The sequence below is a fragment of the Neomonachus schauinslandi genome, chromosome 2 (assembly GCF_002201575.2).
Source record: "Neomonachus schauinslandi chromosome 2, ASM220157v2, whole genome shotgun sequence".
Lineage (NCBI taxonomy): Eukaryota > Metazoa > Chordata > Mammalia > Carnivora > Phocidae > Neomonachus > Neomonachus schauinslandi.
This window is the reverse complement of record NC_058404.1, coordinates 22255477-22323522: the sequence shown is the minus strand read 5'-3', so window position 1 is coordinate 22323522 and position 68046 is coordinate 22255477. Positions and strand designations below refer to the sequence as shown.

General features: G+C 36.8%; 1 pseudogene; it reads right to left on the bottom strand.

Moving 5' to 3' along the window:
• Positions 1 to 13151: 13151 nt before the first annotated feature.
• LOC110584145 lies at positions 13152 to 13851 on the bottom strand (annotated as a pseudogene).
• Between the last annotated feature and the right edge of the window lie 54195 nt (positions 13852 to 68046).

Here is a 68046-nt window from a genome sequence, read left to right as displayed (position 1 = left end):
TATTTATTTGAGAGAGAGAATGAGATAGAGAGAGCATGAGAGGGGGGAGGGTCAGAGGGAGAAGCAGACCCCCCGCTGAGCAGGGAGCCCGATGCGGGACTCGATCCCGGGACTCCAGGATCATGACCTGAGCCGAAGGCAGTCGCTCAACCAACTGAGCCACCCAGGCGCCCCAATCTGAAGCCATATTAATGAACTTTTTTTTTACTCTATTACATTAAAAACTATTGACCTGTTTTGTACTATGAATGAACCTTTTTCTCTGCTTGATTTTGTAACATCATGTAGGGTTATAAATGCAAATCTCCCAAATGTTTATACCTGTCTTCATATAATATTCTAAAAAATTACATTTTAAAAATATCACTATTGATCTCATTTCAAAAGTCAGTAAGCTTTGGGACTCTGTCAAGTTCACATTTTTAAAATTTTTGCTTTCAGTATTAATTATATCATTGACAACACATATACCCCCCCTTTTTCCTTGAAGTGTAAGCTCACTTTGTTCTTTTTTGAGAACATGTCTGTCAAATACTCAAGTCTCAATAACCATATTTTGTCTGCCAATAGTTCTTTTAAGTAAAAACATATTTCATGAAAAAGTGGCTAATTGAGCTAGCAGCTCAGACAACTGCACAAGTGTTTTTCTTTCATATTTTGGTATATGGAAGAGTGCGTAGGTTCACACATTCCCATTTTAACATGCTGAATGTTTCGAAAAGCGTACTGGAGCTTTGCGTTTAAAAACATAGTAACAGGGCGCCTGGGTGGCTCAGTTGGTTAAGCGACTGCCTTCGGCTCAGGTCATGATCCTGGAGTCCCTGGATCGAGTCCCGCATCGGGCTCCCTGCTTGGCGGGGAGTCTGCTTCTCCCTCTGACCCTCCCCCCTCTCATGTGCTCTCTCTCTCTCTCTCAAATAAATAAATAAAATCTTTAAAAAAAAAAATAAAAAAATAAAAACATAGTAACATTTAGGGCTTCCTCAGGGATACTCTGTAGTCAGACTGACAGGGGTATTTTTCCTGTGATGCATGGCCGTGAAGAAAGCAATGGGTACTAGGATAGCTTGGTGCCACTGCACTGACTATATTAAGGCACCAGCAATTTTACTCAACTGTGACTTTGACACATTGATGCAAATGAAACAGTGAAAAAGTCAAAGAGCATCACATTGTTATCATGAAAATAGCTCTGATCTCATGGACCCCCCGAAAGGGATTCAAGAGCACAGGTATCAGCAGACCACACTTTGAAGGCTACTCTTTTAGGGAATTATCATAATGGTATGTTATTCGGCAATGAAAATGAGCAAACTAAAGATCTGTATCAGTACAGATCATTCTTATACCTCTTGTTTAAAAAAAGAAGCAAGATCCAGGGTGCCTGGGTGGCTCAGTCGGTTAAGCGACTGCCTTCGGCTCAGGTCATGATCCCGGAGTCCCTGGATCGAGTCCCGCATCGGGCTCCCTGCTCGGCAGGGAGTCTGCTTCTCCCTCTGACCCTCCCCCCTCTCATGTACTCGCTCTCTCTCATTCTCTCTCTCTCAAATAAATAAATAAATAAAATCTTAAAAAAAAAAAGAAGCAAGATCCAAATAACACGTAAGATTTTAGTCATACAAAGTTCTGAACAGGCAAAAGTAGACTCTTATTTTAGGGATGCATACATGTGGTAAAGAAAAGCAAATATATGGGACACCTGGGTGGCTCAGTCGGTTAGGCTTCTGCCTTCGGCTCAGGTCATGATCCCAGGGTCCCGGGATCAAGTCCCACGTTGGGCTCCCTGCTCAGCCGGGGAGCCTGCTTCTCCCTCTGCCTGCCGCTCCTGCCTACTTGTGCTCTCTCTCTCTGACAGATAAATAAATAAAATCTTTAAAGATTTTTATTTATTTATTTGAGAGAGGGAGCACAAGAGGGGGGAGCGGGAGAGGGAGAAGCAGACTCCCTGCTGAGCAGGTAGCCCGATGCGGGACTCGATCCTGGGACTCCAGGATCATGACCTGAGCCAAAGGCAGTTGCTTAACCGACTGAGCCACCCAGGCGCCCGGATAAATAAAATCTTTAAAAAAAAAAAAAAAAAGGAAAGCAAATATATGCTTATCACAAAAGTCATAATAGTAGTTACCTCTATACCTCTGGGGAAGTGATGAAGTTGTGGATGGGAACAAGAATGCTGGGCTTCCGAGAGGCTGTAAATGATCCATTTCTGAATCTGAGGAGGAGTTCCATGTGTGTTCATTGCTAATAATTCATATAACTATATATATAGTTATATACCATTTCATTTAATTTTTTGTATATGCATCACACATCAAAAATAAGTAAAAAAACTGGTGAATGAGCATTTATTCTAGTTTTTTTTTTTAATTTATTTTCTAGTCTTTGTTGACAAAGAGTCTAGCTTTCCTTTCTCAAATGTTAGTCAGATACCGCACTACCCCTTCTTAAATGGTTTATTTTTTTCTCCACTGATTTGAAAAACCCCACAAGGAATGTTTATGATCTATATAACTCTTCCCTTTTTCATAGCGATGTCTAACACTGTATGTGGAGCAAAATTTCATATGGTGACAATAGTCAACTTACTTCATGTTGAATTTTTTTTGCCTGGAGAGTTATTGCTTAATTTGTTTTACCTATTACTCATTACAGGCCACTGCAGCCCTGGTATATTCCTCTCATCTGTTCCAAAGATAGTATAATGAGATCCCCTTAACCATATACTCTGTAAGTTTGCATGTCTGAAAAAGAAGTTTACTTTTTAACCCCTCTCTAGAGAGGTTCTAAAGATCAAGAGAAGGCTGGACTGCTCAAGAAAAGATCCAGTAGACTTTTGGTATTTGAGGTTTGACAATTTGCAAATAACCTGAAGGTTCAGAATATGTAGTAATTTCTAAATTAGCAGAGGCACAAATTTAGATGACAACATGCTGGGAGGGTGTTGTATAGGAGCATTACTTAGCTAATGAGAAAACCTCAGGGATCACATAGCAACCTTAATGTGACATCATCAGTGTGACTTAATTATTCAGGAATGTATGTAGGAACATCTAATTTACTCTGTATTTTATTGAATAGGAGCCCTGAAAAGAATGTACTCAGTTGGTGCTCATATGGAAAGGTGATGCAGGATACATAAAATTAAAACTTAGGCAATAGTGCAAAATTATTTTTAATGAAGGTTAAACTCATAAATATTAAAACTAAAAGATAGTATATAAAGATTGTTTTTGCTATGTATTTGTAATTCTTTTTTTTAAAAGATTTTATTTATTTATTTGAGAGAGGGAGAGCATAGGAGCTGGGGGGAGGGGCAGAGGGAGAAGGAGAAGCAGACTCCCTGCTGAGCAGGGAGTCCTTTGTCACAGGGCCCCATCCCAAGACCCAGAGATCATAACTTGAGCAGAAGGCAGATGCTTAACCAACTGAGCCACCCAGGCACCTCTGGATTTTTAATTCTTATTAATTTTTTATAAAGTCCATCTGGGCATTACTTCATTAGAAATGAGAAATTTTATTTTGGAGAAGAAAACCAGTGTATGTTCTTAATCATGAGAGTTCTCAGGTGACCTTAGTGGGTTTAAATCCTAGCCTAGCCCCATGATTTTCACCCCCATTTAGTTACTGACATGTTTTGAAGGGTAGGGACTGGATCTTGTCATTTTCGTTCCTGTTTACTTTTGAGCGGTAATGTATCTGGAATTTATTAGATTACACTAAACATTACCTGAGTTTATGTTAAAATAACACTAATATAAACAATTAGCATATATTTACTGTTTTCTAAATATTGATGCCACCCATTGGCACATTTGTTCATTCATGCAGTCATGACAGCTTTTATTTAAAAGTAGTTTGTTCCTGGGATGCCTGGGTGGCTCAGTCAGTTAAGCGTCTACCTTCGGCTCAGATCATGATTTAGGGGTCCTGGAATCAAGTCCCGCATCGGGCTCCTTGCTCAGCGGGGAGCCTGCTTCTCTCTGCCTGCCACTCCCCCTGCTTGTGCTCTCTCTTTCTCTCTGACAAATAAATAAATTAAATCTTAAAAAAAAAAAGTAGTTTGTTCTGATCGATCAGAAAACTCATAAAGGCTCTTTGCAAACTTAAATAGTACAAAGTAATATTATTAGTAGTAGCAGTATTTCTATATATTTCATACATATATGATTATTGCTAGGTTAGTTGACAAAGGGCATGTTATGAAGAGATCCTTGATAATTAGGACAGAACAAGGCATGACAAATTATTGACTCTTACATAGCAGGTAACATTTCTTGAGGACAACAGAATGAAGGTAGGGAAGCAAGAATGCAGACAGAGTGAATTGGAGAGCATTTGGTTCAGGAATAAAGCTGTGAAAAGAATTCAGTAATTAAATTTGAAAGGATTGCTATGGGGACTCAGGAAGGGAATCATCAAAATATGAGGAGGGAAATAAAAGATTTCAGAGATATGCACTTGCTGTGAAGAAGTCAGACGTTGTGATTTTGTAGTGAGCCAGGTCATCACAGTTCTGTGATATTCACTAAAAACATTTTCTGGATGTATAAAAAAAAAAAATCCCTTCACTAGTTTCTTTAACATTTTACTACCATCAGATCTCTAGTATATATGAAAGAAATCTATTCTAAGTGTGGAAAAAGGAGTGAATTAGTTGTCTTTTAAAAAAATTATGTAGGGCGCCTGGGTGGCTCAGTTGGTTAAGCAACTGCCTTCGGCTCAGGTCATGATCCTGGAGTCCCGGGATCGAGTCCCGCATCGGGCTCCCTGCTCGGCGAGGAGCCTGCTTCTCCCTCTGACCCTGCCCCCTCTCATGTACTCGCTCTCATTCTCGCTCAAACGAATAAATAAATCTTTAAAAAAAAATTATGTAATTTGAAAGTAGTTTTTAATTAAATAATTCCTGGGTAATATTTTGATAAGAAAATTTCAGCTGATGCTCAGGGTAAAAACTCAGCTAGATCTTCTGAACCTTCAAGTCAGGGAGGATTTCAATGTTAATAAATCAGAGTATGAGAAAAATGAGTTATTAATCCTTTAATGTCTGTGTCAAGCTTGAAGCTAGTGAGCCATTAGTCTTCCTAAAGAAGAGAATATTCTCACTATTTTAAATGTCTATTAAACAGGAACTAGCACATTTTAATATTGATAAAGATAGTAAGTAAATATTTCTGAAAACTTTTATGCATTTGAATGTAAACTGAATCAAACCATATCAAATTTTATGTTATGTCATAGGCCATGTGGAGCTTCAAAATATGAGAATGTATTCTGATTTCTTGTTATATTTTAAAATACAGAAATAAAATCTGGTTAAGAAAAAAAATATTTTAACAGATAATCCAATCTTCTCTTTTGTATAATTTCATTTTTTCTGCAACCATTAATAAACAATACTGATTCCTTTTATGTTATTGCCCGAATATAGTAATTCCAAATCTTACTAGGATAGACTGTAAATCTAAATGAAAACTTAAAAACAAACTGAAAAATTGCTGACTTTCAACTTGGAGGCAATAAAGTTAATAGCTGTTTATTCTACAGTTGACATAATGATGTGTATCAGTATCAGAAATAAATATAAAGTTTCGTATGTCAGAAAGTGAATAGTAACTAGATTTGGGATGCATACCAGTCTAAGACTGAAAGGTGAGGAACACAATTAAGTCATCCATAAGGGAAATAGCCATATAACACTGATATTATCATATACATTTTTTTTTCTTTCCAGGTGGGATAAAGAACTGTTTTACAATAATTCTGAATTAAATTGCTTAACTATCAGTATTGTTTAAGATTTGGAAACTTCAAATGTAGAATACAGAGAACAATGAATACTTTTTCATAATTCAACATAAGGAAATGGGCCTTCTTGTAGTTTGTCACTTGTGCCTTCAACTACTCTTAAACATAAACAATTTAGCTGTTCCCTAATTGAAGTATCATGTTTTAAGTTCTCATCCAAGTCAAGTCGTAGAGGGTGGAAAACTTACAAATTTCTTTTATAAGTCACCAATGCCTTTTAAAGCTTTGAGACACCTGTGTGTCACTTAACTGTATTTGCATGTGAGTTACTCTCACTTGGGCACTACTGATTAATAATTGTAGAGCTGTGATTAAAAAAAAAATTCTCATAATTTGGGGCACCTGGGTGGCTCAGTCGGTTAAGTGCCTGACTCGGTTTTGGCTCAGGGCTCAGGTCATGATTTCAGGTTTGTGAGATCAAGGCCCTCATGGAGCTCCGTGCTCACTGGGGAGTCTGCTTCTCTCCTGCCCCTCCCCCGTTCGCATGCGCGCACTCTCTCAAATAAAAATAATCTTTTTGTAAAAAAATCTCATAATTCAAGTGTAAATATTCTAGATATGATAATAAAAATTTTAAAATAGAATTCTATAATATTTTAGAGGACAGATCTTCATTTAAAAATGTTTGACAGACATCATCGGGCATCCCTTAAAATTGGGTAGTTGGAATTGAGAATGAGAGATTCTGTCAAGTTAACCCAAGACCAACCATGACTTATGTCACTTTTGCAGGCACTGTGGTCTTTGGTCTTTTAGCTTTTTCCGTTTTACTACTCTGCATTGCCTTTATCATTTCTGACCGTAAGGAGAAAAAAATTTAACTATTATAACTACTTGATCACTAACACTTTCAACGAAGTTTCCTTTATTTTTTGAGTGGCTGCCCCTCAAATCTCCTACTTTAATCAAACCTATGACTTAACTCCTCAGCTCCTTTTCCTGGGTGGCAGGGGCTGGTGAGGGATCGATAAGATGCTGCAGAGTGCTGTATTACACATTCTCATCTCCAATTTGATTGAGCCCTCATAACCTGTCAATCTTTTTACTTGTCCTTATTTTTCTCCTCTCAGCATCTAATGAAGCTTCTATCAAACACTAGCAAATTATCTAAACTCATGCAACCTTGATAAAAATGTGAAAAAAAGCTTGAACTTCCTCCAGTTACTGACCCAGTGTTCACACTTCCCTATAGACGCCTTCATCAACCCTGCCCCTAGTATCAGAGGGTGACTCTGTCCCTCCAATCCCTGCTTTTCAGAAATTATATCTTCATCTCTGTCCTGAATTCTGTCCCTTCCTGTAGCTTGAGTTCCACCCAATCAATTGTGCTCTCTCTTGTCTGTTTTTTTCAACCTTCCCAGTTTTCCTAGCGCCTGCTCCTTGACCTAGAAAAATATTTTAATAGAAACAAACAAATATTAAAATGCTATTATGAAAGAGCTTTATTAAACCTGTTAATATTTCATAAAATCTACTTTTCTTTTGTTAGTAGAACCAGTGTGCATGTGCATGCACTCGTGTGTGTGTATTGACATGGAATATTGTGTTCTATCCTTTAACTTTTAACTTGTTCATGTCCTTTTAAAGACCATGTCCACTTTGAATAATCTGATGAGTCATTTTCAGTTACCACTGTTAAAGTAACCAGGTTGGGACATGATGGAGTCACTCATGCTAAGTTCCACATCAGCAAACTAAAACTTCACTCCATTTCTATGCTCAGATCTCCCAGAACAGGAGGGCCCTACGCCCGCTTGGCACAAGTTACTAATCTGGCTCCAAGACTTCCCTTTGCCTTCTATGAGGAAGGTAACTCTGCTTTAACAAATTGGCAAATACCCAGTATTGTTCTTGCTCACTTTGGTCTATAAAAAGCTCTTGCCTTGCAAGATCTTTGGAGCTCCTGTCTATCCTTTGGATGCTGCCCAATTTATGACTCACTGAATAAAACTGCTAAGATCTTTGACATTTACCCAGTTGAATTTCGTTCTTTGTCACCACAGTTTAGTTAAATAAACTTGTTACTTCCTCAGCCACACGGGTCAGTTTTCAGTTACCATGGTGTATTCACTATGAGTGTATTCACTTCCATGCTAGCTCTTTAGTCCATATACATTAACCAACATGTGCATTTCCTGCAATGACTTTGTTGATTGCTGCACATCTGGTGTTAGGTTTATGCACAGACAGAGCATGTGGTTGTGGTGACTTTTGTTTCCTAGTGATAAACCCACATGACATTTTACAAAAATGGATGTCAAAAGAGGAAACTGGCCAAGAAAGACAAAAGAAGGAACAAGAAAATGTAAAGTGTTCATGCTAGAAGTCAAATTCAAATCAGGTGTAAATGGAGTTTAAGAGAGACAGCTGACTAGGGAACATGGAACCAGCTACTATTCAAGAGACTTTAGCTATGCAGCTAAAGGCACATGGTGAAGGCCAACATAGAAATTTCGCCAGTGGTTGTGACAAAAATAATTAAGATGTTCTGGACAAACTGACACTGGCTAAAACTTCACATTAAAGGAACTGTCAGAGATATTTCATGACTTGAAAGCAAAAGATAAAATGCTGAAGGTATTCCACCTTAGAAAAGAGTATAAAAAATTGCCAACGTAAAAAAAAAAAGATGCTTCCTCTGTATAATGTTATATAATCAGCAGAAGGCAAGTGTTATTAATCCTACTCCTGATATATTTTCTTTTTACAAAGGAGTGAAAGACTTAAATCCTCAATGTTTCAATTTTAATTACAGTGTATTAAAGAAATAACAGTTTTACTCTTCTTTGTTTTTAAATATTCCTATACATTTATAGCATATGGTAAGAGAGTTCTTAATATTTGGACAAAAATTAATGTTAAAGTTAATGGAGCTATTATAATTTTTTTCAGTGACTAAACTTGCTTATCACATTTTCAACTGGCAGGGTCATTTTCACTGTCCCACACTACCATTCAAAGTGACAACTGCTTATATTTAAAGTGGATGTTTTCATGACAGTGAAATGATGTTTTATCCAACTGCTGGTATGTTCATATTGTGTAAACATAACACATAATATCAATTAAGACATAATGACAGTCTACATGAACAAAAATGTGATTTGCAGACAATTTCCTTCTAAAATATCAGACAGAATGGCAGAAATAAAACTCTAATTATGAGTTTTGATAATTGTTCTGTTTGATAGAACTTTGCCAGCAAGATGGTATCATTTTATAAGTTGTGATCTGAAACAGCATGCTCAAGAAACTAAGTACAAGTACGTCATTTTAAAAATCAAACAATTTATAATGAAAATAAAATGATGCAGATGTAATGATACACTTAAGGAAAAGCATGATGAATAGATATTTGCATGGGGAAGTTCTCAAAAATGTTTGTAATCCGAATTCTTTGACACAGTGAAGTTGGTTTGCTTCGTCTGTTTTCACTTTGTGACTTCCCTTTATCTATAAGCAATATCAATATTGACAGTCCCCATGGCACCACTGTAGCATTTGCTCAACATTTTGCAGATGTGTGCACATAGATTAAAAGACAAAAGTCAGGTTTTAATTCCCTAGTTTCTAAGATTGCTTTGCCCCTAGACTCCTTTTATGTCATAGAATTGCCAAGCTCTGATTTTTGCTCAGGTATCATGCTTGTCCAGGCTTCTCCTTCCTTCTGAGGATTTCTTACATATTGTGCCCGCTCCTTTATAAAATTAATTTCCTTTTCATGTAAACATTCAAAGTAGACCCTGGAAGTTCATGCACATCAACTACATAAAATTTATTTTTTTATGGCAGGTTTTAAAAACTCAAATATTATTTAAAAATGCAGTTAGAAGAATGCATACTGCTCTCTACCCTGCCCTAAATCTGGGGCTTTTAAAGTGACAGAAAGAAAGGAGTTTGGCTTCATTGCCATGATGGTATGAGTGCCCTTGAAAGAGGAAGAGACAGCACACTCTGTGTCATGTGATGATAGAGCAACAAGGGAGCCATCTGCAAGCCAGAAATAGGTTTGTCCCAAGAACCCACTATGCTGATGCCTGATCTCAGACTTCCAGCCTCTGGAACTGTGAGGATAAATGCTTGCTGTTTAAGTCATCCAGTCTTTTGTTATTATATCTTTCTTTCTGTCAAGATTTTATTTATTTATTTGAGAGAGAAAGAGAGCACGAGCGGGGGGGAGGGGGCTGGGCGTGGAGGGGCAGAGGGAGAGAAGTAGGCTCCCCACTGAGCTGGGAGCCCCATGAGGGGCTCAGTCCCAGGACCCTGAGATCATGACCTGAGCCGAAGGCAGATGCCCAACCATCTGAGCCACCCAGGTGCCCTGTAGTTGTGTCTCTTTCAAGAAACATAGACAATAACTCCAATTCAAGACAGCGGACTGATCATACATTGAAGTCTCCTCCTCCTGCACCAAATCTATACAAATAACCCAAAACGGACGAAGATAAATACAGGCCTACTCTTAAAAAGCAATTAAGAACTTGAAAGAGGTCAAAATCTGAGAGAACCCCTTGAACAAGAGAAAACAGAATTCAGAGCCCAAAAGACATTCAACAGACTATTCCTACAAACAGTCGATGCAGCATAAATGATGCTCATCATCAATAATGCAGGAAACAGGAAGATACTTGGGGCAAGTTACAAGATGACTAGATAAAGCAGCAGCAATTGGTGTCTAAGCAGTGAACAACCAATTTGGGACCTTGGATCAAAGAGGCAAGTAACTCCCCTTTGTGGCTGCCATAAAGATAGGAGAACTGGGTTGTTACATTGCAAGAAATGAACAGGTACCTGATGCGAGAAGAAGCAATTTAAAAGGCCATGATAGAGGGCCATTTTCTTTCTTCCTCAGTTTGTGAAGCTTTCTCAAACCTATTCAAAACTAAAAAGTTAATTTTAAGAGTGTCATATTGTAGTTATTCTATATAAAGATTTTCTGTCATGTACAATTTATCAAAAGCAATTTCAGGTTTTTTTTGAGATTATTATGTGGTTTTAATTTTTATTTTTTAAAAATTTATTTATCTATTTGCAAGAGAGTAAGAGTATGAGTGGGGGGAGGGGCAGAGGGAGAGGGAGAGAGAATCTCAAGCAAATTCCCTGCTGAGCACAAAGCCTGACGCAGGGGCGCCTGGGTGGCTCAGTTGGTTAAGGGACTGCCTTCAGCTCAGGTCATGATCCCAGGGTCCTGGGATCGAGTCCCGCATCGGGCTCCCTGCTCTGCGGGGAGCCTGCTTCTCCCTCTCCCACTCCCCCTGCTTGTGTTCCCTCTCTCACTGTGTCTCTCTCTGTCAAATAAATAAATAAAATCTTTAAAAAAAAAAAAAAAAAAAAGCCTGACGCAGGACTCGATCTCACGACTCTGAGATCATGACCCAAACCGAAACCAAGAGTCAGACCTTAACTGACTGAGCCACCCAGGCGCCCCGTCATTCAATAATTATTTATTGAATATCAACTCCAGTGCATACAGAGCATAATGTTAAACCCCAGTTAAATAGCAAATGAGTAAGGCAGACATAGTCCCTGACTTGCTGGGTCTTATCTTTATAATGCAGTAGATTTCTAATTGTAAAATAATGAATGTCTCTCCTTTTATTTACATGCTATTTTATAACTTTGTAAAGTTTGTATTTCTATTTGAAGAGATTCTATGAATTCTTCTTATTATTATTTTGGCTTTATCTAACATATTATTTTAAAATTTGAATGTAAGATTTTGTTTTGCTTTGATATAGTATCTTCTGTTTTCTGCTGCATTATAGGAAAGATATTGAGTAAAACACAGGCATTCACACATAGGTGTGTTTGTGGTGTGTATTGTGTGTTTGTGGATATCTTCTATTTAAATTCTTTAGGCTTTAATATTCTCTTGGGATTTTTAGATAATTATACAGTAAGTTAAACATTTTTTCTCCCATTTTCCAATTGTTATAACTTATTAAGTACTTCACAGTTTATGGAATCGGCCAGAATTTTTAGAAAAATATTAAACTTAAAATAACTTAGCAATAAAATTGTCTGACCTTACAGGCCAGTTATTTGTCCATTTAGGTGTTTAATTCTTTCTGAACCCTTTTGACTGATTTATTTGTTCCAGATATTCATCCATTCAATTTACCTAAATATTTTATCACGAGCTTTATATTTACTTATAGTTTATAAAATTTCTTTTTATTATTATAAATTCTTTCTCATTTCTGATATTACTTGATTTCTCTCTTTTGCTTAGAAAAATTGTTAATCTATTTTAAAGTTCTCAGCAACATTTGGTAGTTCCGGATATTGTTCTGAATATGCCAGAAATATGTTCTAGATAACATGAAGTGCAAAGGAATTCCTTGGAAAAATACAGAGTAGCTCAAATGAAAGGTTAGACAAGACTTCCAGGAAGACATGCATCAGGTCTGTAGTGTGGATAACAGAAATCGAAGGGCATTTCGAATTTCAGGTTCCTTCCCTTACCGGGGATGAGCTCCAACTTTTTTTCATCCTGTGTTACTCAATATTCAAATTATTGAAAAAGAGAGTCTTATCAGTATAGTTTTATATTAATTATTATTGCTCTATAACAAATTACCTCCAAACTTAGTGGCTTACAACCAATGTTTAGGGGTGCCTGGTGGCTCAGTAGGTTAAGCGTCTGCCTTTTTTTTTAAAAAGATTTATTTATTTATTTGACAGAGAGAGACACAGCCAGAGAGGGAACACAAGCAGGGGGAATGGGAGAGGGAGAACCAGGCTTCCCGCTGAGCAGGGAGCCTGATGCGGGATTCGATCCCAGGACCCCGGGATCATGACCTGAGCCGAAGGCAGATGCTTAACCAACTGAGTCACCCAGGCACCCCACGTGTCTGCCTTTGGCTCAGGTCATGATTCTAGGGTCCTGGGATTGAGCCTCACATCTGGCTCCCTGCTGGGTGAAGAGCCTGCTTCTCTGCCCCCTCCCCCACTTGTGCTCTCTCTCACTATTTCTCTTTCTCAAATAAATAAAATCTTAAAAACAGAACAAAACCAATGTTTATTATCTCACAGTTTCTATGGGTCAGAAAACTGGGTTGCAGTCAAGATGTTGCCTGTGTCTACAGTCTCCTGCAGGCCAAGCTGGGCTGGAGGATCTGCCTCCAAGCTCGCCCACATGGCTCGGTGTTTGTTTGGTTTTGCCAATTTTAAATACAGTTTTATTCAAGACATTGCATTTTCCACTTATGATACAGTACTTGTAAGTTGCAATATTTCCTTTCCCTGTGTACATATTCCATATTCAAGTATCAAGAATGCCCAATTATTTACTACAGCACCTCGACTTTAAAATTACCATGGCATTTGCTACACATTTGGGCCCTTCAATATTTTGTGTGGAACAATGGTAAACCTATGCTTAGGTTGGCTGAATCAATCTCTCCCATGAAAGGCCCAAGGGAGACACCATCATTTGGAGGAGCTCCACCACCAGGGAAGCCCCAGACCTTCCTCCTGATATGCCTCCTGCACTCTGGGGTAGGTTGGTTGTGATGGGGCTGCAGTCTTTCTGCTGATGTTCATATTCTTTCTTCTCTGTAGTCTGATTCTTATCAAGCCATTTGATGATTTCATTACTCTTGTCAAGAATTTTTGGTTTGTCCTCAAAGTAGATCTTGCCTTGAAGTTTTTCATCTTTAATTGTTGCTTGCACGTTGAATGCACAGGATGCAAGCCAGTTCTTGGAAGGCAGAGACATTGGGAATGTCGCTGTCATCAATATCAAAAGTGACTTCCATTTGAGGAACCCTGTAGGGTGCAGGAGGTATGTCTGCATGTTCAAACTCGCCAAGCAGGTTATTGTCCTTGGTCCTGGCACACTCACTTCCATAAACCTGAGTGAGCACACCAGGCTGGTTGTCAGCACAGGTAGTGAAGGTCTGGATCTGCTTGGTCGGAAAGGTGGTATTGAGTTTGATGAGGACAGCCATGACTGCCAGTGGTTATAATGCCAAGAGGAAGAGTGACATCCATGTGCAGCAAATGTTGAATATTTTTAGATTTGTCTCCATGGAGGATGGTTGCCTGGACCTCCCAGTTCCACAGATGGGTGTCTTCATGATATGACCACTGACTTCCCCTAGATCTAGTGTTGCAAGAAGAGCAAGCATAAAGTCACAGCACATTTTATGACCTGGTACCCCAATCTACACTATCACTTTTGCTCTATTCTAGAAACTGAAAATGAGTCTCTAGGTGCAATCCACACTCAAAGAGAGAAGATTTAGGCTTGACTTCTTGAAAGGAAAATCAGTAGAGAACTTATTTTAAGCCATCAGAAACGGATCAGAAGTACTGGGTAGCTGGTTAGAAAATGATATGGCAATTTGGTAAATAAGTGGCACCAACATTTCGTGGAATGAGAGAAAACACAAACTAAAATGTTGTCACCAAGAAAGGGAAGAAAAGCTTTTGGATGGCAAAATGCACCATGCCCACTTTTCAAAGACAAAACCCTGCCTTATTTTGATATCTTAAGACGTGCTTTTAACTTTATTATTTTCTCTCCCCTTTGTGGTTTGCTTTTATATTCTCTTTTCTAAACTGTTAAATTTAATAAATATTTCACTTAATTTGTACGATAAACATGGTTAGATTGTAACATTGCCTGCAAGAATAGCACGGGTCTTGCCTCAGTTATTATTATCCTTTAAACATAATATACTTAAAATGCAGTAATCTTAAGCATACAACTCAATGAACTGTTGCATATGTACACTTTCTAACATATCACTTAGATTGGGATAAGGAAGATTTTTGGCTGCCTCTTCCCTATTTCCAGTCTGTATACCCCTCCCCCACTGAAGTTTCTGACATCGGCAAGCATAGATTAATTTTACAATATCTTGAACTTCACATAAATGAAGCATCTTTTACATTGTTTATTTCTAGCATTTGCATTCTTACAATTTTCTAGAAAGAAGTAATAGATTGCTTCTTTCAGTTTTCAAGGTTTGGGGGCAGGATGCTCAAGCCCTCAAGTTTCCTCCACCCTAATGAGCACACTGACAAAATAATATTAAGTTCAGACAATATTCTATTAGGCTTTTCTGAACCAGAGATGTGTACTATTGAAAGTAATACTTCAATATTTTTAATATTTTTTTATTACCTTTTTAGTTGAAGAATGTGATGTTTAAATATAGTGATACAGGGGCATCTGGGTGGCTCAGTCATCTAAGAATCTGCCTTTGACTCAGGTCATGATCTCAGAGTCCTGGGATGGAGCCCCACGTGGGGCTCCCTGCTTAGCGTGGAGTCTATTCTTCCTGTCCCTCTCTTTCTGCCCCTCCCCTCTGCTCATGCTCTCTCTTTCAAAAAAATAAATAAAATCTTTAAAAAAAATAAATATAATGACTCTTGAAATATATTGTACGTCTTCAGAGAAAGGAAATTCTAACCTTCCTTTTATCCTCAAAGTCGTATCTTTATTAGCTTTGCTGAATTAAAGGTAGTGCATCACATTTCTTATAATGAGCTAATATCTTTAGCATGTGTCCTTTTACAAATAAGTGTATACCATTCAGCATCATTGATCCATCAGAAAGCAAACAATCATTTCCTAGGATAACATTCAATTTAAGTAAGAATGTGATTTCACTTTTAGCTTTATATAGTTCTAATGAACTTTTACTTCTTAGCCATATTAATTTTCAATGAATTTTTGTTACAATCCTAACAGATTTGCTGTATGGTAGCTATTCTTTCCATACTTTACTCAATCATAGACATTGCCCTAAAACTTTTTATCATTCCTTCAATCTAATTCTCTGGTTCACTGCACATTCCTTATATCTCTATTAAAATTTGAAAATGCAATTTGATAGACTAAGTCTTAGGCTTTTAAAATTACATCTGGCTTAATTTCTGTTTTGAAATTTATTATAATTTCTAAACATTTGTATGGGCATTATGTTGTCTAAACTTAAAGGAAAACTGAGATGCGTGTCACCATCTGATTTATTCAGGATTTATTCTCATTCTAATTCCCAGCTGGGACACTCTAACTGGTCTAGAAAATTATTCTCAAAAATAGCAAGACGTAATTTTGGGAAACGATGAGGGGGAAATAGAGGTCATTTCTCTTCCATGGTTTCCTCCACCCTAATGAGCACACTGACAAAATAATATTAAGTTCAGACAATATTCTATTAGGCTTTTCTGAACCAGAGATGTGTACTATTGAAAGTAATACTTCCTTGTACAATAATTGAAACTTCCACTAGATACGTCTTGTGCACCATGGCAGTCTGGGCCCTGACTTTTGCTCTGGCTGCTACTGGAGCATTTAGCTCATGGCAGGCTTCACCCAGAATCTGGGCAACACCCACATTTGTCCAAAGCCCTCCTGTATCTCTTGCTTCCTCCTCTAGGGTTTTGTTGATGGTGTCACTTTTATTTTTTTTAAGATTTATTTACTTATTTGAGAGAGAGAGACGGCAGGGGGAGGGGCAGAAGGAGAGGGACAGAGAGTCTTAAGCAGATTCTGTGCTCAGCGCAGAGCGCAAAGCAGGGCTTCAATGCACAACCCAGAGATCACAACCCCAGCTCAAACCAGAGTCTGATACTTAACCGACTGCACCACCCTGGTGCTCCTGACGGTGTCACTCTTAAAAGGGTGACCTGGAACTTTGGAGGGTCACTATTTAAAAAAGTAGAGTTATCCCTGACCAATGGCGGACAGAAACGGTGGATGAATGCTTTTATTCCTTTCTCCAAAGAGACCATTCTGAGACACATTTAATTAAGTTTCTTTACATCTGGCCTTGAGCACAAGTCACCTATAACATTGGCCAACTTAATAAAATTTCCTTGTACTTTTTTTTTTTTCCTCTTTCCTTTTTCCCTTTTCTGGGTCTTTACCTTGGATTAGTTAAAAACAAAAACAATAATAAAAACCAAATGACTGACACGAGCGTTTGTATGAGGTTTTTTCTTGGAGGCAGGAAGGGAAGACAACTAAAATAGAGTAAATGTGCACGTTTCAGTCCTCTCCTCTTTCACTGTTTCCAACCCTCCATGCACTTTTATCTGGCCTGGGTCAACTGGCTCTTCACTTGCTGAGCTAGGGAGGCATTTTTTCTGGGACATGACAGACCGTCAGCTATACTTCCCAGATCTTTGATCCTTCCCCTTTGCTCATGCACAATCCAGAGTAAACGGTAATGACAGGCTGTGCTATGTTCTGTGTCTCAAAACAGAACTAGCAGCAGGCGATTTGCTCAAGAAATCAGAGTGCTCGGAGTACCCAGCTTGTCATTTGCATCTAGATCTTCTCCAGAAACGTGGGGGATATCAGTGGTGTCCGGTCCCTTTCTTGTTCACTCCGTGTTTGCATATGATCTGACTGAGTGTAGGCTATAATCTGTATTCCATGCCAGAAAATGCACAACCACTTTTGCCTTTTTGCTTTCTCATCCCTTCTTTGCAAACCACTAAATATTTCATTTGGGGGAAACCTAGAATATAAGTTTAAACAGATTTGTTTCCTTTGCATTTCTATTCTAATGAATGCATCTGTGATATTTTAAAAAATATTATATATTTCTCTTAAAACATTTTGTTTCAAGCTCACAATGTAATAGAACTCATTTTTCGACTTCAGCTCAGATGCCTCTGCTTGATGGTGACCTTTTCTTGACTGTATCCGTGAAGGACCTTGAACTTTTCACCTATGGAAAGATTCCCTTTGTTATTTTATTTTTTATTATTTTTTAAGATTTTATTTACTTATTTGTCAGAGAGAGAGAGCACAAGCAGGGAGAGAGGGAGGCAGAGGGAAAAGCAGGCTCCTGCTGAGCAAGAAGACCGATGCGTGACTCGATCCCAGAGCCCTGGGATCATGACCTGCGCCAAAGGCAGACATTTAACTGACTGAGCCCCCCAGACATCCCCCCTTTGTTTTTTTTTTTTAAAGATTTTATTTATTTATTTAATTGACAGAGAGAGACAGCGAGAGAGGGAACACAAGCAGGAGGAGTGGGAGAGGGAGAAGCAGGCTTCCCGCCGAGCAGGGAGCCCGATGCGGGGCTCGATCCCAGGACCCCGGGATCATGACCCGAGCCGAAGGCAGACACCCAACGACTGAGCCACCCAGGCGCCCCCCCCGCTTTGTTATTTTAAACACCAGTTCCATAACATCAATAGCCTTCAATTTCCAGTCTATGCTTTCCTTCCTAAGAACACAGGCGTGCCCATTATACAGACTGCCATAATTGAATACACTAAAAAAAAATGGAGCCTCAGTAAGTGCTTGAAATGCTATCTTTATGCATATTATTTCCCTAACTTCGTAGAAAATAGAACAGAAGTCCATATGTACTTGAAGCCTCTAAATAGCTGATGTAAATATGCACTCTATGTATATTCTATGTGTGCATAGGTTCATCCTGAGGCCTTTAGAATTTACATTGACTTTGATTTGGGTTTTTCACTGTCTTATCTAGAAAGATCCAATAAGTTGGATAAGAGACAAGTCTCTATGTACTTTTTAAAATATATATATTTTATTTGGGGCACCTGGGTGGCTCAGTCGTTAAGCGTCTGCCTTTGGCTCAGGTCATGATCCCAGGGTCCTGGGATCAAGCCCCGCATCAGGCTCCCTGCTCAGCTAGGAGTCTGCTTCTCCCTCTCCCTCTCCCCCTGCTTGTGTTCCCTCTTTCGCTGTGTCTCTCTCTCTGTCAAATAAATAAATAAAAATTAAAAAAATATATATATATTTTATTTATTTGAAAGAGAGAGAGCATGAGCAAGGGGGAGAGGCAGAGGGAGAAACAGATTCCCCGCTGAAGAGGGAGTCCCACACTGGGCTCCATGCCAGGACCCTGAGATCATGACCCGAGCTGAAGGCAGATGTTTAACCAACTGAGCCACCCAGAGACTCCTCTACTTTATGTACTTTTGAAAGCTAAGTTGTCTACAGTTCCTGTTTTGTTTATCATTAGAGGTGTTTTAAAAAGTCCTCAAATCTTGGCTTGAAGAGAACAAGGAAATATAAAATGGATCAAATGCTTTCAAAACAATGAATAGAATCCAAAGTTAAGAATTAGATTTTATGTATTTTTACTGTAGATGTATTTATTGGCCCTCTTACTGAGGCTTACAGATTATATATTCATGACATAATTAAAATTATCCTTAAATTTCTGTCAAATAAGGTCTTTATGAATAATTTGAATCTTTAATCAAAAACTAGCTGCAGCATTTAGTGATAAGATCATTTGGATCTGTTTATAAATTGTGTATCAAAGGTACATGTATTTTTTTGTATAATGAATTTAGCAAATATTGGGGGAAAGTAAATTTCCATAATCCTGACTTCTTTTTTTTTTTAAGGTTTTATTTACTTATTCATAAGAGACACAGAGAGAGAGAGAGAGAGGCAGGCTCCCTGCTGAGTGGGGAGCCCGATGTGGGACTCCATCCCAGGACCCTGGGATCATGACCTAAATCGAAGGCAGACCGCTTAACCATCTGAGCCACCCAGGCACCCCATAATCCTGACTTCTAACACCATATATTAGTTTTGCTTGTTTTTGAATATTTTATAAATGTAATCATGCATTTTTCTTTATGCTTAGGTTTTTTCATACATTATTATGTTTGTGAATTATTGAGGCATAATACTGTGGCTCATTTGTTCTAATTGATATATAGCATAGTATTCTATTGTATGAGTAAAAATTTATTTGTCCATTTTACTATAAATTGACTTTTAGGTTGTTTTTCATACTGAGTTAATATAAATAATGTTGCTATGAACATTATTATATATGTGTTTTGGTTTGTTCCCACTAAATAAAAGTATATATCAATGTTAATATTTTTAGGTGAATATGAAAGAATGGAATTTATAGATAATAGAGAATGCAAATATTCAGGACTAGTAAATAATGATAAGCAATCTTTCAAAGTATTTTTACCGATATATACTATCAGGAAATTAGTTTTCAGGTGCTCCTCGTTCTTATTAATTTGGTATTTTCTGCCTTTACCATTTTAGCCATTCTGTTATATGTGTGACTTTAATTTGCCTTTCTCTGATGATTAATGAATTTGAGTGACATTTTATATGTGTATTGGCTTTTGGGTATCCTCATCTGTAAAATGCCATTTGAGTTTTTTTGTCTATTTTTTTATGGGTTGAAATTTTGTCTTTTTGATTTACAGGAGATTTTTCTATAATTTTATGAGTCCTTTGCCAAATATATATAGCAAATATCTTCCTTAAGGATAGCAGTTGACTTTTCTTTTTCTCAGCTCTGTTTAGCATTATCCCTTTTGAAGAAATCTTTGCCTACGAGGTCTTGAGGGTATTCTCTTATGTTTTCCTCTAAAGCTTTATTATTTCACTTAAACATTAGATCTACAAGACAGCTTGAACTGATTTTTATGTTTTGTGTAATAGAGATTTGGTTTGGTCTTTTCTATGTAGATATTTAATTAACCTAACACCACTTATTAAAAAGACATTCCCTTCCCAATAGCACTTCAATGTAACCTAGGTCACAAATCAAATGACCTTTTATGTATGAGTTTGCTTCTGCATTTTTGTTCTATTTTATTAGTCTTCTTTTTTTTTTTTTTAAGATTTTATTTATTTATTTGACAGAGAGAGACACAACGAGAGAGGGAACACAAGCAGGGGGAGTGGGAGAGAGAGAAGCAGGCTTCCTGCAGAGCAGGGAGCCCGATGCGGGGCTCGATCCCAGGACCCTGGGATCATGACCTGAGCTGAAGGCAGACGCTTAACGACTGAGCCACCCAGGTGCCCCTATTTTATTAGTCTTCTTCTTGTATTCTAATTGTCTTGCTAACCATACAATTTTCACTGTATTATTAGCTAATATCTCAAATATACAATCCATTCACAATGCAGTTTATTTATTTTTCACAATAATAAATAGAATTTTCTATTTCAGAAAGCTCAATAATTTAAATTTTTTATAACTTCTCATATTCAACTAGGTTTTCAAAGTTTTTGCCTCATAATGTAGCTGATGAAGACTCTATTCTTAGAGAAGACATGACAACTAAACAATTTTCTTATGAGTCTCTGGTTTTTAATTATCTTCAAAATATGTTTGCCTTGGTGAATTTTTTAGAACACTTGATTTTTCACTTAGTTAAAATTACATAATAGAACTCCAGGTATGCTTAATTAGAAATGTTATGTTAATTTCAATACTCCAAAAAGGAAATGATTCCACTACCAACCTCCCTGCATTAAGAAACTTAAACTTTTATCTCAAGATAACTCCTGATACAGCATTTAACACAAGAACCAAGTGAAACTGCTGGCTTCAATATGACCATAAAATACAAATGTAAATTTTAATTTTCTCTTGTTTTGGTTTCTTTTTTTAAGATGAAAAATAAATAGAACTTCTACTTCCAGTCATGATGAAGTAACAGGGACTAGATTTTTCTTTTTGCCCCAAACAACATAAAACTAGATAAAATATATGAAAACAATTTTCAGGAATGCCTGGGTGGCTCAGTCGGTTAAGCATCCAGCATTTGATTTCGGCTCAGGTCACGATCTCTGGGTCATGGGATCAAGTCTGGTGTCAGGATCCACACTGGGTTTGGGGCCTGCTTAAGATTCTCTCTTTTCCTTTCTTTCTTCCCCTCCTTATCCCTACCTGTGCACGTTCTCTCTCTTTAAAAAATAAATAAATAAGAGAAAAAAAGAAGAAAGAAAATAATTTTCAGACATTAGACACAAAGAAGCACAAGACAATGATTCCTGAGAGAAGGGAATCTATAAGATAAACCCCACAACTGCTTCTGGCTGAAGTTCTGGGGGAGCATGGATGGTTTAACGCAAAGCAGAGCCTATTGTGGAACCTGTAAATAATTCAGCAGACAATGAAGGAAACTGAGGTTGGGGAAGGAAGATAGGCAGTTGTTAATATTTTTTATTCTTTTCTTTGTATTTAAATATAGTTGAAACCTGCTCTTTAGTGCCAAGTCCTTGACCCATTAATAATTCCCTGTTGAAAATTTCCTTATTGCACAGTCCTGCCTTCACTTTTGTTGAATGGCTCCTTTCCCACTTTGTTGTCTGCTTTTAACATTTTTGTGAAAGTTTCTGTAAAGAAAAATCTAGAAAAATCTTTCAAAACTTTCATAAAATCTGTTATTTAGACCAAAGTCTGTCTTCACATAGTTATTAGAGTGCCTATTTGCTGTTTGATTGATTCTGCATGCAAATTGTTAATGTGATGATCTAAGTATAAAGAATCCAAAGTGAATCATAATATAATTTTATTTCATGTTCATAGGAAATAACAATCTTGTATAGGATTGTATACTTTATACATTCCCTTTCCATTATCATCAAGAATAAGCAATTAGTAATTGAGAGAAATTGATTTGAAAAATGAATTGATCCAAGACAGTAGAAGAATCTGGATTTCCTCCTTCATAGTTTTATTAAGATGGAAATTTGCAGCATAATTCTACTTTCTGTTATTTCATCAATTGATTCAAAATTTAATATTCATTTACGTTTTTAGCTTTAATAAAAGATAGATTATGTTAAGAATAAATTAGTAGAAGTGTCATAGGAATGAAGTTCAAGATGGTGGCATTGGAAGATCCTAAATTCACCTCTTCCAATGAACACAACAAATTTACAACTACATATAGAATAATTTTCTCTGTTAAAAGACCTGAAAACCAGATAAACAGAGCCTCCACAACAAAGGATAAAAGAGCAGTATTCAAAATGGGTAGGAAAGGCAGAGACATAATCTTGCAAAATAAAACAAATACCACCCCAGGCATAGCAATTCACAATCAGGAGGGATCTCAAAAATACAGAACTTTTCCTTGAGACACAGGAGTCTTTGCTCTACATCAGGCACCCCAACCCCTAGATCTTACATAGGAGAGATGAGCCTCCAAAATGCATGGCTTTGAAAACCAATGGAGGTTATGTCCAGTAAAACCATGGAACTGTAAGGACTGGAGAACTGCTCTTTTTAAAATTTTATTTTATTTTTAATTTTTTAGTTGGGGAGTGGAGAGAGAGAAAGGGGGGGGGGGGCAGAGGAAGAGAGAGAGAATCTTAAGGAGGCTCCATGCCCAGCACAGAGCCCAACATGGGGCTCTATCTCATAACCTTGAGATGATGAACTGAGCCAAAATCAAGAGTCAGATGCTTAACTGACTGAACCACACAGGCACCTCAGAGAACCTGTTCTTAAAGGGCTTGCACAAAGATTCACTTGCCCTAGCATCTAGTGCCAAAACACCATTTTGAAAAGTGCCTAGACCATATGTGAAAGAGATCCACTTACTAGTTTTAAAGGACCTTCTAGAGAGGCAGAAATTTGTTGTGATGTTCTCCAGGGACAGAGACAGTGGTAGGAGCCATTTTTGCAATTTCATTCTAATGTGCTCATGTTGGTGCTGGCAGGTGCCATTTTGGAACTCTAACTTGTTAGTGCCAGAAGGCATGCCCCGCTGAAGGCTCTTCCCACCTCTGAGCCACAGCCATGCATCAGCCAGGCTAGGCAAGAGCCCTGCCCTCCTGTGTGCTGCCCTCATCACCACAGCAGACCCAGGTGAGAGCCTATCCTGAACCCACACTGCAGCTACAGTCTCATCAAAGAAGACAGGCATGCACAGATCACAAAGGGAGCACTGTTGAGTGTCTAAGACATAGCACTTAGAGCCCCATGAGACATCTCCTACACAGGGTACTCCTTCAAGAATGGTAGAGGTAGCTGATTTGCCTAATACATAGAAATCAACACAGAGAGACAGACAAAATGAGGAGACAGAGCAATATATTCCAAATGAAAGAATAAAACAAAACCTCAGAAAAAGACCTTAATAAAACAGAGATGAGCAATCTACCTGATAAGGAGTTCAAAGTAATTGTTATCAAGATGCTCACTGAAGTTTGGAGAACTGCGAACTTCAATGAAGAGATAGAAAATATAAGAAAGTACCAAACAGAAGTTACAGACTTCAAGAATACAATAACCTGAACTAGAAGGTACACTAATGGGCCTCAACAGCAAACTGGATGAAGCAGAAGAAAGGATCAGTGAGTTGGAAAACAAAACAATGGAACTCACCCAGACAAAACAGCAAAAAGAAAAAAATAATTTTAAAAAGTGAAGATATCTTAAGGGACCTTTGGAACAACATCAACAGAGAACATTCACATTATAGGGATCACAGAAGAAGATAAAGGGCCAGAAAACATAGTTGAAAAAACAATGGCAGAAAATTTTTCTGATCTGGGGAGGAAATGGATCCAGGAAGCCCATAGAGTTTCAAGTAAGATGAACTACAGAGATCCATACCAAGATACATTATAATTAAAATGGTAAAAGTCAAAGATAAAGAGAGAATCTTAAAAGCAGTAAGAGAAAAAAATAATTTGTTACATATAAGGGAAACCTCATGAGGCTATCAGTGGATTTTTCACAGAAACTTTGCAGGCCAGAAGAGAGTGGCCCTGAAAACTATGACACTGATGAAAGAAATTTAAGAATACACAAACAAATGGAAAGATATTCCATGCTTATGGATTGGAAAATTTAATATTGTTAAAATGTCCATACTACCCATCTACAGACTTGATGCAATACCTACACAAATCCCAATGGCATTTTCCACAGAACTAGAACAAAGAATCCTAAAGTTTGCATGGAATCAGATAAGATCCCAAATAGCCAAAGCAATCCTGAGGAAGAACAAAGGGGGAGATCTCACAATCCTTGATTTCAAACTATACTACACAGCTATTGTAATAATACCAGTATGGCATTGGCATAAAAACACACACAAAGATCAAATGAATGGAACTGAGAGCCCAATAATAAATCCACACATATGTGGACAATTAATTTATAACAAAGGAACCAAGAACATATAATGGAGAAAGGACAGGCTCTTCAATAAATGGTGCTGGGAAAACTGGACAGCCACACGCAAACGAATAAAGCTAGACTACTATCTTACACCATACATAAAAATTAACTCAAAATGGATTAAAGACTTGTATGTAAGACCTGAAACCATGATATTCCTAAAAGAAAAGAAGGGGATAAGCAATCTGACTTCAGTTTTAGTGTTGTGTTTGTGAATCTGGTTCTAAAGTCAAGGAAAACAAAATTAAAAAATAAATAAATGTGACTATATCAAACTTACACTAAAAAGCTTCTGCACAGTGAAGGAAACCATTGACAAAATGAAAAAGCAACCTACTGAATGGGAGAAGATATTTGCAAATCATATATTGGGGAAGGGGTTAATATCCAAAATATATAAAGAACTCAAGCAATTCAACAATAAAGAAAGCAAAAAACCAGTTTAGAAAATGGGCAGCGAATTTCAAAATACATTTTTCCAAAGAAGACATACTGATAGCCAACAGACAAATGAAAATATGTTTAACAGCACCATTATGGAAATGCAAACCAAAAGCACAATGAAATACCACATTACACCTGTTAGAATGGCTACTATGAAAGGGCAAGTAATAACACATGTTGAAAAGGATGAAGAGAAAAAATAACATTCATACACTGTCGGTGGAAAGGTGAATTTGTGTAACCACTATGGAAAACTGTATTAAAAAATTAAAAATAGATCTACCATATGATCTAGCGATTCCACTTGTGGGTGTTTATTCAAAGAATACAAGAACACAAACCTGAAAATATATATGCACCCCTATGTTCATTGCAGCATTATTTACAACAGCTAAGAAATTGAAACAACCTTAGTGTCCAAGTGTCCATCAATGGATGAATGAAGACGAGGTATACACAATGGCATACTACTCAGCCATAAAGAAGAATAAAATCTTACCACTTGTGACAACATGGATGGATCTTGAGGGTATTATGCTAAGTGAAATAAGTCAGATGAAGAAGACAAATACCATATGATTTCACTCGTATATGGAATCTAAAGAACAAACAAACAAAGCAATATAAAAGCAAACTCATAGATACATAAAATGAATTTATATTTACAACAAGGAAGGGAGTTTAGGGGTGGGCATAATGGTCAAGAGGGTTAACTGTATGCTGTTGGATGGTAACTAGACTTCTTTGGTACCACTTTGTAGCATATACAGATGTTGATTTATAATGTACACCTGAAACTTACATAATGTCATATACTAATTTTACTTTAATAATAATAATAAAAAACAATGAATAAATCTAAGCAAATGGATATATTTTTTCACATTAAATGATGCCAGTTAATTGGTCCATGTTTCCTGTCTGCAGAATGCTGAACTCCAACTGACATTACATCAAAATGAAGAAATATTTTATTTCTTATGAAGAAGAAAATGAAAAATAAGTGTTATTGAATTCAACAGGAGATATGGCAGCACTTGAAATAAATGAATAAATAACAACAACTAATTATCTTAGTAATTCTGAATGAAAACTTTGGTCTCAGTGGCCCTTAAAGGTAGGAAGAAAGCCCAGGTCTCTCCCAGTATATGGTAGTCCATGTTATGGTACATGCCAGCCTATGAAATGGGCATATAGACTTGAACAAAGGAGCAAGTCTGAGTTTCCCAATCATTAGATTTGTCATTATGGTACACTTCAGTAAGTAGAGTAGAATCATAATCTTCTCACCTCACTGAAAGGCATTTTCTGCTGAGCACAATGCAACTATATTTAAAAGAGATGATGATACTCATGGGCTGAATCTCCCTAAGTTTTGGCAAATGGTTCTCCTAATGGATGGGCATGGACTGGGAGCAGGAAATAAGATCATTTTAAGAATTAATACTGATTAAATTTCAGAGTCATGAGTAGGCAACAAATCTGGACCTCTTACCTCCTTCCTGCTTAAATTTTTATCATTATTGAAGCAAAAAATTGCTCTCATCTCTTCTCTGGGAAGTTTACTGATGAAGCAAATTTTATAAATTTGTCGTCCAAAATGTTCATTGGATATATTTGCTAGGACAAGAGTTAAGAAAAGGAAAACACAAAGTGAAATTTTTCTCATTATCCTGAATCCTTTTATAATAACAATGATATATGTATATTTAAAACTGTTCACATCCAATGTAGTATTTTGAAGTGACCTAATGGGAAAAAAATTCTGTTGTACAGTCTACTTCTAAACTCTTGATGATGATAATTTTAAACTTTAAATAAGGATATGGGGCGCCTGGGTGGCTCAGTCAGTTGAGCGACTGCCTTCGGCTCAGGTCATGATCTCAGGGTCCTGGGATCGGATCCCGCATCGGGCTCCCTGCTCAGGGAAGAACCTGCTTATTCCCCCCCTTCTCCCATCCCCCACTGTGTGCTCACTTTCTCTCTTTCTCTATCTCAAATAAATAAATAAAATCTTAAATAAATAAATAAGAATATGAAAAAACAGAGACACTATCTCTATAGGCATCAGTTTCCTCATCTTTAAAACAAAGGTGTTAACAATATCATCACAGAGTTTTAGGAGGAGTTCTTTAGAACCTTGCCTTTAGAGAGCTTATAGCATGTAGTTCCTGGATTTGGTAGTCTTTTCAAATGTCTGCTGTTCGGGAAAAGAAAAAGAAAAAGATCAGAAGACAAAGCAAGCATTAATAAACTCATATACATTCTTATCATATGGAAAAGTCTCTAGACTGGGGAGCAAGTTTTCTAGAACTCTCTCCTTGGAAGTGTGACAAGGACTTTGGGAAACAAGATTTCATCAGAGCGAATCTTCCTTGATCCTACAGTCACCCCCTGAGGTCCTAGATTTACTTCACAAAGAACCCCATAGATAAAAGCATGGTTTGGGGAACAGGACACTGGTGACTCCAGAACCTACTTCCAAATCATTAACTTCCAAATTGCTGTGAGGATTTTAGTGAAGCTTCCTTCCTATCACATCCTTCATCAGAAATGCAATGAAAGATTAAAGCTCTCTTCCTGTATGTTAGGCCAGAGGCTGGCAAAGTCACAGAGAAATGCATTTGAGCAATTAAATTCAAGTCTCAGATGGTCTGAAACTCTACCCTCTCCTAGGTCATGGCGGTTGTCCTAGACCCCCATTTGTAGATATCCTTTGAGGGGCATTTAAAAATGATGGCCAGACCAAAGAACAAGCCTTCTTGCCCTGGTGTATGTAGAAGTAAATAAGTCTAAGGAGTATCCCAAATTGCCCCAGAAAAAATGTATTACTACTCTGTGAGGTCAGAGGAGCACAGAAGGAGGAGAAATAATGGGAACCAGCTTATGAGAAGAATTTTGTTACACTGCCCCTGAGGACCCAGATATGTGACCACACTGTTTTGGTAAGCTGGCAGGGAACAGAACAACTTGAGCAGATGAGTTGCAGAGGGAGACTGAGTCAAAGACCTGGGCCTCTGGCAAGGAGAGCAAGTGCTCTCAAAGAGATGCACACAGGCAGAGGGGTCGAAGTGAGCTTAGAGGTGAAGCGAGCGGAGTCTCAAACTTTAGAAATGTTTCAGAAGAAGGGATTAAAAAAGCACTTGGGATCATAGCAGACAAGAAGCCCAGCTCTAAAACAGAATTTCTACAAGTGAAAGTTAAGCTGGGTCATGGAATCCTCTATTTACTGAGGATAGCAGCTTCAGTGTTGCTTGATCTCCTGAGCAGGGATATTTACTGGTGTGACTATCAACATCTCACGAGAGGGCAGGCATCCTGACACAGCTTAGAAAAATCCAGATGCGTATGTTCAGAGAAAACTCACCGCTTTAGGAATCAACACTGAGTCTTAGGAAAAGAGAGTATGAAGGATTTTTAAAAAAGCAAGAAATACTAAAAATGGTATAAAAAAATAAAGTTACAAAATTGCTAAGGATGGCCCCTATAATAGTTATACTTAATAGCGAACAATCAAGATTAAAACATAAAGAAAGAAAAGAGAAAAAGGGTCTATCGACCATAAGCACAAAGAAGAAGAGGTGGCACTATTCTCCCATCTGGAATAGGGCAGGAAACTCTTATCATCTAAGTATTTTTTTTTCCTGTTAGCCCAAATGAGAAAGATGGTAAGTGCAATGCTAATGGTTCATCTTGGACATGAATTGGCTGTGCTCTCAGCTAGTTTGTGGCTTCCATTAGAGTCAAAGTCAGCAGAGTAGGATTGAGTTCTACCCAAAGAGAATGCATGCAGGAAGCTAAGAACTGCATCCTACCCCAAACTGGGACCACTCCATGTTAAATGGCCCATCTACCACAAGGATGTTACATAAGATAGCAAGGTCTAAAATCTCACTGGTTTACCGACCCTTAAACTAGATCAGAATTGCTTTAGCTTCCTGACTGATTAAACCTAGTCCAAAGTTATCTTTATAACTTATTCATCTAAGACCTAGCATTCTAAATCAAACATACTTAATCAATGAGCCTAATCATATTCACTAAGATTCTCATTTTACCTTTCCTAAAGAATAGGGAATTGATAATATTCTTCAAGAAATTCAAAGTGCCTATTCTGGGAATGAGCTAAAAGAAATGTATCTGAGAGTTCACAACAGAACATAAAACAGCATTCCCTCCAAAGCAGGACCTGTGGAATCCCACTCTTAAAAAAAATTCAAATTTTAACATATACTAATCAATTTATGTCCTGCTATATTTTGCTTAAAATGTTAAAAAAAAATTATTTTTTCTAACGTGCATACCACGTTTGTTACAATAAAAAAAGTAAAGTGAATGTCGATGGTTCAGTGGTTGGCATCTTCCTAAAGAAAAACCGAAGTAAACCAGCAGTTTTATTTGGTTGAGTAGAAGCTGGAGAAAGTAAATGACCACATAATAAAGGTAAACAGCAAAAACTTATAAAAAAGACAGAATGTTGTAACAAAAACAGAAACCTTGGCATACATATTTAGTTAACACATACTTATTGTATGACTAATATATCTCAAATTTTGTTGGGCCCTGCCCAAAAAGTAACATTTTGGGGTTAAAATGCACATTAGGGAAAATATATGAACATTAGCAAAAAAAGAAAATTAAAATATAGCAGTAAGAGTCCTGTAGCACAGGGATACGGAGTTTGTCACTAGAACATTTAATAGGGACACTGCGCTCAGACTGCTTTGTGGAGAAAAGAGTACTAGTTAATAAGCAGAATTAAATAAAAGGACATTACAGAATAAAAAACTTCTTTCTGTGTGGAGGGAAAGACAAAAACAAAATAACGTGGCAATAGAAAATTTAAAAAAAAGTTTAAGAAAAGGCAAATAATTGAATATGAGATGAGAACAGGAGAAAAATATATACAAATATTTTTTTAATGATTTTGCATCGAGGAAAAAAAACTAATTCTGATACCATGACACTGTATTAGACATCAAAGAATGGGGAGGAAGCACATACACCTTAGGGCCCAATGGCTTTGGTTCATGTCTTAATAAGAGGGACGGGAGAACTAGCATCCCAGGACTTTAGCACTTCAGTTTCCTTATGTGAAAATGAAGAATAATAGTACCAGAATTCTGGGCATCTCCAAGGATGAGCATAGAGCTGTCCAAGTCCACTTCCGACTCATGTTCAAACTTTTTAAGTTTTAACTGTTCATTACCATATTTCTGTATCTTTTGTACCATATATAAAACAGAAAAATCCAAGAACAACCACCAAAATACTATTTGCATCATTCCGTGAAATGAATATTGCTTCAAAGAAACACTTCCATTTTCAAATATTCCAACCCAACCCAAACTTTTATGTAATCCTGTAAAACTTGACAACTTTTTAACCTGATTTCATCACCAAAATTTGATCTTTGGAAATGATACCAATAGATTAACTAACAATTATTTAATTATTAACTATATATAGTTGTTACTCTATCCAACCAGCTTCCAACAGAAGAACATTTTGTGGAGGTTTTAATTCAATCTTTCATTATATTTGATCATTAATATCATTATTATCAATTCAATTTAGTAGTACCAATTACACCAATATTATGATAAAAGACAGTTGCATTATGAGTTAGAAGATAATTAGAAAATTAGTTTTAAATATAATAGCCTTTGCTCAGCCTTTCCAACAAAAGCAGCCCTTGCCCTCATGCGAAATGTTGTCACGGCTTAGGGTAAAAATCAAAAGCGAAATTTCAGCTAATTTTGGATTCTAAATCTCTGATGGGAATATTATCTCATGCAATCAGGTTGTACTGATAAGGGTTCTCAATGGGCCTTATCTTTAAGTAATGCCCATTTTTCCTCACTGGTAAAATTCTTATCAATTTCCAATTCCAAAGAGCTGCAGAATTGAGTACATATGAATTTTGTTTATGAGTGGAACTTGGTAGTTTGAGAGCACCCATGCAAATTACACCGTCCAATTGTGAATTTTCATAGGCTAGAGGGACCATAAGTCTCTCATAAAATCATTCCTTGTGCTTCTGCTGCCGTGATCCCAGGCCATTACCCTTAGGCAGATGAAGCAACATTAGAATTATTCCAAGTGTTTATATACAAGGTGTTGTCAGGGTCATTGACACGAAACATATAGATGACTCCAGATTAAATGCTTCTTAAATCAGCTGAGGCCCATGCTAGATCTTTAGCTCAAAACAAATGAAGTGATTGTAAGCAGTTAGCTAGACCCTTAAGGGCATCAGTAAATAAAGCTAAGAGATAACATCATTCTATTTTTTTTAATACAACTTTGGCTTTTATTCTCATTGTTTAATCACAAAAATAATATTAATATATTGGTTTCTAATGTCTTATTATATATGTTTCATTACTGATTCTATCAACTGTTTACAAGACTAATAAGAGATAACATAATTTTCTTGTTCTCAGCCTCTCACAAGACACTAAGTTAACATAGGCTTCTCTTTTTTGTTTTGTTTTGTTTTAAGAAAGAGAGGGAGAGAGTGTGGGGAAGATGGAGAGGGAGAGAGAGAATCTTAAGCAGGCTCCCCCTCAAGCGTGGAACCCCAATGTGGGGCTCAGTTTCACAATCCTGAGATCATGACCTGAGTCGAAATCAAGAGACAGACGTTTAATGGACTGAGCCACCCAGGCACCCCTACCTAGGCTTTTCCTTTTTTGAATGATCATTTACTGGTTTCCTTTCCAACATCAGTCATTTCCCCTTCTTTCCATTCATCATTATTTTCACGGAGCCTCTGGGGAATGCCATCAGCTTCCATCAAAGGATGACCCACAGAGCTGGTGGCAATGTGAGTCTGGCTAATCTGGCTCAAGTACAAATTTATCAGACTACTTCATCTCTTGACTAGAAGAGGGGCAGAAACCATTGATCCTAGCTTAACCAGGTGAGGGAAACACACAACCTATCCCATCACCCCCTTAAGAATTGGGATAGTAAAATTTTGAGGAAGTGCCAAGAGTAATATTTAGCAACCAATCCTTCATCTGGAACCCATAAACACAATCCAGATCTTAGTACTCTAGGATCAGGGAGATAGAAAAATAAAGTAGGAAAGAAGCTTATGTAAGTTCCTGTGCCATCTGCTATCCCTTCTACCTTATCCTCCCCACAATATTTCAACAATCCAATATTCTAACAATCCAATATTTCAACAATCCAATAATGATCCCTCTTTATTTCCATGCATATGAAGTTTTAACACACATTCATCCAACTGTGCAAGCCATTTCTTCAGTCTTTCCTTGTTTGGGGTTACTGTAGAGCATGAAATCATCCACAATACCTGACTTGCTAAAATGTAATATGGAGGCTGCTGAGGGCAGGGAAGGTTTGGAGAAGGGCATGGGCTTTGGAATGTCGAGGCCTGCGTGACCACTCTGTCCTAGGAATGCCATGGGAAGTTGCTTTCCTGAAGCTTTCTTAGCCCAAACAGCCGCCCTGTGATCTAAGAGGTGTCTGCATTGTCCCCTAGGCTATGTTTAGCCGAACTCGTACAACATGCAAATTGGCATGTCATATCTTTCCTGTAAATAGATCCTCCCAGGTCCAGTAAGACCCCTTGTCACACATCATGTGCTTAAGAAATAGGTGAAAAAGTTTCATGATTTGTGATTATCCTGAAGGACCAATAAAAGCGGGAGCAAAGAAGAGCAAATGATCTGTGTCTCTGAGTGCTGATTCCCTTGCCTTCTCCTCTCTTTCACAGCAAAGTCTGGAGTCATCTTTCATCCATTGGTACAGGGATTGCTGGCCACTACCGGCATTTCCTTACCCTGATGTTTTTGCAAGTAGGTGTTTTAACTACTTCTTTATGGATGGAGAGATATATGATAAGCCCATTGTATATGATGCTCCTTGGGCCATTGTAATATTGCACCTATGGTAAAATTGTTTCTACCATCAAATAATATATAAGCAGAGGATCCAAACTGAACAATATTTTCTGTGATAATTCTTTTCCTTTAAGATTTTATTTATTTATTTTAGAGAGCAAGCAAGCAGAGGGAGGAGCAGAGGGAGAGGGAAAAGCAGACCCCATGCAGAGCCTGATTCAGGGCTTGATCCCATGGCCCCGAGATCATGACCTGAGCTGAAATCAAGAGTCAGACGCTTAACCCACAGAGCCATCCAGGCACCCCTCTGTGATAATTCTTTTAGAAAGTTAAAACTTAATTACTAGGCATGCAAACCCAAAATAAGAATGAGAATTGGTTCCAGTCAAGACCCACTGATACAGACACCGAGCTAGAGGCAACACTCAATGCATTCCACCTGCTAGCTATGGTCCACTTCCACTTAGGCTCCACTAAGCAGGTAGATCTCTTTAGTTGCTTTTAGTTTCTGATGGTCTTGTTGACAAGCAGAAATGCTATTAGTCACTTTTCAAGTTTCTGAGGATGACAGTAGGCTGCATCTTTATTGTGCCTTTTTAAAATTTTGCATTACTTGCATCCTTCCACAACCACTCATCGTGTGCAGCAAATGATCAAAGACAACACAGGAAAAAATTATAAAAAATTATGATTAGTTATTCTAACAACGTTAATGAGACATCACTGACATATAATGAATTAGAAATATATAAACTGTAAAATGTGATGTTTGACCTGTCCAGAGCCATGAAACAATCATCACAATGAGGATAAAGAACATATCCATCATCTTTCAGAATGTCCTCATGCCCCTTGGCAATCCCTCCTTTCTGCCCTTTTCCATACTCCCTCTGTGGTTACCAGGCAACAGTGATCTGCTTTGTGTCACTAAGTTTGACTAACATTTTCTCGAATTTTATATAAATGGAATTATATACTATGTGCTCTCTTTTTAAAGGCTTCTTTTACTCAGCATAATTATTTTGAGTTTCATTCATGTTTAAGAATATTGTAGCTTTTCTTGGCTCTTGACTCACTGATATATTTTAGAAATACATGTTACCAAAAATGTCTATTAGTACTTTAATTAGAATCTCATTAAATCTATGGATCTACTCGTGAGTTGAAGATACTATGCCTTTCTACCCATAAGTATTGTATGTTTCTCCATTCATTTATTTAGAACTTATTTAGTGCCTTTAACTCAAGGTTTCATTTTCTCCATAGCTGATTATATACATCTCATTAGATTCATTCCTAAGTAGCATGTCAGAGTTTTTGCAACCATAAATAAAATCTTTAGTACAGCATTTATCATTATGTTCTCTGTGTATAAAAATGAAATTAATTTTTGTATACTGAATTTATATTCAACAATTTACTAAATTCTCTTGTTGATTCTATCTCTTTGGGTTTTCTTTTTTTTTTTTTTTTAAGATTCATTTATTTATTTTAGAGAGAGAGAGAGCACAAACAGGAGGGGCAGAGAGGGAGAATCCTAAGCAGACTCTGCACTGAGAGCAAAGCCCATCGGCGGATTTGATCTCACAACCCCGAGACCAGGACCTGAGCCGACCGACACCAAGAGTCAGATGCTCAACCGACTGTGCCACCCAGGTGCTCCTCTCTTTGGATTTTCTATGCAAAAAAACTTACTATTTGTGGACAATGATAATTTTGTTACCTTTAAAATAATTTAGAATATATACATTTATCCTGTTTTGGGGGCCATCAATGTCTACAAGTACAATAATGAATATAAGTGTTTGTAGGGGGCATCCTTATTTGTTCTTGATATTAAGGAGAATGCTTTTAACATTTCACAATTATATTTTCTCTAAGTCTTTGGTAGATATTTTTGAAAAAATGAAGGAGATTCAACTCTGCATCTAGTTTGCCAACAGTCTTTATCATAAATGCTTTGAATGGTATCAGATGCTCTTATTCTGGGTCTACCGAGAAAATAATACGATTTATCAGTTTAATTTTTAATTTGATTAACTAGTTTAATAAATTTTTTCTTCATATACGACCTTGCAATCCTAGAGTAAGCCAAACTTTTTCCCCTAATAATTTATTTTATTTGTCATTAGGTTGCTGAATTAGTTTGCTAATATTTTGGGAGTGGTAAAGTTTTGTTAGATGTGACAACAAAAGTATGATTCATAAAGTAACAAATTGTTAAAGTGGACTTCATCAAAATTAGACATGTTTGCTCTTCAAAAGACACTGTTAGGAAAATATAAAGACAAGTTACTGACTAAGAAAAGCACTCATAAGATGACTAATAGTAGCATTGTTCATTACGGTAAAACAACAATAACAAAAATCCAAATATCTAGCTACAGTAGAATGAATAACTAAATTGGATCTATTGATTTAATGGCTTACTATAGGAAGAGAAGATGAATACACAAGAGCTTATCAGCATAAATGAATTTCAGGAATATGTTGAACAATAAAATGCTAATTCTAGATGAATACAATTAGATGGATTTGATTAGATTCCATTTATGAAAATTTCAAGAACTGGAAAAACTATTAATTTTATTTTGGAGGATACTAGGAAAAGCTTGAAGTAAAACAGGTAAATTAAAAACTCAAAATTTAGGATCATGAATAGGTAAATTTCAGCCTGTGATCTGGGGTAATACAAAAGAACTCATTTTTTTAATTGAAGTATAATTGATATGCAATATTCTATTAGTTTCAGGTGTACATTATAGTGATTCAGTATTTTTACACATTATGAAATGATCTCCATGATAATGGTAGTTACCATCTGTCACCATACAAAGTTATTACAGTAGTATTGACTATATTCCCTATGCTGTACATTACGTTCTCATGACTTCCTATTTTATAACTAGAAGTTTGTACCTCTTCATCCCTTCACCTAGTTCACCTGCTCCCTATATCTCCCTATATCATCCCTGCACCTTTTCCTATATCTCTGATTCTGTTTTAGTTTTATTTCGTTTGTTCTTGTTTTGTTTCAGATTCTACATATAAGATTCTACATATTTGTTTTTCTCTGTTTGGCCTATGTTGCTTAGCATAATACCCTCTAGGTCCATCCATGTTGTCGCAAATGGCAAAATCTCATTCTTATTTATGACTGCATAACATTCCATTCCACACATCCACACGTGCAAAATATATAATTACATCTTTACCCACTCATCTATTGATGGGCACTTAGGTGCTTCCATATAAATAATGCTGCAATAAATATAGGGGCACATATATTTCTTCAAATTGGTGTTTCGTTTTTTTCAGATAAGTATCCAGAATTGCTAGATCATATGGTATTACTATTTTTAATTTTTTGGAGAAACTTCATATTGTTTTCCACAGTGGCTGCACCAATTTACATTCCCACCAACAGTGCACGAGGGTTCTCTTTGCTCCATATTTCCACCAGCACTTGCTATTTTTCATCTTCTTGAGACTAGCCATCTGACAGGTGTGAGGAGGTATCTCATTGTAGTTTTGGTTTGCATTTCCCTGATGATGAGTGATGTTGAGCATCTTTTTGCGTGACTGTTGGCCATCTGTGTGTCTTCTTTGGAAAAATGTTTATTCATAAAGTCCTCTTCTCATTTTTTAATCAGGTTGTTCTTTGTGGCTTTTTTTTTTAAGGCTTTATTTATTTTTTAGAGAGAGAGAGAGAGAATGAGCAGGGAGGAGGTGCAGAGGGAGAGAGAGAGAAAAGCAAACTCCCCACTGAGCAGGGAGCTCAACACGGGCCTCAATCCCAGGACCCTGAGATCATGACCTGAGCTGAAGGCAGACACTTAACCGACTGAGCCACCTTGGTGCTCCAATCTATTTTTTTAAGTGTGAGTAGGACATATAAATAATTTATTATTATAAACCTCTATTCATTATACAAATTACTATATGTTTATTAATAATTTCATAGTTAACATAACAAAAATAAGTATTCAGTTACTAACATTTCAATATATGCCTCTATGTGTATACATGCCTATATATGTGTGTGTGCATATATATTAGGCAATTGTTAAAACAAAATATATATCTATATGTATCCCTATATATGTATGTATCTATATGTCTGTATGTATGTGTACCCTTATTGACATATAACCTTTTTCATGGCATATTGTTATTGGAAAAAATGTTCTTCAACAAATATTCTTGCCATATAGGACCATTTAGAAAGTCAGTGTGTTAGCAGGAATTTTGTTTCTATTTTCATATTGAAGCTATGGAGGGAATAAAATATCAATTAATTTGAAATATATTTAAAATAGCATAATCCTATTAATCATCTAAGAAAATTCAGTTGATGTTAAAAACAAGGACTTTGCAACAGGCTACTGTTATGGCTTAACTTGTGTATGCTCAAAGTTCACATATTAAATCCCAACCCCCAGTAACTAAAAATGTGACCTCATTTGGAGACAAGGTCTTCACAGAAGTAATTAAGTTACAGTGTCATTAGAGTGGGCTGGTGTCCTTAGTAAAAGGGAAATTTGGACACAGAAATGCATAGAGAGAAGTTACAAGACAGAAAACAGCCATCTAAAAACCAAAGAGAGAAGCCTGAGGCAGATCTTTCCCTTGCAGAAGGACCCAATCCCACTGATCCCTTGATTTGGGACTTTTAGCCTTCAGGGCTGTGAGACCATAAATCTCAGTTATTGAAGCACCCAGTTTGTAGTCCATTGTTGCTGCAGCCCTAGCCCCTGAACAGAGCCAATACAGAAATTTACCTGGAGGTTTTAAACGATACATTGTTTTAAAAAAAAAAAAAACAAAAAACTTCCATCAGCTCTCATACATAAATGGTTTCCAAAAATGAAGCTGCTAACTATTTTGGTAGTTTTGAGATACGTTATTTTACTTTTTTATGTATTTTTCTAAGATGTGTAGGCCAGTATACTCTTCAAAAAGAAACCCAGAAACATGATTAGATAGGAAGATATGGATCATCCATGACTAATTACTACAAGTACTTATGGAAAGTATTTTGAGAAAAAGCAACATAACATTCCATAAGTTAAAGATTACAAACATAAAGAAAAAAGCATATAACCAAGGGCAACTAAATTCAAAATGTAACATCCTCCTGAGAAAACCAGGTAAAACTATTTTCACTTTTACAATCTTAGCACATTGTATGCCTTTGAGTATTTCTGCCACCTTCCCTCAGGATATGTCTTCTTAATAAACCATAACAGATAACATTAAATGTATACTAGAGATCTTCAGCAGCCTGCTTTACATTTGAAAGTTAGGTAATGATATTTCAAATGTACATTCAGTTACATCCTATATAATTAAAAATATATATATAGATATTCTCAAGTAATAACTAAACAAGCATTTAATACCTCAAGATGAAGACATCAAAACAAACTACAAGAAAAAAAAAAAGAACCCCATATTCAAGGTAACTTAAATTAGAAAAGTGGATCTGAAATCAATTAACTATATAACATACCAGTTTCCGAAGTTTTGGTGGTAGAATCATAGCCTATTTTTGTAAAATGCTTCCTTAATCTCATCTCAATGTGAAGATTTCAACTCAGCTTTTATTTATTAAGCAAGTGCAATGGCAGATTTCATTGCCTCCATGGCCACACATTCCCTTGTCTGGAATTAGAAATAAGGCAGGTGTAGAAGAAACTACAAGGCATTCACATGAAATTATTTGTAAATAAGTGAGATACTGTCATATATGCGTGATTGCTATGCAGAATGCAGGATTTGTTACCGAGTGACCAAGATGCCATGGAAAGCGACTTACAATGTGTGGATGGAGTAAGTCTCTGAGGAGGTGATGTTATGGTGAGGACCTGGGGTTTTGTGACAGTGTGGGAGAAGAGCCTGCAGGCTGAGGAACCTCACATACAAAGGCCCTGAGGTAGAAACAGGGTGAAAAGGGTGAAAAGACTACAGTGTCCTGGAGAGTGGTGAATAAATGATAACAAACCAAGGACTGACCAAAAAGGACCAGAGATCGGAAGGATCTAGTAAGTGCTAGCCAAGAGCCTGGGTTAGCATATTAGGAAGCCACTAGAGGGCTTAAATACAGTAATGGCATTTTCTGATTTATGTTTTTAAAATCCCATATTGGCTGCTCTGAGAAGAATGGACTGTAAGGGGGGGGAATGTAATGATAGAAATCAGTTGGAAAGTTGAATATTCACTGCCGAACTCTCAGTGGCTAACACATAATAGGTGCTCAGCATTTGTTAAATGAAGAAAGGAATGAATTCCTGGGTTGCAATGGATAAGTGTAAGAAGTTCGTGACACAGTATGTTTAAAAATGGACAGTTTTTTTTTTTTTTTTAAGATTTTACTTATTTATTTGAGAGAGAGAGAATGAGAGAGAGCACATGAGAGGGGGGAGGGCCAGAGGGAGAAGCAGACTCCCTGCCGAGCAGGGAGCCCGATGCGGGACTCGATCCAGGGACTCCAGGATCATGACCTGAGCCGAAGGCAGTCACTTAACCAACTGAGCCACCCAGGCGCCCCAAAAATGGACAGTTTTTAAAGGTACATCAGTCTTCTGTATCTCTTTGTGTTGCCTGAGTAACAAACATATCTGGAGATGTGGAATTGTGATTTGAGCACTGTCAGTTAACACTCATACTGGTAAAATTTACAAAAGAAAATAGAAAAAAGAGGAAGAAAATGACCCAAATACACCATTAATTTACAAGGCCTATGAGTCAGAGATAGCAGCATGTGAATTTTTTTTTTTTTTTTTTAAAGATTTATTTATTTATTTGAGAGAGCGAGAATGAGAGAGAGTACATGAGAGGGGGGAGGGTCAGAGGGAGAAGCAGGCTCCTCGCTGAGCAGGGAGCCCGATGCGGGACTCGATCCCGGGACTCCAGGATCATGACCTGAGCCGAAGGCAGTTGCTTAACCAACTGAGCCACCCAGGCGCCCAGCATGTGAATTTTTAATTGACTGTGACACTTCTCCGAAATTATACATCTGCTATGTATGTGTCCCTGAGGATAATACAACTTTTCTGTTAATGATGATTAAAATAGAAAACATATTTTACCTCATTAAAATTCATTTAACAAATAATCATTTAGTCCCTAATTTTTCCAGGGACTGTAAAAAGATGAATAAAGCCCAGTCTTTGCAATCAGGGTCTAGCTGAGGGCAGTGCCACCGTAAGGTCCAGGCACTAGGGGCTCCCACCTTAGGTTTGTAGGGCCACGTCTTTCTTTTATTTTTATTTTTTTAAGGATTTTATTCATTTATTTGTCAGAGAGGGAGAAGGGGAGTGGCAGGCAGAGGGAGAAGCAGACTCCCCAAAATGAGCAAGGAGACCAATGCGGGACTCGATCCCAAGACCCTGGGATCATGACCTGAGCAGAAGGCAGCCGCTTAATTGACTGAGCCACCCAGGTGTCCCTAGAGGGCCACATTTTTCAGAAACATTGAAACACAAAGACTTTTTTTTATTTCTTCCCCTCACCCATATGGTCTTATGTGAAAGCTCAGCAACTTAGTGAGCCAAGAGAAAACAAGAGAGCAGACATGCGCCCCCCAGGCAAGAGGATGGGGCACAGAGTGCAGGCCAATGAGGATGCCCCTGGCTGGGTGTGGGCCTTGGCCTCGAGAAAGAGAGACTGCTATTTTTACAGTGGGCCACCCCCAATCACCCAACACCAGTTGGGTTCCACAAATTATCATGCTCCTTCCCTCCTCTCTGCCCAGGTGGCGGGTGTAGGATTGCAGGAAGAGTGCGCAAGGAAGGCTAGTGCCACCTCCCTGAATTTTGGTGCTATGGCAGGGAGAGATAGTCATTCTTCCCTGGGGTTCACAGTCATACAGGGCTTCAAAGAAAGAAGGGCATTTACTTTGGTCTTAAAGCTTCGGAAAAGAAAGAAAAGAGCAAAAGTATGGTGTATGCAAGGTGCATGTGACTGAACTTGGCATTGACTGGGGGGTAGTAGTAGGAGTTAAAGGTAGAATGACTGGTCTGTGATGATATTTTATTATATACAACAAAGTAAGAGGTTTTACCTTGTGGGTAACTGGATATTATTGATGTTTAATTTTCTTTTAGATGAGAGCAATGACCTGATCAGAAAAAATGTTTTAGAAAGATAATGCCCACTGTAGATTGACAGTCAGTTGATTTCCAAATGGCAAAGCCATCCCAGAACCTAAATGAGAGTTCTGAAGAGGTGCCTTCTCAGGAGGAAAATGGTGGTGCCAATGGATTGAAATGGGAATAGAACAATTATTTCCATGCAAAATCCAAGGGTTATTTGTAGGATGTGCAAGCTAAGTGTGATATTTATAATATCCTCTTGTGCTTACAACTCTGTTCACAGTTTATTTCCACATAACTTGTGTTTTAGATCCTACATCTATTAAGTTTTATATTTTAGACTATAACGATAAAAACACAATATTAAAAACTCAGAAGAAAAGTTATGTAACTCTGACTGCAGTGGATATGTAAATAGCAAAACATCTAAAATTGCCAAGAGCAAGTGTGTGGCTTGGTTCCTAGAAAATTTCAGCTGGATTGGATTTCTGAGATTTTTAAATACTCTAGATTTTAATGCCTACAGTTTTGTTGCCTTTCATCGCTGTGGTGGAAGTAGGCTACTTCATGCTGTATTTGCTTTTCCTTTTCAGATTCCATTTTAAATAGTTAAAGCCCTAGCTCCACAGTAGTGAAGGAAAGTAAGGAAGAGAAGAAACAGAAAAGAAAAAATTCCTAGTACTTCAAGGTTTAACTTTTACAACCCAATGGTTTTGAATAATTTATCGTCTATAAAATAAGGCCCCCTTGTCTGTTTCTAAGCACCGGATGCCAAACAGCAAATATGAATAACAAAATCCTAGTCATTTTTATCACAACTTTATTGCTCCTCTGTGGTCCTTTTCTGGGCATTTTATTGCTTTTCCACTTTTGTCCAAGCTAATAAAAGAATCTGATACTTCTTTCCTATCCAAACAATTCAGCAGCAACTGTGAGGATAATAAAGATGATATATAGCCCATTTGGATAATTTCTTGAAGCAGGTTATGAACTGTCTCATAAGTCTCAACCTAATGTGAAATAATATAATCAGAAAATCCTAACACTGCAGAAGCATTGAGAAAGAGGTCGAGTACAAAGTATCATTTTTATATCCAGGTGGAGTGATGCCTAAGTCATTCTAATCAAAATTATTCTCCAGATTTTGTAAAAAAAAAAAAAGAGAGAGAGAGAGAGAATGAAAGGAAAATGCTTTGTGCTTTGTGTTAAAATTTTAGAGTTTTAACAAGTATTTTAGAAAGCTTAGCAAATATGTGAATTGATTAACAGAAAAAAAAAAGTGGAAAATGTATGGGAAATATCAATAATTTTTCTGGGAAAACATGGATAAACCAGGACAATCTCCAGCAAACCAAGATTTATTGTCACTCTGATACTCTTTTCCCAAAAATGTGACTCTAGTACTTTTTCTCTCTTGTGCCCTTGGAGTCCCTTCCGTGCATGTCGTTTTCCTACTTAACTGCTTCAGTGGCATCTCACTGCAATTGGGACATCTTCCTAATTTTGAATCAGGTCTGTAAGACCTACACAGTCCATTCTGTTCGTACCACCTTTGCCTTGACTTGTCACTAAGACTGCTCTAGCCATATGGCCTTTTACCATTCCTTGAATCCACCACGCTATTCTTGCCACATTTTTCGTAGCTCTTCTGTCTGAGCTGTATTTCTCCATGTTTGCATGGCTGCTTCCTTTTCCTCACTCAGGTCTGACCTCAAATGTAGGCATTTCCAAAAACCCAGCTGGAAGAGGCCCTCCCACGCTGGACTTCTCAGGCTCTTTCTGTCTCATTGCCTTGTTGATTTTTTTCTACCACATTGGACACTTACTGAACTTTCCCCATCAATTTACTTGTTTATGTTTTATCTCTTCTCCTTCAAAACGAGCTTCACGAAGGCAGGACCATTGTCTGCATGGGGCACTGCTGTGTCACAGGCGAGCCCAACCTGGACCTCCACGACATGGTAACTTGGCAAAGAATTGCTGAGTAAATGAGTAGGTGGATGGATAGTGCATTGCTTCGCTTGGCAGGATCTATAAAAACTTCTACATGTACTTGAACTACATTGTGTTATGGAGAGATGAAGGTCATATTGATCAAAGCAAACAATTTAATTTTTAAGCCCTAAAATACTGCATAGAGTCATCAATCAGGAGGAATTTTAAGATGAGTGTGTTGCACAAGTTAGTATTTTCATTCATCCCTTCATTAGCATCTAATCTATATAAAGTAGAATATATATGCAAAATATATGTGCAGCAATATTTATTTAAAGTCTACTAAATGCTATACAGATGATAAAAAGAGGGTTAAAAAGCACAGCTTTGGATTTTGTGGACTTTATTAGCTAATGGGGGGATAGTAACAAACGATTTATGTAGATTAAGGTGAAATTATAACTATTATAATGTAACAAAGAAGAACTACCTGAAGGGGTGCCTGGGTGGCTCAGTTGGTTGAGTGACTGCCTTCGGCTCAGGTCATGATCCTGGAGTCCCGGGATCGAGTCCCGCATCGGGCTCCCTGCTCAGCAGGGAGTCTGCTTCTCCCTCTGACCCTCCTCCCTCTCATGCTCTCTGTCTCTCATTCTCTCTCTCTCAAATAAATAAATAAAATCTTTAAAAAAAAAAAAAAAAGAACTACCTGAAATTATGAGATTATATAAGATAGGGAATTGTATATGTAAATTATATCTATTTTATGAATAATGGCAATTAATACATTATTACTTATTCTTATTTAAAAAATACTGAGTAGGGGTGCCTGGGTGGCTCAGTCAGTTAAGCGTCTGCCTTCGGCTCAGGTCATGATCCCAGGGTCCTGGGGTCGAGCCCCGCATCGGGCTCCCTGCTCAGTGGGAAGCCTGCTTCTCCCTTTCCCACTCCCCCTGCTTGTATTCCCCCTCTCGCTGTGTCTCTCTCTGTCAAATAAATACATAAAATCTTTAAAAAAATAAGAAAAATAAAAAATATTGAGTAGATACAAATTTATGTTTGTAACATGTGTGGAGGTTGTGAGGTATAATCATCTTAAGTCTATGTACTCATTATGCAGGTTCAGAAATAGAACATTACCATTATCTTTCAAATTTTCTCTGTGTGCTTTACCAGTTCCAATAACTTCTCTTTTACCTTGGTGAAAACCCTATCATGAATTTTGTGTTTATAATTTCATTGCTTTATTTGTAATTTTACAACCTTAAAGTTTATACTTTTTACCTTACTAAATTTGTTAAATATATCTCAATATGAGCTATTCTATGAGACTGGCCTTTTTTCCTTAATATTATCATTCTGAGGATCATCTATGTTGTTTCTTATAAATAATCAATTCATTCTCTGATGATCGTTGTTTCTTTGTGTAAATTTACCCTCAATTTATTTAACCATTCTCCTTTCAGTGAACATTTGCATTGTTTCCGGTTTGGGACTATTAAGAACAGGCAGTTACAAAGGCTCTTGTATTTGTCTCCTGGGAATGTTTGCAAGCATTTCCCTGGAGTATATAACGAGAGGGGGAGTGCAGGGGGCTCATGTATGCTCGTCTCCACATTTACAAAATAATGAGAAATTGTCTTCCTGAAAGTTTATCATGGTTTATTCTTATTAGCAATGTTCAATTTTATCCACTGTTTCAAGAGTTTTGTGAATGATGATGACAGATTTTTTTTAAAGCCCATCTCTTCTGTTTACAACATTATAGGGTTTTAATTTGCATTTTTCTGACCTCTGCCCTTCTCAAGGATGAAGGTAACATCCGAGTCACTAAAGCCACTGTCATTTTTTAGTCTCTATCTGATTCATTGCAGCAGCAATTGATATAATTAATCCTTTCTACCCTTTAAAAATTGTCTTTAATTTTTTTTTTTTTTAAGTAATCCTACACCCAGTGTGGGGCTCGAACTCACAACCCCGAGATCCAGAGTTGCATGCTCCACTGACTGAGCCAGCCAGGTGCCCCCTTTCTGCCCTTTTTGACACACTTCTTCATCTGACTCCCCTCCTGCCTTTTTGGTTATTCCTATTCACGTTCATTTGCTGCTTCCTTCTCATGTGTTAACCCCTCAGTTCTGTACAATCTTGGTCAGTTACTGACCTTTTCTATCTGTGCTTACTCCCTAGGTGATTCCATCTAATTTCATTGCTTCCAATGCAATACACAACCTGAGAACTCTTACACTTATACCCCAGCCCTCAACCCTCTTAACCTCCTATCCAAGAATGGTCAAATTGATGTCTTCCAATGGATGTCTAATAGGCATCTTCGACTGAATGAACCTTGAGCTCCAGATATTGCCTATTCCCTTCCCAAACCTGCTTCCCCCTCACCCATCCACATCTTATTTAATGATGACTCAATTCTTTCCACTTCTGATGCTAAACACCTCATGTCCACCTTTGACTCCTTTTCCCTCAAAAGCCTCATCCATTCTATCAGCAAATCCTGTTAGCACCATCTTAAAAATAGATCCAGAATTCTATCACTCCTCACCAACCCAGCAAGCATTGTTTGGTCTCAGCACCATGCTCTCTCCCTTCAGTTGCTGAGACAGGTTCCTACCTGATCTTCTGACTTCTGTCCCTGCCTCAGGAGAGCATTCATGACACCACAGTCCCAGGGATTCTGTTTAAATATATGTCTTGACGTGTCACTTCTCCAGCGTCTCCCTGTCTCAGAGTAAAAGATAAATCCTCCACGGTGACTCAGGGGTCTGCTGGCATTGTGCCTCATTATCTGTCTGATTTCACTTTTTACTCTCCCCTCCACTCAGGCACATTAGCTGCTTTTCTGTTGGTGGAACATGGCAGATACACTGGCTCTTCAGGGACTGTGCACGTGAACTTCCTTCTCACTGCGATGCTCTTCTCCAACATCTGCAAGGTGGCTCTCTCATTTCCTTCAGGTCTTTATTCAAAAGCCTCTTTCTCAGTGAGACATTTCCCCAGTCTCAACTGTCATTTCCTATCACTCTTCTCTGATTCTCTGCTTTGTTTTCCTCATTAACACTTATCACCAGATAAAATATTATGTGTTTTATTCACTCACCTAGTTACTGTCTGTCTCCAGTCACTAGAATGCAAGCTTCATGTGAAGACAGGCTTTCTGCATTTTGTTCAGTAGTGTATTCCCATTACCTGCACAACAGCCTGGAACACAAGACACCTAACTGATATTTGTTGACTGTATCAATGAAATTAGCTCTTATTAACTCTGCATTCTTATTGTCATGCTGTTTCTCTGCTTTAAATGAGACTCAAATTTCTCAAGAGTTGCATACACGGGCACACATTCTACCTTCCCACCTCCCTTTCCCTCTGTAGCTCGCTCCTACCTGGCTTCCACCCTCACCATTTACCCACACGCCTCTTATCAATGTCTCCTATGGCCTACAAATAGCCAATCCCTCGTCAAACATTACAGTCATCATTATTTGTAACTTTACAATATTTCACACAGATTAACCCTTCTGCCACTTCCATGGACTTCTGCGAAACTACATTCTTCAGGGTTTCATCAACAATTCTTGTCTCCGTTGAAAGTTCAACCTTTATCTGATGTCTCAATTTCAAGTTTCTCAAGCCCCTGTCTTTCATGATTTTGTATTCCCCCTGCATGTGATTTACCATCCATTTCATTAGCACTAAAGTCCATTCATATGATTAAATACACTTACCTCTGCAGGTCATAAACTCTTTGGAAATGAAAGAATGAAATGTATTTTGGCTTCTCTGGCTTTAACAGCACCATACTAGTTTCTGTATCCCCATGGTAGTTACCATTATTCTGTAAGGTCACCAGTCATGGGAGGAAACGCGACCTCGGTAGAAGGTACCAGACATTCTAGGGAAAGAAATGAAGCTGCATTATTTCCTCAGTTGTACCTTTTGGTCCTATAGAGAGTAATATAAAATGCTGTATATTGACTTACACTGTGAAAAATGTCCAATGGAAATATGAATATGTCTGAAAAGATGTCTCTGTACAGTTTAGGTACTGGAATGCTATTTGAGACAAGAAGTTAGATGTACTCTCTCTGTATCATGGATGTTGTTTTAAAAGAGCACACATTGGGGCGCCTGGGTGGCTCAGTTGGTTAAGCGACTGCCTTCGGCTCAGGTCATGATCCTGGAGTCCCTGGATCGAGTCCCGCATCGGGCTCCCTGCTCGGCGGGGAGTCTGCTTCTCCCTCTGACCCTCCCCCCTCTCATGAGCTCGCTCTCTCTCTCATTCTGTCTCAAATAAATAAATAAAATCTTAAAAAAAAATAAATAAAAGAGCACGCATTTATTTAAAGATGGTTCTCTACTTTCTTACTTATTCAATGTTATAAATTGCTACAAAAATACTTATTTTTCATTTCCTTTGTATTCTGAGAGGCATTTCATTATTTATTTTATTCTCAGATAGACTTAACTTATATCTCATTTGTTACCATTCCTTAGAGAAATGTATCATGTCTCTTTTTATTAAACTTTATTTTATCAAGATGTGATGCGGTTTACAAAACTAATGTCTTTAGAATTTTAGAAAATTAAGAAGAGGAAGGAGGATTCTGAAAATCTCTACAGAGCCTCATAAATAATTGCTTTTCTCTTAGGTAATTTCAATAGGGCTGTCTTTACATTTTACTGGTTGCTTTTTTTTTTTTTTCCTGTCAGGAGGCCACAAAAAAAGAAAAAAAAAGAAAAAACTCTGTATGTATATGATTAAACATGAAATCAATATGACATCCTTATTAAGTTTAAATTCAATTTTCCTAAATAGAATTCTAGAAATTTCCCTTCATCCTTGCTGTATATGTGCTGTTCTTTCTATCCTGATGGAAACAGAACATAACCTAAGCAAAAGTTCAAGCACTTCTCTATTCCAAAAATAAATACATGGCTTGTACTTTTTGGTACGTAATGTGTTTTGTGTGAAGTACAAAGTGATATTGTGATATGCTAATGTCAGCACATCTAGCTTAGACCACAACACCAAAGGAAACTTAATTCCAAGGAAAGGTGGGCCAGTGGAATGGGTTGAAACAGAAATATCGCTTTATGATGATTATTGAAGAACTAGTCTCCACTAGTCCATAGTGTGTTGCCATGACTCACACAGTCTCAACCACAAGGGACATGGGTGAATGGGGCAAAGAGAAAGAGAGATCCAGGCAAGAAAAGCATGAAAAAATTGGTCCTGCAGAAGGACTGGCCTTTTTGGCACAGTCATTCAGTAGTGTATAGTGTCCAATGGCTCACAGGGGATTAATGGATCTAAACCAATAGATGTGATTTTATGGAAGGATTCTCTAACAAATGGAGGCCAGGAAATCCTTCATTTGCCCTCATTCTTAGAGACATAGAACTAGTAGGAAAATCTCCAGGGACCTCCCCCAAAGACAAATAAGAAATCAACTGTGAGCCCAAACTGGATTTGGTAGTGGTCAGCAATAAGGAAGTTAGGGAGCCAAGCCTGACTGATCACAAATGCTGCTGATGGTGCTCCAACACGAACACTGAGCCTTGGCCAAGAGCCATGTGAGAACTAGCCTGAGAGTCCACATTATGGGAAGGCACTTGAAGAAGAATAAAGTGCTGCCATTATCCTCCTTCAAATAATTTGACTTGAAGTACTCTGACTTCTAGCACAAGTGGACATAAAACTTTTCTTGAAGAGAACATTTCCAATATAGCTATTCACTACTCACACAGATTGAGAATAAGAAACATGAGTTCACAAGTATTGCCAAGAATACAGGGAGTCAAGCCACCAAGAGTGTCCGCACAGACTTTAGCAACAGACCAGGCCCACAAAGGAATTTCAAGAATCAAAGTGTCAGAGAATAAACAACTGCTGTGTAGAATAGTTATGTATAACAATGTGAGGTAGCATATGAGGTGACAGATATTAAGAAAGAAGAGACGTATATATGGGGCGCCTGGGTGGCTCAGTTGGTTAAGCGACTGCCTTCAGCTCAGGTCATGATCCTGGAGTCCTGGGATCGAGTCCCGCATCGGGCTCCCTGCTCAGCAGGGAGTCTGCTTCTCCCTCTGACCCTCTCTCTCTCTCTATCTCATTCTCTCTCTCAAATAAATAAAATCTTTAAAAAAAAAAAAAAAAGAAGAGACGTATATAAAGAGAATCAAAAATTCCAGATATGAAAACTGCAATTGTCGAAATTAAAAGAGAAGCCTCCGCAGATAGATTAAACAGAAGATGAGACACAGCTGAACAGAGAATTATTAAACAGAAAGATTTATCGGAAGAAATTAAGCAAAATTCAGTAGGAGTGGGAGTGGAAAGGAAGTGGAAATTGCCAATAGACATTGGAAATAAAATGTTTAAAATCCACCTTATCAGAGTTTCAAAAGAAAGAGGCAATACTGAAGGGAAAATGGTTGAGAATTTTCCAAAACCACTCAAATTTCTATTAATCATATTATTTGAGCTAATTTTATTTCAAGTCTGAAACATAAATATATTGGGTGAAACACACAAAAAAGGAAATTTAAAGGATTATTCATCAATCTAAGCATGGCAATATTCTTTTTATCTCAAATAATTACTTATTCAAAGTATGAAGATAAATACATAAGTAGTTTAATAAAAAATAAGTGATGGTAAGGAAGATTAGGGTAAATATTTTATCTTTATTTTTTATTTCTTATTTATTTGAGAGAGAGAGTGCACGTGAGCGGAGGGAAGGGCAGTGGGAGAGGGAGAGGCAGAGGATCTCAAGCAGAGGGCTTGACCCCATGACCCAGAGACCATGACTGGCGCCAAAACCAAGAGTTGGGTGCTGAGCCACCCAGGCGCCCCTATGGTGAATGTTTTAAATAACATTTTCATATTAATCTTAATAGAAATGGTTCTGTATAAATTAGTATTTAACACTCCACTTTTATTACTATAAAGAAAAGGTATATGTCAGAGTAAAATTGTTGGAATGGATTGTTTTGTCCACAAGAGAGCAGTCATCTTACTCATTAAAAATGCTCCCTATATTTTATAATCTCTCTGTGTTATTGTACCTTTTTCTTCCACATAAATATCCACATTAGATTCAACGTGAGTTGCCAGAATGTTTGATGCTGTCAGCAACACTGGGATTTGTAAGCAAAATTGGAAGCTCTGCTACATTCTGATATATCTTAAAGCTACTCTCCATTCAAAGTCATTCACATCTGGTTCATTCTTTGTCTCCAACAAAATAAATCAGAATAATGTAAGCTCAGAATATTTTAGCCATGTGCTTTCTCAAAGCAAAGATACTTCAGATGCTAAGTAATTTGATTTAAATCCTGCTGAAGACTTTGATGATCACACAAAGTTTTTAATAATACTTTAACCTCTATAAGATGACAATTATTGCTGATGTGGCCAGTGTAACATTCATTTAAGGAGGCGTTATCAAAATTATGCACCATTCTGTAGGTATAGTTGAGCTAACGATGGCGAAAATAAGTCTGACCATAAAGATATGTAGAGAGCAAATGCACTCATAAGAAAAATCTGTGCCCGGGGCACCTGGGTGGCTCAGCCACTAAGCGGCTGCCCTCAGCTCAGGTCATGGTCCCAGGACCCTGGGATCGAGCCCCCCATCGGGCTCCCTGCTCAGTGGGAAGCCTGCTTCTTCCTCTCACAGTGCCCTTGTCTGTGTTCTCTCTCTCATTGTCTCTCTCTCTGTCAAATAAATAAATAAAATCTTAAAAAAAAAAAAAAAAGAAAAATCTGTGCCCAAACTGAATTAATCAAAGACACTCAAAAATGTGTAGTAAATGAATAAAAGAATGAAAAGTAATTAATAACACTTAAAATATGTTACTTAGAGAAGATTCTGGTGACTAGTGTTCTATTTTGGATATCTGAGAGATAAGTACCTCATTATAGCTATACGTTCCAAACTAAACCCTCAAAACAGCTAAGTTTACTATGGGCCAGGAAATATTGTAAGCATATTAAATGTATTAACTCATTTGAATATTAAACAAGGTTATGGATAAAGTATTACTATTATATGCATTTTCAAGAGGAGAAAACCTAGGTACATAAAAAAAGAGAACAGGTGCTTCCATTAGTAATTTCATTTTTATTTCTAACAACTCAAAAGATGACTTAGTGCTCAGCACATAGCTTTGTCTTCCACACTTACCAATTTTTTTTATGACTCCAGGAAAGATACTTATGTGCACTAATTACAAGTTTTCTCATCATTCCTCCTCTCACCTGTTATGTTTTTTTTATGAGGGAGAAAACTGCATGAGATAATTCTGGTAATGTCCTTAGCTCAGTGTCTTCAAAAAAAAAAAAAAAAAAGTCAATGCTCCATTACATGTCTGTGATGATGATGATGATGGTGAGGATGAAGATTTTCACAAAAATAAGGCTAACATAGAAGTGTCTTGTAAGCTCTGAGCCATGTTCTAAAAATTTTTAAGTTCCAGGTAGATTCTCTACAAATGAATTCCTGGAATACAGCCTTTCTATTAGCAGTAAAGTCACTTTTTTATTCCTTTGAAATACGGAACTTGTGCTAATGTGTGGCAGATAGATAACAAAAGGATGCATAACCAGCTGCTGTACTGCAGGAAAAATGAAATTACTTTAGACAAGGTGGGCAAAAGGAGCCCCAGAAGGCTCTAAGGCAAGACACAATGTCAGTTTCCATAAGAGCCCATGTTTAATGGATGCAGAGAAGCTGGGGCAGAGGGGTAGCAGACAGAACAACACAGCCCGTAGTCATCAGAGAGCTTGGTGGTTCACTGTGGGTAAATCTGGGAAGGGAAGAAAAAGAAAGGAGACTCTAAGTGTTAGCTTGATAAGACAGCAACATCAGTCTTCATTTGTATGCAACTGGAAGCAACTGCCTGTCATCCTTTGCTGGCCTTTTCAGCAGACCTGCACGGACTGATAGCCATATTATCTCCAGTATGCTATCTGAAAACAAAGGACATTGGTACATATATTAAACCTTCTACCTTTATCCCATCGCTTTGGACTTTTTCCAAAAAATTCTTAAGTTCGACAATATACTTCAAGTGCCCAAGAGACAAGTGAAACCCCTACAGCTGGTATGACACTGGAAAGATACGCTTCTTTGATTCTATGAGAACAGAGTTTAATGGCAGACAAGATATGAGCTGCTTTAGGCAGAATATGAATCATATCTGGAATTATAATAAGACTGTGGCCACCTTCATCCCCTAGTGGAAGATGACATCTCACTTTACCCAAAGTTTTTGTTGTGCTTGTGAACTATTGTTAAAATCAACTTATTTCTATGCAAATGAAAAATCACATTCTGACAGAGACTGTTTCTCCTTGAACTCGGAAATAACATCTCTGCTAAATTTAAGCCCATTAAGTAAGGAGACTAAAATGCAATGACTATGACTGAGGAGAGGTAATAGAATCTGCTTGAATTTTCAAAGCATTGGAGGAAAAGATACGCCCTGCTATAGAAGAATCCCTAAATCATGGTGATAGTTAAGTTCCCAGCAGCACATACACACACATCCAATGTCATCTACTTGTTCTTTGACAAGTTTTGTAAGACAGGAGAAAAAAAAAATTAAATGATCTGGGTAATGTGAAAATAATGCCTATTCATTTTCTGACTTCTTTTCTTCAATGGGAAATGTCTTCATTTATATGATAAAGAAGGGTGCCCCCTTTTCTGTGACTGGAGGGTTTGGCCAGTTCTCCACTCAAGTGCTTTTAACTCCTGGTTAATTGGCAATTGGACAAAATTATATCTTCAGTTGCACTCTGGGCTCTCTATATTCAATTTAGGATGAAGTGCCTTTAAAACAAATAAAACATTAGTTGAAAGTAACAAAAAAGTGCTTTATGTTACATAAAAGGTCTTTCTTTGTTAATGTAACAACTGCATTAACAATCAAAAGGAAACACAAAGGCTCGAACAATTTGTCTTGCCCTGGTCTATTCAAAATTCCATGGGAAGCCAGATGAAAAAGATGTCTGCAGCTTAAGGCTCTGGGAAGCATTGGCATGTTTCATTATGACACTTGCTGGCAGCTCATGGGCTATGCTGAGCAACTGACGGCCTCCCAGCAAGCCAAATGAATTTCTTGCCTTTTTGGGCCTTTTGGTTCTCCACCCTCTGGCCACACATATCTCTTTTCCTAAAATTGATATAGTAATAATTCTCTACATTTTTATAACAGCTTCAGACTAACAAAACTGAAAATAAGTCACCTTAAGATGTTCTTGATTACCAAAGATGGCTTAAAAAATTATTGAATATGCTTGATTGCAAATATATATAATTACAGCATGGTTTGTTTTATCTTTTTCAATTAGGAATTAGTTATATATTAATGATTATATTTATTTTATGAAAAGTTGTGAGGGAGATGTTGTGATAATTTAAGTAAATATACTCATTTAAAAATGAAGAATTAAATCTGAGAAAGTTATTTGCCCACAATTATGTACGGCTTACTGCCTAATGATAGTAGATCACCAACATCTGCCCTCCTTTTCAAGATAAAACCAAATGTATCACCCATTAGGATGAGTTAGGAATGTTAAGGTAAATGACTGCATTCACAATAGCAGTATGAATTAAACATTTTTTTAAATGGATGATAAGATTATAAGAAATATTCTAGAAAAAATATGAAAGTCACAAACTTATTCAAAGAGGAACTGAATTATTAGAGGGGCAGTCCATGTACTTAGATGAAGAGAGGAAATATTGCAAAGATACCAGTATTTATAATGCTTTTCTAATGAGATTAGAAATGAAATGCTTTGTTCGTATATTTTGTACTCCTTAAAATTTTGTGAAGAAACCATAAAGTTATCTGGAAGAGTAAGAACCAGAAAGCGACCAGAAATATTCTAAAAATAAAAAATAATGAAAGAAGACTTTCTTTACCTGATATTATTTGCTCAGAAATAGACAAGAAATATGAGGAATTAGAATAGAAACTCTAAAAACTACCTATGGATAAGAATTTGGTATATGTTAGAACACGTAAAATCAATGAGGAAAAGAATGAATGATTTATATTTTAGAAAAACCCAAATCAAATACAGCTACATAAAAAGAAGAAAACAATAATTATGATACTAGCACCAAGAAATAATCACTCTAACATGTAGAGAATACTACGCAGATTAGCATAAAATAAAATCATAATCTATTTATTCTTTTTAAAACTACATTGTAATCAAGTATTTGTATAGCAAAATAAATTTCTACAATATCATTTGTAATACCTGCATAGTATTTCATGGCAAGGAAATAGCTTATTTAACTGATCAATTTTTTGTACTTTCAAGTAATTGAAAATTGTATAATTAAAAAAACACCTTTGGGGAGTACTTTTTTAAAAAGATTTTATTTATTTATTTGAGAAAGAGAGAGAGAACTAGGAAGAGAGAGCACAAGTAGGGGGGTGGGGGTGGAAGAAGCAGACTCCCCACTGAGCTGGGAGACTGATGCGGGGCTAGATACCAGGACCCTGGGATCATGACCTGAGCCCAAGGCAGACACTTAACCGACTGAGCCACTTTTATATTTAAATATTTTAATAATACTTTAACCATTTCCTTAGTATACATTTCTAGATATACAATTGCTTCATAAAATATTATTAAGACTTTTGATATTCATTTCCAAATTGCCAAATGGAAAGGTTGTGCTAAGAATTTTCCAGAAGCCTAATCCTTAAAATGGGTATTGCCATTATTCCTTGCATTTGCCAATTTGATACTCGTAATGGTACTTTACTTCTATTCTATCTTACAACAAATTCAGTTGAAAATTTTTAAGATATTCTTTGTCATGGTATGAAATAGACTTTCCAAGACTTTTTTTTTTTTTAAACATTTTTTTTAATTTTTTTTATTCTTATGTTAATCCCCATACATTACATCATTAGTTTTAGATGAAGTGTTCCATGATTCATTGTTTGTGCATAACACCCAGTGCTCCATGCAGAATGTGCCCTCCTCAATACCCACCACCAGGCTAACCCATCCTCCCACCCCCCTCCCCTCTAGAACCCTGTTTGTTTTTCAGAGTCCATCGTCTCTCATGGTTCGTCTACCCCTCTGATTTCCCCCGCTTTTGTTTATTTTTAGATTGGTATTTTCTTTCTCATTATGGACATGAAAATATTTGATAAGTGGTAAATCTCTATTGTGAATGTTACAAAAATTTCCCCAAATTGTTTTTTGTGTTTAGGACTAATAAATCCGATCATGAAGAGTATTTTCTCTTCAGAATATACTAGCCACATAGAGGCCCCATATATGTGTTTATTTAATGCTATGTTTTGCTTTCTTACATAAGATTTTAATAGTCTATAGGTCTCATTTAGAATATGTTTTAAAAAATATCATGGAATTAATTCTTCAATATTTTAATGTTTTCAGAGAAGAGCTGATAGGGGACCTTTGGAATTGAGTAAGAGGGCCCAACAGAAGGAACATGTACGTCCATGGCCAACACACACTTGCTCACAGAGAGCTAGAGGGGCAATTACACTTGCTTTCAGTTGGAGCTGCTAATTGACCTATAAAACAGGCATGAGATTTATCTCCACTTTTTGGGCAGGGCACATATGGAACCACATTCATTGTAATCAACATGTGGCTGATTGAGACCCAGAGGTCACATGTTTGTGACTCGGTCTTTTTACCTAGAATAAAAAGTCAAGTTTGTTCTATTATATACTGTATTTACTCTACCTTCAGCATATCTGACTAGTTACGAAGTTACTCCCTATACATAGTATCTGTCATAAATCTTGTGGATGTTCACATGCTAGTTACTTCCTTACCTACTTAGTATTTATTTACTATATTAATAGCATTTTGTATCAATCCTGGTTTGTTTTCACATTTTCTCTAATTAAATTGCATTTTCTCGACTAGTGTAAAAAACTCATGTTAGTCACATGAGGCAAAAAGGCAGAGGGCTGACACTAATTACAATTCAATATCTATCATGTCCAAAGTACTGCATTAGGCATATTGCATCTGCTAGCTCAGTTCTTTCCTACACACATGGGAGGAAGATAGGATATTCCCAATGTATAGAAGACGCATAATGCTCAGAGAATGTAGGTAATTTGTTCATTGTCATGTAGCTGTCATAGTCTGGAGCCTGGATATGATCCAAATCTCTCTGGCATCAAAGTATATACAAGCCGCTGCCTGAAATAGTCATTGGATAGGAAATTGTTCTCTTATTCGCCTAGACCACCTAGAACAAAACACAATGTTGCTCCAGGTCCCGCTGGATGGGTAAAAAACTCCCTCTTTTTCTCTCCCTCTCTCTCTCTTTCTTAATAAAGATGTTACTTAACTGCATATATCTGGTTAAATCTTTTCCTAGGTATTTAGGTTTTTTTGTGATTACACTTACAAGTGATACTCTTTTAAAAATGTATTTATATTTTCAGTTCTTGTTTTCTGGTCAATCCGTAAGAATGATTAATCAGAAATTAGAAATGTAGGTCTGTAACACTCTTTGCCAAAATCTGGGAAGTCCTCATGTGAAATATATTTTGAATTCAAACTCTTTAATTTCAAACTGTGTTCATTCAAGGCATAAAGACTATTTACTCCTAAGTATTATATTCCATTAAATATTATAAGCTAATTACATTTAAATTAGGGGAGAATTTAACTTAAATCTTTAAAGTTAAAGCAATATTTGGTGAAATGTTTCTATCATCATTATAACTGCCACCATCAAAATGTGATGGAAATTGACAGCAGTATCTTTACAACTCTAGTCGTAATTTACACTGGCGCTCCTTTACAATGAAATATACAACCAGTATGGAAACCTTTTACACACTTTTTGCTATGGTATCAGGCATCATATAAATTTTCAGCAAAATAGGTATTCATATACACTTCACTTACAAAGGTAAGTAAAATATAAGAATAATAAAATTTGATTTTATTACACTGGAAATGGGAAATGGGTCAATAAACATTTTTATTTCTTTATAAAAAAGCAATTTCTGATTTATTGGTGGTTTTTCTCATAGTTTCCTTTCAAGATAGCCTAGCTGGGGAAAGACAGGGAACTTAACTATCCATCATCGGCTCTGGCAGTACATAACTTAGTCATTGGGATACATGATAATCCAGATTTCTCCCAAGGCATAAGCTATAATGTGGTAGTAATTTAGTTAGTTTTGGAAGCTGTTTTAACTCTTTCAGAAGGCCAGAGCACCAAGAGTGTGCTGCTGCAGAGTTATTAAGTGACAATTACATGCTTGAAAAAACTCAATTATTAATTTGGAAAAACATTTTGAAGCAAGTCGAGCCTAATTTTCTAAGCAAGTACCTATCACTTAGCAAAAAGTATTTTGACATTGTTCAAATATTTCATATATTTTCTATAAGGTAGGTGCTAACCTATTTATAGCTAAACCCTATTATGAAATCCTGTATTACATAAAAATGGATTCTAACACTTCATTTTCATGTAGCTATTTCTGAGATAGTACAGATTAGAACATCCTAACTGTACTTTATAAGTGTGATTTTTCCTACATGCTCAGAAAAATGTTGGTAAAGTTAAATGTATTTTCTAGCATAATGGTTCTAAGGAAAATGAGAACACTTGATTAATTGAATGTTCAACCTAATGGTGAAGGGCATTTATAATTGCATAACATTGAGAACACTTAAAATAGCTCACAGAGACAAGAGATCTTGTCATGTGAACAAATTTAAGTGTCTTGTCAACAGTAGGTTGCCTCCTCTTTATAATTGTTCAGAAAGAAAGAAGGAATCTGATGGGATATGTGACCTCTAATATTTGGGGTCCTAATTTCACCCAAAATTCCTAGCTCCTTGGGAATCACAAAGCAGAAATGACTGAAAAGTATTTTGTACAATTTCATATATTCAGTTGTTCTCCTAATTCTTATTTGTAATACATTTAAATAATTTTATAGTTAAATAATTTTCAAATAGTTCCCATAAAAATAATAATAGAGAAGTAGATTCCACCACAAAAATTAAAAATACCCTTCTGTTTAAAATTTTTAAGCACTATAAAAATACTTAATATATTATACACAGAATTCTAGCAGAAAAGTATCCAGAAATGTATGAACCAAAATATTAAAATTGATTATTCAGGGTGAGGGCATTATAAATGAGTTTTCTCTAGTAATTCTGCAACAAAAATAAGTTGGTACAAATCTATCATATTTTTTAATATGTATTTAATTAAACACATACTAGTATCCATAAGCCTGGATACAAAAATGAACACAAAAGCAATTTGTTACAAAGTCTTTGCCTTTAAGAATTTGATGGACAGAGGAACAAACAGAGTTGAACTCTGGGCATTTCCCTAAGTGGGTAGGTCTAGAAAACAATCTGAAAATCCTTTTGGATAAGGTTTTATTCATAATGATGAAACATGACTAAAATAAAAATTAAGAAGATTGCAGTTTCTCTTTCTCAGGTTTTAAGCCCAAATGTAGACTTGAGATTATTAATATGCAGAGAAATATTCATCCATGACATTGCTTATGTCCTTTGCAAGAAAAGAGATGAAAATCATCAAGAGTTCTTTATGTAGTAGTAAGGCTTAGTTAAAAATAAAAGCTCTTGTCATAAAGAGAAAAAAGGAACCAGGTGAGAATACATGTGTTTTTAAATAACTTTTTCTTTTCATACAAATATATTTATTGTTAATAATTTAGGAAATTTAGAAAACAAAAAAAAATATCATTTTATCCCATTAAGCAAAAATGATACAGTATGATAAAATATTTTGTAGTTTTCTCTGTGAACACGTTTTTTAAAACTTAAAATTTTTAAAAAGTAGAATAATGCTGAACAGATTTTCATTGAGTTTGATTCATTTAATACACATTTTCAACTCAGATATTTTAAAATTATTTTCATAACTTCATTTTATAAATTAATGAATCAGCCCATCATAATTTATTTAGCTCATTCCTATTTGTTGAACATTTGGTTTCTGATGATTCCTATTTAATAACGCCATGTTATAGACCTCATTTTAACAAAATCTTTGCACACATTTTCATAGAGGAAAGTCCAAAAAGTGGAATTACTGGCTCAAGGAGAACATGAATATTGAGGCTTTTCATATTAGCATTTTTTGAAGCCAAAGTGAGAGACTGTGGATTGAAATAGACTACTTAAATTTAGATCAGAAACAAGATCATGTTACCTTGTCTCTACTCAGAAAATTACAAGATTGAGAGCCTGAATAATGCCCTGTGTTTTAAAGGACAGGAAGGTTGTCATTTGATGAATGCAGACAAAGAAGCAATTCTGATCATGGAAATAAATAACAGAGCTAGATAAAAAAGAAAAAAAATAATAGAAAAACACAGAAAAGTCTCTAATACATGATGAAAAAGGAATAGTCGTGGTCAGATATTTGTACCTGACGTGAATGGTAGAAAATGTCCAGAGGGATTAAAAATGATCAAGGTGGATGGAGTTCAACTGAAAGGAAAATAATCTGAATGTAAAAATATAATTTTTAAAATTCTAGATCTATAATTACTGTTATTATATCAAATCTTTAATTTTTATTATTATTATTTTTTGCCTTGCAGAGCTGCTTTAGAAATGGATCACATATCCACAATTATACTCCATTCATGAGAATATGAGTAGGACAAAAAAAAGAGATCTTTGATAATCACAAAATTTTTCATTTATAAAATATCATACTTTTCTTGAAAACTGGGAAGCCATTGTAAGCCTTGCTATTAAAGAAAACTTTTTCCTTGAGAACTTTTAATTAGTTTTGAGAGCAAAATGTTTGCTCCTTGGTTAAGAAAAAAAAAGGCTTGCATTATCTTTTTTTTTTAGTCACAAATCCTTTTATGTAATATGTTGCTGTTGTCCAGGACTCATTAATTCTATTGTTCTCCTTGTTGTTAGTACTCATTACTTTGCTCATTTGAAATCAGAACAGGTTAGAAAGGTTGGAAACTTTTTTTTTTTAATGTGTGTCCTGAAAATAAACAGCCTATGAGATAAAGCTGAACACCTGAGCATTTGATGTATTACATCTCAGTAGTATCTGACAACCCTCACTCCCTGGCGATGCAATTTTTTTCTAATAATTTAGTCTCAGTCTATTAAAAGACAATTACAGATAATGCACACAGGCAAGTGGTGAAGGATGCCCACAGCAGTTTTTGCAGAGAGGTTACCAAAACACAACACGCCAAAATGATTGTTGCATTGATTTTTTAGAAATTATTTCAAAAACAGTTACATAGATTTTTTTAAAGGACTAAATAAAACAAAGAAAGATAGGAAGGATTTCCTCTTTGCCACTTACTACAACACATTTTTAAAACCGTAAGGTAAATAGCTATTTGTTGCTTTATTATAATTACCTGCTTGCTTTTTATTGCAGTGTGCAGTTTTGAAAAATTAACATGTTTGGGGACACTGATGTGATTTTATAGCTTCTTGACTGACTGCTGTAGTGAGGGGCAGGGTCACAGTAGCAGCCACTGCCGAATGTTGAGATCCTCGTGTCACCGTCTACAGCAAAGCAAAGAAGTCTCTTGGGACATTCTGAGTATATTCAGTTGAAACCATCACCGTGTTTACTCAGTAACCTCAACTTAGCCCTCTAGAGGTTTCAAACACACTAATAATCACCCCGAATGGCAGTGATTGTTGATTGTGTGTAGCAAATGAGAAATGCACTCACTCAAGAAGTTCCTTTTTTAGGGCGCCTGAGTGGCTCAGTTGGTTAAGCGACTGCCTTTGGCTCAGGTCATGATCCTGGAGTCCCGGGATCGAGTCCCACATCGGGCTCCCTGCTCAGCAGGGAGTCTGCTTCTCCCTCTGACCCTCCTCCCTCTCATGCTCTCTGTCTCTCGTTCCCTCTCTCACAAATAAATAAAATCTTAAAAAAAAAAGTTCCTTTTTTGTTTTGTTTTGTTTTTAAAGTTTTATTTATTTATTTATTTATTTATTTATTTATTTATTTGAGAGAGAGAGAGAGAGAGAGAGAGGCACCCATGTGTGCAAGTCAGGGGAGGGGCAGAGAGAGGGGGAGAGAAGCAGACTCCCCACTGAGCAAGGAGCCCAACACGGGGGCTGATCCCAAGACCCTGAGATCACAATCTGAGCCGAAATCAAGAGCCGGCTGCTTAACTGACTGAGCCACAAAGGTTCCGCTGGGAAGTCCTTTTTGATATCTTATTTCATATATGAGTTATATGTGCTCTGCTTGCTATGTTGATAAGAAAGCTACAGTGTGGAATCACCACATGTAACATGCCCTGATTTATGTGAAAATAAAATATACCCCTTGTTACCTCATTCCCTGCACCCCCAGAAAGGGGCTGCCTGGGTTGGTATGTTTTTCTGAGTTTAATGGTTTCTGGAATGAGTTCAGAAAAATAACACACCTCTCTTCTGGACTTACTGTAGATTGGATTTGGAAGCAGATTAGAAGGAAACTTCTTGGAATAGTTGGTGTACATGATTTTTTAAGAACATTCTCTATGTGATAAATAGAGCATGTGATACCAATGCAGGTGAACTGGATGAGCATCAGATGACCTGGCCTCCTGCTCCCTCTGCCAGTCACACAATCTCTCTAAACACCCATTTGTTGTTCTCTTAAAATGAAGAGGGTGGAGAGAGGGTCTCTAAGGAATGCCTTCCGCACTTGTAGCCAGAGAGACCTCAAACAACCCTTTTGCTTGTAAGGGCAGCAACAGGAAGAATACACGCAGAAAGGCAATGGTGTAGTGGAAATACATTTGACTATAACATCAACTAGCTCTGTGGCCCATGGTTGGTTGCATAAGTTTTCTGCATCTCAGTCTGCTTCTCTGTGAAATAAAGGGATGGAAGTAGAACAGTGATTTTCAAGCATTTTTCAGCATAACCTGTTTTTGCCCACAGGAAAATCACATGTAGAAACCTGATATATAAAAAAGGGAAACTGCTTCGGAGGAAGATGGATTGGGATTGACAGGGTTGGAGCTGTGTCCATGTAGCTTCCATTTTGCTCCCTACTCAAATCCATGAATGGATGTAGAACAGCGTTAGATTAGATGCTCTTCATAAGAATGATGTTGAGGTAGATCTGCTACTCCATGGTTCTCTCCTCTTCTCTGCCCCCCTTCCCCCAACAAAAGTAATTTTCCACCAAGATCTTTGAAATCAGATTGTTCCCAGGGTTTTGACTAGTAATGTCCACACATAGGGATGGAACTATCCAACTGGAGCAGCAAGCACCAAGACTATCTTATGGCAAGAACTAAAGAGATTTGAAAATATCCAAACTTCATGTAACCTCAAGGAGAGAGAGTTAAATACTGGAGATGTGCAATGGTTTGTCTGAAGGGAGACTATTATGAGGAGAGGATGGGACAAAGCCAGTATGGTATCTCCCAGAGAACACATTTCGGGGAGCTATTAGTAGCTGCATTTTAGGAAAGAATATATGCCTCCTCTATTAGTGTCAGAAATGTAGGATTAGGTAAAATTGTTTCCTTACTCTTTTTACATATTTTTTTAAGATTTTATTTATTTATTTGACAGAGAGAGACACAGTGAGAGAGGGAACATAAGCAGGGGGAGTGGGAGAGGGAGAAGCAGGCTTTCCGCTGAGCAGAGAGCCCGATACGGGGCTCGATCCCAGGACCCTAGGGATCATGACCTGAGCCGAAGGGAGACGCCCAATGACTGAACCACCGAGGTGCCCCTACATATGTTTTAATACACTAAAATTCCAAATAAAATTTCAAGAGAGGTCATATAGTTTGCAGGATTTTCAAACATATGTTGGGAAATGCAAAGATTTAAAGGAGACCTTACTTTGCATTAGATGAAGACAGTGTTGGAATCATAGATCAGAGGTTGACGGTTCTGGAAGAACTCTCTTAGGCTTCTGTAAGTAACACATAAATATGTAAACCTAGAATAACATAAAAATGCCCTCCACTCCCCTTTCCATGCTTCTATGGCAATCTGGCCTGGTCCTGTCTTGCAATCTGGCCTGGTCCAAAGACACACGAATGTGACTTTCCTTTCCTGGTATCACAGATAACAAGAGTTCACAAACTAACAGTCTGGTCATCCTTCCAAATGAAAGAAAACTGCACTGGGGACTGTGTAATAAAAGAGGGATTTGTAGTTTCACCAAAAAAAAAAAAAAATTGCCCATAACACAGATTATAATTAGATGGCCACTTGAATATAGCAGTGTTGACAATAATTTTAAAATGGTATTACAGAAATTCAGAGTAATGTGGCTGGGGGTATGAGAAGGTTTTTGAAGAACTCATCTGGCTGTTTGTATATTCTAGCATTACCTTAAATAAGATGGCCATAATATAACATTGCCACCAAGCTAAGGGTAGCTCTGTTGAGCAACTTAAGAGAATTGAGAAATTATTCTTTTAACTCCCTTTAGACTGAAGTGTCCCAAAATGTTCCTTTATCTTTTATTCCAATAAAATGTTATTTGTATTGGATTTATGTGTCATAGTGCTTATGTTGACAAGCCTCAAATTCAATAATTTAGGGATATACTTTAGCAACCCATTCCATCTGGAAAGGGAATTCAGCTATCATTAGTAATCAGAGGGCATGTGTCACGTTTTTCTTTTTACATTTACATACATATTTGTATTTTATATACACAGTTCACTTCCTTTGTCTTTTTCCTTTGCAGAAATGACAGCATACCATGAATACTCTTAAATAACCTTAAAAAGCCTTAAGTTTGATAGATCTTCCCACATCTGAACTTATATATCTACAAAATGGTTTTTATGGCTGTGTTGTATGAGAGTGATTCTTCTATATAGAATGCTAACATGAGCTCAGTGGCTTCTATCATAGGTTTGTGGGTCAGCTGTAACTTGGCACAGCTCAGATTTGGGCCCCAGAATGCTGCCCATCAGGTTCAGATCTACTTCAAGTATCTCATGTCCCAGGATCCAGGCTAAAAGAGCAAGAGGTGCCTGGGGTATGTTCTTTGCAAGGTAGAGGGTGAAAGTCTCAAGAAGGGTGATCAGTCCTAAAACTTTGTCTCAGCCCAGACAATGCTGCTTCCACTAGCATTCCTCTGGATAAAGCAATTCACATGGTCAAACCCAGAGTCAATAAGATTGGAGATATAATCTCCACAAGGATATGCCAGAGGCAAAAAGAGGGGTAGAATAGTGGACAAACAATAATCTATCACCATAGATGGGGGTCAGTGCTGTGATAACTTTGTGGTTCCTATGATATCTTTCAAATCTTTAAAAGATAAGGAAACTAGAAACTTAACATTGAACTAATCAACTTTTGCATCCACTCTATTGAGTGACAGTCCAACTAAGCTATGGCAACAACACAACACATAAATACAACTCAAAACCTGAACTAAATCTATCCAGGAATTAGGAATACCTCTACCTTAGAATAAGCCAAATCACAAATTGAGGAGATTAAAATTTTAAACATTAGTGTCTTGGAAGTTTAACTCAAAAGGGCTAATATTAGAATCAAATTTGAGGGTATTTTCTTTGAACTTTGATTCCTTTGGATTTTAAGTTGTGGAAGAGCACAAATCTTTGTAATTATTTTGCTAGAAATTACTGATGCATAGGTTGTTTTTATCTCATGTGGTTTCTATCAACTATATCATAAACCTTGATGTTTTAAACCAAATTTGAGAGTTTATAATGAAATAATTTTATTTTAGAATATGATTTTGGGTTATTATATGAGATTTGATATAATGGTAAATTAGACTGCAGATATGATTGCAGTTCACTTTCCAATCTTAAAGACCTTGAATTTTTGAACACTTTCCATTGCTTGCTTTTAAAGCATCCAGTTTTCATCCAAGCTCATCTCTATTTTTATAATACCTTGCTATAATCGTCAAGGAACCGCTATTACATATTGACATCTGGCTCTTTACAAATGCTTCCTGCAGAACAGCAAAGTTAGTGGGCATATAGTCTGCTTTCCAGGTTGTCCAAGGTGACAATTTCAGAAAATGTTTTCTCTGACACAAAAGAGGAATACAGCTATCTAACCTGCAATATTTGTATCTTTGGTACAACCTGCCCGTCTGCTAAGACGTTGCAACATATTTTGAGTTATATAGTACCTTGTTTTCTATAACAACTTTATGTCAGTTAGAATAGAGTAAACATCTATAATACGTAACCTTCACATTGACTTAAGTTGGAATAACAGAAGCTGGATTTACACTCTCATGTGAAACAAGAAATTAAAGAAGAAAACATACATGTAACATTGGCATTGGGAACATTGGTCATTGCACAAGAAAAAAATAAGGATTCATGAGGAATAGAAATTAAATGAGGTGACACACGAATGTGACTTATGAATGCCCATCTTATTTGCTGGAGAGAGTATCTAGATCAAAGCACCGGAGGGAGTAGAGCCAGAAATCTGAAGAAGCCAAGCCACTGTTGTTCACAGGCTAGAATACTGGAGATGAGGGAGCTACACAGCAGGAGGACTCCTAAGATGTGCAGAGTTTCTTCCAAGTATTCAGTTGAGTACTGATAGATCAACATGTATGTGAGGGGGCTATTTGAGGCTGAGGGGTAAACTATGCAAAAGATTATTGGAAATAGTACTCATGGATCACACAAGGTCGGGGATCATGCCCATTCCCAAGGCAGAGTGGAAAACTTTATAATTCAGTATTTAATATTAATATTAGAGTATTAAGAAGGATCTCACCTAGGGGTGCCTGGGTGGCTCAGTTGGTCAAGCATCTACCTTCGGCTCGGGTCATGATCCCAGGGTCCTTGGATCGAGCCTCCCATCAGGATCCTTGCTCAGCGGAGAGCCTGCTTCTCCCTCTCTCCACCCCCTGCTCATGCTCTCTCTCTATCTCTCTCTCTCTCAAATAAATGAATAAAATCTTAAAAAAAAAAAAAAAAAGAAGGATCTTGCCTTAACAGGAAGTAAAATTTAGTCCTAGAGTAAGTACTCTTCTGATATGACCTAACAAAGCTTAAAAGTAGGACTTGAAAGAATCAAACTGAATTTAAGTAACTTAATTGCATCCCATAGCAAAGCTGCAAAATATATTTAAGAAAACAAAACTATCCAGCACCTGGATATCTGGCATCTAATAAAAATTATCAGGTAAAAAAGCAGAAAATACAATCCATAATGAAGAGAAAAATAAATCATTAGAAGTTGACTCAGAAATGATGGATGTGATAGAACTAATAGTTAATAGCCTTAAAACAGTTATTAGTACAACCTGTGATCAGATCAAGAAGCTAGAGGAATATTATATGCACATATGGAAAATATAAAAAATATCCTAACTTTTAGAGATGAAAACTACGATGTCTGAAATTTTTTAAAAGACACTGAATGTGTTTAAGAGCAGATTGGACAACGTAGAAGAAACAGTTAATGGACTTGAACACATAAGAATAGAAACTATCTAAAAGAAAAGATAGTGGAGAAAGTGTATCAAAACACAAATAAACAAACAACAACAAAAACACATTATCTGTGGGCTGTGAGACAATATAACGTGGTTAATTATATGTTTAATTTGAATTCCTAAAGAGACAAGGGGGATATTTGAAGATTGGTGGCTAAAAATTTCCAATTTGATAAAAAGTATAAATCCTCTCTTCTAAGAGGCTCAATGAACCCCAAACAAAAGAAATATGGAGAAAAATACACTAAAGCACAGCATAATAAAAGCTTAAAGCCAATGGTAAAGAGAAAATCTTAGAAGCAATGAAAGAAAGTCAATTTTTGTACAGAGGAAAATGTATAAGGATGTTTGAAGTTTTTTCACTAGAAATGATGAATGCTAGGAGACAATGGAACAACATCATTAGAGTACTGAAAAGGAAAAAAAAAAAACCCTGTCAATTTACAATTTTTTATCCTGCAAAAATATCTTTCAAAATGACAATAAAATACTTTCCCAGACACACAAAAATGGGTATGCAAAAATTCAACTGTTATGAGATAATACTCAATAGTTTAACAGAATTATTCTTCCAAAACCTTGCTACTATTAGGTTTTTTAATTTTTACTGATTTAGTGGGTTGAATATGATCCTAATATACATTTAAGACTGTACAAACATCTTTTTACTGATTTATTTATTTATTGCCCACTCATATTATTTGCACATTTTTATTGGTTTGACGTTTGCTTAATGATTTATATTGTATAAAAATAGCTTTTTGTCCTGTAATACATATGGCTATTGTTATCTATGTATAATGATGTCTATTGAGTAATAATATTTTTAATTTTAATGTAGACATATTTGCTGATATTTTATTTTATGGTATGTTGGGGTCTTGATAAAATAATTTTCTATCACAACAGCATAAAAATAGCCTTTATAATTTCTTCCTAAACATTTTAAAATATAAACATCCCTTGCCTTGCACAGTTCTGATATGCACAAATTTCAGTTATCAGAGTTCAACTAAATAACACTCATTCCACAATACGGTTTAAATTTTAGTTACCAGGATATATTAACTGTGAATAATTGTACAAATTTCACCGTAGTTCTCCAAGCCACAAATTGCTACATAAATAAAAGATGCATACCATGATCAGTGACAACTCATGTCTTCTTTTTCAAAGTCTTTTGATGATTGGTCACTGCACATTTCTTATTCAGTTCAGGTGTAGACAGTAAAGCATGCAGGTGTGTTGAGTTGTCTCCTGGTGATAAACCCGATGGCATTTTAAAAGAATGAATAATCAAAAGAGGGAATTGACCAAAAATGATACAAATGCAATAAAGGAAACAAAGGTGATGACACTGGAAGTGAAATTCAAATTGAACAAAAATGGAGTATAACATGGGAACATTGACATGCTGCCATTTGAGAGACTCTAGATAGGCAGCCAGAGGAAGTTAGGG